The sequence below is a fragment of the Taudactylus pleione genome, unplaced genomic scaffold (assembly GCF_031769625.1).
Source record: "Taudactylus pleione unplaced genomic scaffold, aTauple2 ptg000259l, whole genome shotgun sequence".
NCBI lineage: Eukaryota > Metazoa > Chordata > Amphibia > Anura > Myobatrachidae > Taudactylus > Taudactylus pleione.
In genome coordinates, this window is record NW_028284661.1 from 6,749,678 (window position 1) to 6,821,766 (window position 72,089).

Sequence of the window (72,089 nt, forward strand, 5' to 3'; positions counted from 1 at the left end):
ACTTCCTCTTCATTGGAACTCCTTTTCCACAGAGACCACTAATTGTGTGACAATGTCAGCTTTTGCAGCCCAAACACAGTGTCATTTGGGGAGCACTAATGTAGCTCCGGTTAAGCTCCTCATGGTGATTAGAGTTGGAGTGTTTGCCATCCAAGGGATCTGGTCTCTCCTGCTGTCTCCTTAACATCCGAGCCCCAATCTCCCCACTTGATTGCCACTTTCAGCCCAACATTTACCATCATTCTGTGATTGACTCATTGAAGGGGAAATAAACCATTGGTTTAACTACACAAGAGGTACTGAATCTTTGTTATTATTTTGACATATTTTTACCTCAGTCCTACAGTAAGCACTGTTTCTTCACCATCTGGACACATAGGTGTTGGACTATTTTATTATACTGTTACTAAATGTAGTTTTCCCAATGGCAAACAATTTATATATTTAGGAAATGATTGATTTTGCCTTGCTTAGATGTTTACTGCAGGTTTCAGCAGCTCGTGGGTGCCTTTTAATTAACATACAGTACATTGTGCTATTTTATTGATTTGCTACACTGTGCAATTAAATATTTTCTGTTCAACTGCAGTGAGTCAAAATACTTTTTCACTCTGCATTCCAGCACTGTTTCAGTTAGTAACCAGGTGGGATTCTACACTTTATATGCATCAGCAACTGGAGGAACAGTAACAAGCCATCAAGATGTATATATCAAGCAATGACATTGGGAGAGGAGGGACATGATATCTTACTACTGGAAACTGGAGAATACTCTCAGTTTTATGCAAGCCACTAAAACCATTTGAAATTGTAATCTATGAAGTGAGTTCCAACACTGCCAGTCAGGTCATACCCTTAAATAAACTATTGCAAAAGCAGTAGAGAAACTGGAGTATGAGATGAAATAAAGCAATTTCACTAAGCATGTTGGACTTTCAGATACATTTCTTTATTTGCTTTGCCAGTAGCCAAGGGTTTGCAACATCTTGCACTTTGATTATTAAATTTTTGCAACCATGCTTGATCCTAGGTTTAAATCCTATGTAATGTCTTTTTTTATCTGACAGATCTTAAGAGATGCAAAGAGGTTTTTGCAAGCAAGTTGTCATTTCCAGGGACACATGACATGACAACATCTCCTGCTTTAGTTTGTCGTGCAAATACTGCTATCAGGAAAAAAATTTCCTTTTCCAAAAGACCCATTGGTGATGACAATGAGTCAATGTAGCACATCAGAGTAAAATATTATGACATCTAAATTAGGTTTAAAAAATTTGCCTATGAATATTGTCACCTGTACCATGAATCTGATACAGCAAACATCAATAGAATGGTGGATGATTATTTTAATGATAATGTAAAAATTAACCTCACACACACAGTCCCTTTGAATACAGTGAGAAAAAATGTCATTTGGAGCCCCTTGTGCAATAGAGCTATAGTGTACTTAAGCTGCCCACCCTCCAGTGTGCACTCAGAAAAATAAATTAGCACAGCCTGTAACCTTCTGAGCAATCGTTGTAGGAGGGTACTTCCAAAAAATGTGGAAAATCTGATGTTCATCAAAATTAAATTCACATTCTATTAAGAAGACCTTTGGTGCCAATTACAATTAACAGATATTTCTATAATAGTGGATTCCAGTGGAGATGATTTAATATTGTGTGATGATGAAATTAACAATAGTGATGAGAGAGATGATGAGGATGATGACATCTTCCAACTGTGAGGATGATTAACAACAATGTTAACCACCTTAAGCCCATTGGTAGCTTGGTTTAACCAAACCACCAATAAATTTTCTTTTTTGGGTAACCAAACAAACCAATCACTTTAGCCACCAATGTGGCAGCCCTTGTAGCTAAAGTTCTTGGTTTGTTAAACTGTTCATGTCCTTTTTAATATACAATATAACTTTGAGAGGGGCCTAATGACAATGTATCAATGATTTCACAAGAATTATACACATCTACAGTACTTCATCAAATAAGTGAAGTAATTACAAGATTGCAGACTATAAGAAATTAGTAGGTGCACAAACCTGTCACAAACTAAAAGTTTTGTGGTCTGATAATAAAGGAGGACATCTCAACAAAGATGTAAAAAATCTTCCTGAAGAAACATTGTATTGAGCATCAATTGACCATTGCATACACAAAAGAGTAAAATGGTTTGATTGAGTATGCAAATCATACTTTAGTAGAGAGAGCCCAATGTACTCTGAAAGATGCCCATCTAAGCAAGTGTTTTTGGGAAGAAGTAGTGTCAATGGCAGTCTATCTAAAAAATTGAGCTCCAACATTTGCCCTGATTGAAAAGACACCAGTAGAGATGTAGTTTGGAAGGAAACCAAGTATGAGACATGTCAGAGTTTTTGGGTGTACTGTCTATGTACACATACCCAAAGAGAGAAGACATAACCTGGATCCAAAGTCCATGAAGTTCACCATGTTTGGATACTGTCAAGAGAGTAAAGATTACATATTCCAAAATCCAAAGACCAAAACACTTGTCAAGTCAAGGGATGTCATACTCAAAGAGACACCACTTACAGAAGAGGTGTAATTTGGTTTGCAGAACAAGTATGTGTTACAGAATATGCCAGCAGCTGGAGACATACCTAAACCAGAGGCTACCAGCATTGACATCCAACCATAGAAAATAACATCTGTAAAGTCAAACAATGGAAATCCACCAAAAAGGAGTTATGAGGAGTTTGTAAATATTACACCAGTAACTCACCACAAAGAGACTTGAATATCATACACTATAAACATTGATTGTGACAATAGTTGAGAGCTCATAGAGATATGACTTCTTGTTGTGTTTGACTTAGTCAGTGTGAAGAACCCTGCTGATATGCTTACCAAGAGGGTTATGTCACAGTCATTAGTCCTGTTTCTAGAGAAATGTGTAATTGTTTGGAATATGTATATGTTCTTGCTTGTATAACCCTCACATTTTTTAAAGGTTGCTGCAGCAAATGTATAAGAAATGTTTGTGTAGCTTTGCATAAGCTTGCAATGAGGGGGTGTTGAAATATAGAGTGGCCTACTGCGCTGCCTCCATGAATGATAGTTAGATTAAATATTCTACATAATGAAGATGCCACCGTTTGGTCTTCTGCACATGTGTGGTGCCATATCATCAGTGTGTATGAGCACCACAGTAGTAAACAGACATGTTCCACTTAGATTGAGAGACCCTGCCAGAATATCCTGCATATTGGCCTTTATGTATCATGCATCCTGCTTATACTGGCTCTGCTACCTCCATACTTCACTGGCTTGTGCTCTGTATGTCCCACTCAAGGTCTGCACTATATATATATATATATATATATATATATATATATATACAATTGTCTACCTGTAAGTATAACTGTACAGGTAGCTATTACTACACTTCAAATACTCCTGACACTTGGTTAAACACCTTGACTGTTTGGTATATCTGCAATTCGACTAGTGTTGGTATTAACACTGCATATCACTGCCAAACATAACACACATATCAAGACCATATACATGGCACAGTTCTGTTGAGCTATCAAAGAGGTGCGCTGGACTCTCCTATCTAACAGTCTGGGGAGGGCACAAAATCACTCAGATGACACTCCATGCTGAATCCATTTTTGGAACCAAGCAGGTAGCACTGATCAGTGACTAGTTGTATTTTTTCACCATTTATTCATGTTTATATGTACCTCTGTGCTGCTGGTGGCTAACCCCTCCCAAATGCTGAGTCACCTAATTCTATTTGCCAATGCCATTGTAGGGATTGGCTATCACCTTCTCCCCTCTACTTCCCCACCTCAGCAATGAGAGTGACAGCTGAGGTGCTGAGCAGGCAAGGTGGTCAGACCATGGTTACAGTAATTGGGTGGTTTCAGTTGACACAGGCACCAGGATTAGAGGTTTGTGACTCTGTTGGGGTGTCATGTGGAATGAAGTGCAGGGCACCACAGGACAAGCGGCGCTGTTCAGGCCTGTTGATTTTCTGTTTATTATCATTCTCACTTGTAGCTTCCTCTTATTTCATCCCCAGCATCTCCTGGCCTCCTCTATCTCTTCCCTGGCCCTTCCTCATGAGGCCATTAATCTTTTTTTTGGGTGCTATATGTCCCTAATTGGGGGACGCCAATGCTCTTTCTGGCACAGAGCACCAAAAAGTGTAGTTATGGCTCTTATGAAGTGTAGTGGTAGAGCAAGTATAGTAGCCCCAGCTCAATTAGGTGGGCTAGCTTCAACCATGAAACTTAATATTTTGTATAGCTCGAGCACGGATGCCGAAGCAAAATACCCCATAGCTGGATATTTTAGGGTACAAGGATCACCTTTGCTAGATGACAAATAGTGCTATCTTCTCCTCCCCTCTTTCTCCTCCTCATTCACTTCAAAGACTAAAGTGAGCTGGTGGGGAAAAGTTTGTTCCTGAACAATTCCATCCTTCCTATAGGAGAGCAGATTTTTGGAGGCAATGTAGTAATATTATGTGTTTGCTGTTGATGGTATTAATCTTTCAGTATGTCAGAGCTAGTCTAATTAATAAAATTAGGCTGGTGGCTTTTAATGCAGTGAGTATTAAGTTCTGGCAGTATTACATTAATATATCGGCTCACTAGGGAACATTCAAATGCTTCTAACTTGATATTGGGAATGCAATTGCATTCATTTAATGTTTGAGCTTGTGGTGGGTGAGCATACATTAATTGTATGTGTATTAAATGTTAATGCAATTATTGTAATGTCAGCAGAGTCTGTTTATTAAATTTGAATGCTGTTAATTTAATTTCAGGCTTGTTGGGAGCATGTGTGTCTATTTACTAAATGAGCATGTTATTCATTTTTATTTTGGGGCTAGGATGAAAATGGCTTTTTCATTAATTGTAAAAAGGTTGAGGTAAGGAGGATTATTATTCAATGTAAATACTATACATTTATTGTCAGGTGTATGGGCAAAATAGGCATACAGTACATACTCAGTGTGAATGCTATTTATTTAATTTGGGAAAAAATATAATAACAACGATCAGCAGTTAAACTGCTGACCACACCTGGTGCTTGTTAGATTGATTGATTAGTAAAAACTCAGTGTTTGCAGCAAGTAATGAGGGTTTAGTTGAAACCCTGGAGACCACAGTCTCTAAAGGTATAAATGAAAAGGCAGGTGTACTGCGCTAAACACTGTAGGTAATGAATTTAATGTCTAGTAAATATGTTTTGCTGTCTGTTGATAAACAGGAGGCTTCAATAAAATACAAAATGTATTGCATAAGTCACACAATCACTAAACATACAACAGATAAACAACAATAAGATCTGGATAAATCACAGTTTACTTGTGAGAATATGTAACAATGTGTTGGTGGTACACAAGTTACTGTATCAAACAAGATCCCAATCTTTATAAGCTGTAAAGCTTATCACTATTTTGCAACAAATGGGCTCAAATGAATGTCTCATTCCACATATAAGTAGTGGCCACACCAAAGCTCCATTGGCTGATTACTGGCGCCCCAGTGTGATAAAATATCCGTACTCAAGGTTAAATACTGGCACAGTCAATAAAGTAATATATTGATATAACCTTTGTACAGTGTGCCTGTGTTAGAGATCGTCCTGGCTTTGAGTGGTGAGTTACACTACATGTGAGAGCAGTACAGTTAAAACACTGGGGGTGCATGTGACACCAAACAGCTTACTGATCCACATATTTCTCCCAGGAGCACTCTGGCTAGTTAAATACTCAAATGAATACACAATAGAGGGATATGAGATAATCTATCATATGTATTCTATATGACTATATCTACTTTGACATAAGGATCATCTGTGTATAATAGGAATGCCAACATCGCACCAATATTTAAGTGACTTTAATAATACAAGTATCTCCAAGGAACTACTGTGGGGATACTGAATATTATTTAAATGTGTAACAACAGATGTGACTAATGATATATGTCAGAGACATGATATATTACCTTCATAGTAACCCTATGAAAGATCATATGGGATAGTGTTAGATGGACAGAATTCTCTAAAATATGTGAAATATATTAAATGCCAGAGTATTATACACTGAGCAAACACTAACAGTAGATACTATTATTCTTGTATGGTGTTGTTTGAAAGTGTGGGAACACTAAATTCATATATCAAACAAAATATACACCACGAATAGTATTAACAATACTTAATACTGTATGAATGTAGGAGCGCTGCTTTTGATGTTCTTTTTAGAACAATATCTTAAATCATATATTATCTATTCTTTTGACACTATCTGTATTTTAACTTATTTTCGCTATTTCTTGTTTGTGTGTTACAATCTGAGGATATTAGTATTTTACTATTTATTTAATAAAAGTTATATTTTAATATATTAGTCTAGTGCACCATCCCATGACATTTCATTTTCTCTTCTTGTTGTTGTAGGAATGCAGGCGTGCCTGTCTGTTTGAACGCATTGCATGGGTGTGCATACACTAGCCACTACGATGGCATACACAGCTTGAGTACTTACTGTGGACCTCATTCAGAGCCGCTTGCAAAATGCGAGCGCTCGCTCTGAATGAGGGCGGCCACTTCTATGTTCAGAGCCGGCCTCCAGGCCACTCGCTAGGCTGTGGGTGACCACCCATAGCTTTAGCGAGCTACCAGGTTGATAGTCATGATGGTCAAGACCATTGCGACCATCGGGGCTTGCGACGAGACCCTTGTGGTAGGGTTTCGTCTACCTCAAGCCCCAGTGAGCTTTCAGCTCTATTAGAGCCACTCGTGATGTCAGTGGGGCCTCCCCCCAAATGGCAGGCATTCCATCAGGAACGCCTCTATTTGGCCAGCCACCCCCCCACCCCGCCTACAAAATGGTGCGAGCTGTGGATCACCATCGACAGCCGCCTCTTTTGTAGTGAGCCCCAGAGAAAGAGAATTTCTCTCTCACTCGAGGGCTTGTGCACGTGCAGTGCGGCCGCTGCGCATGCACCGGGCCTCAACATTGGCCCGCATGCAAGCGCATAGGTGCTTGCGAGCGGGTCTGAATGAGACCCTGTGTACAATGAGGTTAGCAATTTCTGAGTAAGGTCAGATATGCTGTAATTGTGCATAATTCTACTCAATGTTACCAATGTACTTTATACACAGGACTCCAAGGTATTACGGATGTGAGATAGTGGTAGTGGGCGGTAGTGGAAATCTCTATGCTGGTTGTGCGATGGCTTTGTGATTGAATATATTAGCAAATTTTTGCAACAGGCCTTCATGCGTAATTGCAGCTGTGATTGCAATAGCGTTCCATAGTGAATCAGGCCCAGAGTTAGAAAAAATCAGGCAAATTTGCTTTCTGAATATTCAAACTCACCCATATTCAGTTAATACAGGTATATTTAATGAAAATTACATGCTAAAACTTTCTCAGATTCTAAGCACCTAAAAGGTGAAAAATAAATTCCTTTTTAATAAAATAAAATTTGCATTAAATATTATATAAATGCAATCCAACAAATGAAAATGATTAACTAAAATAAAATAGTTCTACCTATATATTGTTCCTGGCAAACGCATTCTAGCATGTAGATTAACCCTTTGCTGTTGCACGTCATTCTATTCTTTATTTCATATGTTTTCCCAGTGATGTTAGATTTGAACGTAGTGGTCAGTTTGGTACTCCTTGTGTTTGTATTGGTACAGCCTGGACAATTGCCACAATAGAAAAAAGCCCTTTATAGGAATACTGTTGTCAATGGTGGTTTGTTTCAATGTTCTGGGGGGGATATGATTATGGACTATCTTCTGTCACAAATCCGGTGCCTTTCTGTAGACTACTACAGGTCTTGATGGGATACATCCTGCCAATGTTTCATCATCTAAGAGAATAGTCCATCTTTTTCTTAAAATGTGTTTTAATTATTTTGCTTGTTTAGAATACTGTTTAATAAATAGGAGTTCTTGTCTGTCTCTCTCTTTATCTGCTTCTTTTTCTTTCTTTTTGTATGATAAAAGTTTATCTCTATTCCTATCCTCTGCCTCTTGTTGTGCTTGTTCTACTAAAATGTTCTCATATTTTTTCTCTATAAATTGTGAACTGAGATCTCATCCTTGTACTCTGAAGTCTTCTATTTTTAAACAATTTGTCCTTAGTCTAAGGAACTGCCCTTTTGGAATTGATTGTAACCAGCTTGGATGATGCCAGCTGGTGGACAGGATATAGCTGTTTACATCTACTGTCTTTTTGAATGTGTTTGTATGAATTGTATTTTCTTCTATGAATATGTTTAAATCTAAAAATTTGACATGTTGTTTACTGTAATTTGCAGTGAATTTCAAATGATTAGTGTTATTGTTTATAGTTGCAATGAAATCCCTTAGGGTGCTCTCTTCCCCCCACCAAATGAGGAAAACATCATCAATATATATTTTCCAGAGTACGAGATTTGCTCCAAGCACAGGGTTGCACCAAATATGGTGGTCCTCCCACCAACCCATTAATAGGTTGGCTTAGCTTGGGGCAAATCTCGTACCCATAGCTGTACCTGTTGTTTGGATATAAAATTGGTTGTCAAACCATACATAGTTATGTTTAAGAATAAAATTGATACTATCAAGTATGAACTGACGCTGCATGTCCATAATTGAATTGTCTTTTTCTAAATGGTATTTGATACTATTGATCCCTTGTTCATGGTTAATTACAGAATATAGGGATGTGATGTCTGTGGTCACTAACCATAATTGGTCATCTCACTGAATATCTTGTAAAATATTTAAAATATGTGTTGTATCTCTTAAATAAGCAGTTTGTTTTGTGACATAAGGTTGTAATACAGTGTCCAGGAATTCTGATAGATTCGAGGTGAGGGATCCTTAGTCCGATATTATGGGTCTTCCTAGGGGTTTGAGTGATTTCTTGCATTTTTTGGGCAAGTAGTAAAAGAACGGAATAATTGGATGTGGATTCTCTATGAATTTGTATTTTTGATTTGTTAGTATACCTTCCCGGACTTCTTTCTGTAAGTGGGTAATGAGTTTTTCTTTAAATTGTGTTGTGTGGTCATGTTTTAATTCATTGTAAGTGGTTTGATCCTTTAGTAATCTGTTGGCTTCTGCTATGTAATAAGATTTATTTAAAACTACAATACCCCCACCCTTGTCAGTGGGCTTGATAACAATTGCATGGTTGTATTGTAATTCCTGTAGAGTAGGCCTTTCTATTTTTGTCAAATTATGGGTATGATTATTGTATTTAATGTGTTCAATATCTTTTTCCACCATATTGATGAATGTCTCTATATGTGGGCCTGTTATATGACTGGGATAGAATGTGGAAGGTGGTTTTAAGTTTGGCAATACAAGATGGTTTCTGGGAGTATCATACAGCATTTAAACTGGTGTTATTGTGGAGAAATATTTTTTAAATGTTAGTTTCCTCTTGAATTTTTGAAGATCCAAATATGTTTAAAATTTGTTCATGTTCTTAGTTGGAGCAAATTTTAGTCCTTTTACTAGTATAGTGATGTGATCATTTGATAAAGGGATATAACTAAGGTTAAATATACCTTGTCCTGATGGATTGGTGGTACTCAGTGTAGCACTTTTGCTTTTTCTTCTCCCCTGCACCCCCTTCTGGTATCTCTAGCTTTCTTTTTCAAATTTTCTTAGTTGTGTCGTGTGCCTCTATTAATCTCTCTGTTTGGGATCCTAGATGCTCCTCTAAAAAACTGGTTGGGAAACACATGATTGTATCATTTCTTCATGAATCACTGTACCAATGTTTGTAGGTAAGCAGAAGTCTATTAACTCCTTGGCACCACTGGTCCACCCTTTGTCTATTGATAACCTGGCTAATTGTTCATATTGTGCATCCTCCTCTATTTCATGTATTGAGAATGAAAATTCGGATTCTGAATTGTATGTAGAAAAATCAAGGGAATGTTCTGAATCCAAAATATCTGGTGTGATGCAAGGTTTCTTGTGATTGTGTAGTTTAGACATGTATTATTGGTAAGTTAATTAAATCTTTTATATATTGGTGTTGTGCATTTGTTGTGACAATTTGTTGTGGTGTGATGTCTAGTATCTTTAATACCTCTTGATGATTTGCCATTCCTTAGTGACCCAAATTTTGATTTCTTGATGTTAAATTTGTCTCTCAGGATTTTGTTTTTCTTAACCTCGATCAGTTTTTCTTCCCTTTTGAATGCTCTACCTGCTGTCAGGTTTGATAGTGTAATGAATTCCTCGTCATCTTTGTATGGCTCTAAGAGTTGATCTAGCGCTGTGATTTCAAAGTCCAGGTTGTGAAGTTCTTGTGAGTGAGTGTCTATAATCAATGATTTAAGTTTATGTGAACATTCAGTAAGTATGTCGTTCCATTTGCTCATGAAATCTTTATTATCATGGTTATGTGTGGGTAGTTTTTTGTTGCGTAGACCTTTAGGTATTAACTTGTTGCCTGCGTACCATTTCAAAGTATGTGTATCCCACCATATTCTTGTTTCCCTTAGTTATTAATTTTTCTAATTTTAAAAATGTATCACAGAATGTATCCCTATTGTGTTTGGATGGAATATCAATTGTAAGCTAGGCAAATGCAGTATTGGCCCTATCTTGTCTTTGTGTTCTAAGGTCTAGTAATCCCATCTAACAAAATCATGCTGCTGATACTATGTCAGTTTAAAGATTCAAACAGTAAAGAAAAAGTATCTGCGCACTGATTATAGATGGTTATGACAATCTGCAAGCTGCTGTGCATGATATCTGACTCTACCATCATAAACATACACAATTGATATACACTGCGCTCAACAGAAAGTCCTAAGTATGCATGAATGTAATGCTTTAAAGCAAATTATGTACCTTATATTACATACATAAGGTATAGTAGTCGTCTGTACAGTATTTCTATTAAATAGCCCCTATGGAAACACTAATGGTAACATGCACATAGAGTAAACAATAGTCATTTAATAAAATAATAATCATATGTTAGTCCTAGTCAATGATCATACTCAAAGAAAATTGTAAGGATTCAACAAATATACATATAAATAAAAATTTAGAAAAAATAAGAAAAATATGAAAAATAGAAAAATATATAAAAAATGGATAATGTATATACTAATAGAGTAGATAGCAATAGACTATTAGTACCATAGAACCTGAGGCTCTAGACTGCTGAAAATGTCCAGAATGTGACAGCAGCATTCCGCTAGTCACATATATGGCAAAGCTCTTAAGAGATATAAAGGGATGAAGTGGTTGACTGATAGGGATAAGGTAGTTGAAGTAGTGATGGTTGTCCATCTTCCTGGAATAGGAGTGCAGTGGGTAAGCTGACAGGAGGTGAGGCTCTCACAGGTAGATTGTCTATCACCAGAGGCAGGCAGCAGCGGCAAGCCTGAGTGACCAGATGAAATGTCCCTGCCTGCACAGCGCTGAAGACCTCAAACTTGCAGTGGGGATGTATGGTTGTGGCTTCTACCAGATGCCGCACTCCCCTCCGATACGAGCTGCACTTACCTCCTTGGATCCATCAGCTCACCGTTCCTTCTCCTCATCGGCTCACATTCTCCTGGAATCTGCTTCCAACCTGCACTTCCGGGTAGACATATGCAATGACGTTCACAGAGCACCAGTGAAGAAAGTAAAGAGAAGCACTTACAGATTTTGAATCAATCAAGAAGATATAGCCCTATCTGGCCACCTCTAGATAGGTCATTTTTACTTTGGGCTAATCTGGGTAACAAACACTTCTATGTTAGCCTCAGGACAATTCCTTTCTGTTCCCTTCACCATATGCAAATGCTAACTCATATATGCAGACTATCCAGGAATGTGTGGGAGATTTCCACTTTTTTGTGGAGTTCTCCTACAGTATATCCCATTCAATTCCCTATTGCAGATGGAGAGACAGGGGCATTATTGTGTGATTTAAAGTGAATGGCATAATTTTAGCACAACTCCCACTGCATCGTGCCTCAAATCACAATATTGCACATTTGGACCCTGCAGCTATAATGATACAAATTATGTTGATATTCTTCCTGTATTTGCCACTTTGACTAGAATCACCCAGAGGAAAGATCCTCATTGTAAGCAAGTATGTGGTAGCTGTTTACTGGAATTATTCAAACAATAGCTGTAACCAGTTGGCAAGCAGCATAGTGATGATGTCAGAGGAAAAAGACAGTTGCAAATTACTGTCACATATACTCCATAATGACAGGTGGCAGCAAAGAGATCATGATATCTCAAGACATTGCAACAATAAAACATGACACACATTATTGGAATTTAGTAAGGTAATTTTATATTTGTAATAAGGTAAAAACTGTGAAAGAAGAAAAATGATGGAAGAGAAGAGGGGACCCTTCTTGTAACTAGACATTACAGCTCCCTGGGTGAGAAAATGAGAGAGAGAAGATGAATTCACCTAAACATAAATTAATACATAGAATATTTACTCTAAACTGTGTAGTTTGCCCATTAGTATAGGATCCCCGAAATGGCCATTGGTAGAAAATCATCCAGTATGAGTGAATAATAATGTTGTTACCATCCAGAGGATTCTCAGTCAGTATGAAGTATTAACTAGATGAGAGAAATGAGGCCCATATAGTCCTTAAGCAAAGAGATTTGTAGAGTGATAAGTGGCCGACAGACCTTGTTTTCTATGAAATACACTGTAGTTATCTTCTGCTAGTGGAACTGGTCATAGATGGAGCATAGACTGGGGTCCAAGAATGGTTATTACCCATCATTCATGAACCCTCCTCTATGCGCCATTGATGACCAGATCCACTAGGAAAAGATAACTAATTTTCAAAAAACAAGCTCCATCAGCCACTTTTCATGTGTTTGGAGGCAAAACCAATTAGCCATGGAATTTTTAAATTCCCCACTGGCCAGTGGCATAACTAGGGCAGGGCCGCTATGGCACATACCCTGGGCTCCATAGGATGTAGCCATGGTACTGGATCATGCTAGGAGGCCAGTGTAGTGCTGACCGCAGTGAGTATGGTCAGCACTACACATTTACACAGGATCAGTGCTAGGCTTCCCTGCACCCAGCGCCATCCTGTGCTGCACAGCCAAGCCACTTCCCTCCCCCTGAGTGCTTACCCAATAGTGCCAGGTGGAGAGTGGGCTCAGGCTGGTGCATTTTTAGACACACATTGCCGCCAACTCGGCAGCAATGTGTGTGTTAATCAGCAGCCAATGAGAGTCAGACAGACTGTCACTGGCTTCTGCATCCACTGCAAGAGCCGGGTTGGAGCTCACTCATGAGTTCCACCTTCTGGCTCCTGCAGTGGGTAATGGGAGAGATGACATGATGTCTCTCCCATAATGCAGAGTGTGTCAGCCTGGGAGGACTGACATGCGGTGGTGGCAGGAGCAGTGGCCGGAGCTGGAGCTTTTATTCAGGTAAGTGCATTTTTTTTACTTGTATCTGTCTGGGGGGGCACTATTGGGGGCTACTACTGGGGGCATAATGGAGGGGACCTTTACTGGGGGGGCTACTGCTATGGGCACTGCATTGGGGGACCAATACAGGGGGCACTATATAATGGGGGTACTGTATAAAGGGAACTAATGGGGGGCTGCATAAGGGGGACCACTACTGGTGGTACTGTATAAGGGGCAATACTAGGGGCCTGCATAAGTGGGACCATAACTGGGGACATTGCATACTGGGGGTACTGTATAAGGGGCACTACTGGGGTTAAGGTGCATATGGAAAAGAATGTTCAGAGTGATGAGAAAGGGGTGAGTGTCATGTTGATATGCCCCATTTTTAAGTTACCATTTCTAAGTTACCACACCCATTGTGACAATGCCCATTCTTTGGCACATGCACATAGGAGGGGGACCTCCACTTTTACATTTGCCCTGGGCTCCAAATACCCTAGTTACGCCACTGCCACTGGTTCAAACTTCCCATGTCCAATGTGCCTGTTTTTTAATGTGCGCACTTCCATTTTGAGTGCTAATCAATAGAAAACAAAGGTCACATGTGATTTGTATACAAATGTGACACAAATATTATTTGTGTCATATAAAAACCTTGCCCCGCATGGAATCGGTATGGAATCCTGACTGCCGCATCGCCGGCAGTTCGATTCCCGGCAGCAGCAGCTCGGCACCGGAAGCCCGACAGCATTGGAAATCCCGATGATCCCTAAGGTAAGTATAAACTAACCTAACCCCCTAACCCTCCTTATGGGTGCCTAACCCTACCCTACCCCCAAAGTGCCTAACCCTAATCCACCCTCTAAGTGCCTATCCCCCCCTTCCCTGCTGGTTGAAACTGTCCCCCAGGGGGGTGCCTAACTCTAACCTCCCCCCGGGAGTGCCTAACCCCCCCTTCACCTAGCCTAACCCTAACCCTCCCAGGGGGGTGCCTAACCCTAAGTCCCCCCCAGCTGCCCTGAACCTAACCCTCCCACCCCGCGGCTGTCCGCTCGTGGCACCCAGCATCCCTTCAATTGTGATGCCGGGCGCCAGTCCCAGTGTCGGGTAAATGACAGGCATCTAGATATAGATGCCAGTCATTTATCCCTCACCGAGATAAAGCAGCCGGAAAGCCGGCTGTTGGTATTGAGGCAGCCGGTTTCCCGACTCCATACCCCCCACATTGTTGCAGCATCCATTTTGTGGAAAACTGGTGACTGATCAGAGCCTCCTTGTGGTGATATCAATTTTATTCTACACTTCTCAATAACCAACCCCACAAATCCACTGCACTGCACATAGTTATATTTACAAACACAGCCCCCTCATACCACAAAACAGACATTACACAGGCCCTCTCACTGCCTACACCCCCACACATCAATAACCCCCACACCTTTCATTGTTTGCAAAGCAGTCCCTCTCACTGTTTTTACCCTACACTACCTCCTTCCTCCACACACAATTCTATTCCCCCTTCTCATTGCATACACCATGCACATATATAGCTTAACCCCCCTCATCCTCTCTTTCATTTTGTAACATCCCTCCCCTGCACTAGTTTGCCACACCACCATGACCACCCCTCCCATCCCACCACACATATTTTAAACACCATTTTATCCTTTTGTTTTAGTAACTTGTTTGTTAACTAATTTTCTCTCACTAGGAATATATTATATACAGCTAGTTTGTAAGTTTTATCTAGTAGTTGTAAAGGTACTTTAAAAAGAAGTGGCAAAGTTTGCAATAAATGGTACCAAGATTGCAAACAAAAGAACAAGGCAAAAGTGGCAAAAGAAACTCAGTATTCCAGAGGAACTGTAGGTGATCCCTCCAAAATGATGAAGTGATTGAATTGTGAAAAGTTGATGCAGGATAAAATGAACCTGTCTATGGATGAGGGAGTTGATGGGCTGATCGACACAATGAATCCTATGATCATAGTTTTCCCAGGTAATAAACTTTGCAATTTGTGTTTTTTAATAATTTTTAAACTACTATTTTGTATTGCAGCACAGGAATACACCACCACTTACCTTTACTATATATTTTTTTTATTTGCATGGCAGCTAATCCTCCACATAAAAACTTACACAGTTGAGACACAAACAACCACAGCACCCTGGGTCCAATCTAGAAAGAAATCTGGTTAGTATTAGAAATATGCATAGGACCATTTTTGCTGGTTTTAATTTTGGCTCTAAATCATTGTCCGGTTTTGTTTTTTTCCCAAAAAAATTATAAAAAAAGCTAAAATCACATAATGTGAGCCTTTATTGTTCCTAGAGTATTACTAATCTCAAAAGCATTAATTTCCATTAATTTCCAGTCAATTTGAATTACCTCACATCTCACAATATTGTTTTCATCCAGTTTAGGCCAAAAGGTTGCACCGAGCTAGCTGGCTGACTAATCTAAGCAACAGCAGTGGGAAGCACAAACACAAGGCAGTTCAACTTCTAACATGGCACCTCAGGAAACAAATGTTTTCATGTATCAAGAGGCCTAAGGGAGAGGGAGTATGTATATAGATGAAGGCAGAGAAAGGAAGGGTTGATCCATAGTAAATCTTATTTAATCTTTTTATTCCAAAGTAAATTTATGCTGGAGGAGAGGAGAGCATGGGTGAACAACATGTCGCATGTTTTGACAACATTATCAACTTGGTGGTTCAGAATTTTGTTTTTAAATTAAAGGGGCAAGCAGGAGATGCTGTTTGTGGCCATAAACATTTCTAGGCATTTTTGGGATTCAGCAACTGTATGTCAAAGATTTCAGTGGCTGTGGCAGTTCAATCCTAACAGGGCATGTCAGGAAACAAATTTTTATGAATCAAGAGGCCTGAGGGAGATGGAGTATGTATGTATGTATTTGAAAGCAGGGAAAGGAAGGGTTGATTTGTCGTAAATTTAATTAAAGTTTTGGATTCCATAGCAAATTTAAATATTTTAATTATCACATCAGTCCTGTCCCACAGTTGAGCGTTTTGGTGGTTCCAATTTTTTTTAAATGAAAGGGGCATGCAGGAGATACTGTCTGTTGTAAAACATTCTGGAAATTTTTGGCATTCATCAACCACATGTAGAAGATTTCAGCGGCTGCGGAAGTTCAATTACCAACATGGCACATCTAGAAAAAGAGAATGGCTCTGCAGTGGCTGACATGATGGCAGTTTAATAAAATAAAACAATATGTTTGTCATCTACACAAGAAGGCAGTCAGCAATACCCCAATCAGTGCATAATCCAAAGAAAAGAGGTGCAAGATGGACTTGTCCTTGGGCCCTTTCTCCCGCCCTTATGTTAAAAATATTGAACAGTACGTGCACAGTTTAACAAAACCAATCACTTCAGTGACAGTGACTGCCACGTGTGGCTAAAGTGATTGGTTTGTTTGGGTCCCCACAAAACAAGCTATGAATGGACATAAGTCAGTTACAAATTTTGTTAATCCTCTCTACAGTTGGAACTGGAAGAGGTCATTTTCCTTATCCGATTTCTCATTCTCATCAATGTGTACATCAATCACACACAATATTAATTCATCCCTGCTGGAATCCACAATTACAGATACCTCTGAGTAAACACTGGAGTTTGGGCAGTTTAGGTAATGCAAAACCAGTCAATACAAGAGCCTCCAAATTGCCTTTTTGTCTTTCCAGTAGTTAAAGGAACTGTCAGGTTTGACATTGCAGAATCCCCTACTAAGGGGTTGTTATCTTAGGTTTGGAAGATTTTGGGGTGAGAGGCCAGGATATCAGAACTCCTCATCCACAGATCTTGGACATTGGTGAGACCTGGTCAATAGTGCAGAGTCTAACCTGCAGGGAGGTAATCTCCAGTGACCCCTCCAAGCGGGAAATGGATTCAGCTGAACCCTGCAGGCAGGTCGAACTGTTACACAAGGAGTTTCAATAGAACGTGGTACTTGAAGAGTACTCCAGGAATAGCATACTGATGCACTTTTGCACAGCAGGATGGAACTTGAGAGGTACTTTGGAATTAGCAAACAAGAGGTACACTGGAATTGTCATTTGGGAGGTACACTAGAAGTGGCACTTGAGAAATGAACTGAGAGTAGCATGCTGACACACCTTTGCTCCATGGTGTGGCACTCAAGGAATACACAGGTAGAGGCATGTGGACACACTTTTCTACCATGGGATGGCACTTGAGGGTTACACAGGGAGTGGCAAGCAGATGTACTTTTGCACTATGGGGTGGCACTCCAGGATTACACATGTATTTGCTTGCAGCGCACTTTTGCACCATGGGGTAGCACTTGGGGAATACACAGGTAGTGGTGTGCTGACACACTTTTGCACCAAGGAATGGCACATATAACGCACACAGGCAGAGATGTATTAGCAATGTCACTGGAAGTGAAGCACTCAGGAAAAGATGTTAGTCGTGCTGCTCCAGAAGACACTAGTAATTTGTACAGAGGCAGGTATGTTGGTCACACTGTTGCTCAAAGGAGACACTGGAACTAATACACAGGCAGAGATGTAATCAACTGTCATTCAAAGGAGACACTGGAACTAGGCACACAGGCAGGGATGTTGGTCACACTGTAGCTCAAGCAAACATTGGAAAATGAGAAAACCAAGGGAACCCGGAACAAAGACTCTACTAGCACACTAGTAGTGACAAATGTTGATGAGGCAACGTCCTGTTGCATGAGTCGGTCCTAAATACCCTGAGGCAGCTGGTAATTGGATCCTGAGATCAGCTGGGACACTAGCAGGACTGCCATTGGAGGAAACTAGTCAGGTGAGATGAACCAACATGGCTGTGCCCATGCCGGCTAACACAGGAGTCTGGTCACTTGCATGGAAGTCCAACTGGACCCCAGGGAGAATACTCAGCCACAACCCACCACTGCCACTGAAGTCTGAATGCCTCAGAGCCTAAAGACACCAGTACAGTGGTGAGTAAAGGCTGATCCCAGGCTTGATCCTGACATTACCACCACCTTTCAGGGTGGACTCTGAACACCTAAGACATGCACAAGAATACCTTCCAGAAAAATTTCCAGGAATGCAAGGAGGGTTCAAAAACTTAACTAGGAGTACACATTTTTTTTTTACTTGAAAACACAAGAAAATTAAAAAAAATTATTAAATCTTGCTTGAAAACATACAAAGAATTGGTTTCTACAAGACTTGAAAAATAATTTTTCAGATATCTTCCCAACTTTTATATCCGATTTTAGAGTCTGAAGGTGCTGGAATGTTACTTCCAGAGGTAATTGCTCAAGAAATAATTGCTTGCTGAACAAAATGTCAACCAATTCAAAGAAGCCATCCTAATTAATGACTTTAACTCCAAAACTCTTTGCTTTCGATCACCTGGATTTTCCACCGTAACAGCCCATAATAAGATAATTGATTTTACTGCCAATCTTCTCAAAAACTTTGCCTCCATAATTCTCTACTAATTAGGGATGAGCGGGTTCGGATTTCTGAAATCCAAACCCCCCCGAGCCCCCCGATCCGAGGTGGGAACTGAGTCAGGCTCGGGTTTTCCCACCTGACTCGGACCTGAAATCGAGGCAAAATGTCATCATCCTACTGTTGGATCTTGCAGGTTTTTGATTCTTTAAAAGGTCCCTGCGTCAGCGCCATTTTTCACTGCGGCTGTGGACAGTGAAGAGGGAGGGTGGGAGTTGTGCTGCTGTTGTCCATAGGGGCTATGAACACTCCAAAGTCCATAGGTCTCTGCGTCAGCACCATTTTTCACTCCGGCTGTGGACAGTGAAGAGGGAGGGCTGTGCTGTGCTGCTGTCATAGGGGCTGGCTGGGCTGTGTTGTGCTGCTGTTGTCCATACAGGCTGTGTCCACTCCAAAGTACACAGGGGCTGGCTGGGCTGTGTTGTGCAGTGTCCCATAAAGGCTGTAGTCCCAAAGGGGTGCTGTAGTGTTGTCCAGGGGGTGCTCTGTCCTTCAGGGGTGCTACCCCCAAGTGCAAAAAAAACAATAATTTTTTTTCTGTTTGTGTGCACTATAGCTGCACATACATCAACAAAGTAGCAGCGCCAAGCATGCTTCTGTGTCATAAGTCAAGGGCCGGCTGGCTTGTCTGTTGAAGAGTGGTGTAACCTCAAAGTGCTCCAAAAAATAAAAAATATTTTTTTTTCTGTGCTTGTGACTTGTGTGCACATTAGCCACATGTGCATCAACAAAGTAGTAGCGCCAAGCGTGCACCAGTGTCATAAATCAAGGGTCGGCTGGCTCATCTGTTGAAGGGTGGTGTAACCCCCAAAGTGCCGGAAAAAAAAATGTCTGTGTTTGTGACTTGTATGCAGTGTTCCATAAAGGCTGTAGTCCTAAAGGGGTGCTGTAGTGTTGTCAGGGGGTGCTCTGTCCATCAGGGTGTTCCCTTCAAGTGCAAAAAAAACATTTTTTTTCTGTTTGTGTGCGCTGTAGTCGCACGTGCATCAACAAAGTAGCAGTGCCAAGCATGCGCCTGTGTCATAAATCAAGGGCCGGCTGGCTCATCTGTTGAAGGGTGGTGTCTCCCCAAAGTGCTCCAAAAAATAATAAAAAAAAAATGTTCTGTATTTGTGAATTATGTGCCCATTAGCCGCACGTGCATCAACAAAGTAGCAGTGCCAAGCATGTGCCTGTGTCATAAATCAAGGGCCGGCTGGCTCGTCTGTTGAAGGGTGGTGTAACCAAAAAGTGCTCCAAAAAATAATAAAAAAAAAATGTTCTGTATTTGTGAATTATGTGCGCATTAGCCACACGTGCATCAAGCATGTGCCTGTGTCATAAATCAAGGGCTGGCTGGCTCATCTGTTGAAAGGTGGTGTAACCACAAAGTGCTCCAAAAAATAAAAAATATTTTCTTTTCTGTGTTTGTGACTTGTGTGCGCATTTGCCGCACGTGTATCAACAAAGTAGTAGTGCCAAGCATGCACCTGTGTCATAAATCAAGGGCCGGCTGGCTCGTCTGTTGAAGGGTGCTGTAAACCCCAAAGTGCTCCAAAAATGAAAAAATATTTTTTTTTCTGTGCTTGTGACTTGTGTACACATTAGCCACATGTGCATCAACAAAGTAGTAGCGCCAAGCGTGCACCAGTGTCATAAATCAAGGGTCGGCTGGCTCATCTGTTGAAGGGTGGTGTAACCCCCAAAGTGCCTGAATAAAAAATACTATTTATTTTTTTCTGTGTTTGAGACTTGTGTGCACAGTAGCCACACGTGCATCAACAAAGTAGCAGTGCCAAGCATATGCCTGTGTCATAAGTAAAGGGCCGGCTGGCTCATCTGTTGAAAGGTGCTGTTACCCCCAGAGTGCGCTCCATCCAAAAAATAATAAAAGAATATTTTTCTGTGTTTGTGTGTGCCTTAGCCACACATATATATCAATATCACATAAATGGAGAAAGGACAAAAATTTGTCAGAAAAAAATAAAATAGGGAAAGATCAAGAACCACTTCCTCCTAGTGCTGAAGCTGCTGCCACTAGTCATGACAGACGATAAAATGCCATCAATGTCGTTTGCCAAGGCCGATGCCCAATTTCATAGTAGAGGGCATATAAAATCCCAAATGACAAAGTTCAGGAAAATGAGCTTAAAAAATACATTTAAATCAGCTGAGGAGAAACGTAAACTTGCCAATATGCCATTTACGACATGGAGTGGCAAGGAATGGCTACGGTCTTTCCCTATATTCATGGCTAGTGGTTCAGCTTCACATGACGATGGAAGCCCTCCTCCCGCTAGAAAAATTAAACGAGCTAAGCTGGCAAAAGCACCGCAAAGAACTGTGCGTTGTAAGAAGATATCACAAATCCCCAAGGAGAGTCCAAGTGTGGTGGCAGTTGCAATGCCTGACCTTCCCAACACTGGATGGGAAGAGGTGGCTCTTTCCACAATTTGCATGCCGTCTGCAAGTGCTGGAAGGAGCACCCATAGTCCAGTTGCTGATATTCAAAATGAAGATGTCACTGTTGAAGTACAACAGGCAGTGGTGGGCTGGGCAAGGGTGCCATGTGCCCCCTGGGCCGCAGCGTCGTGCGGGCCAGTGCAGTCTGTGTCACTGTGACACAGACTGCACCGCGTGTGTAGCGCTGACCGGATGGAGTCCGGTCAGCGCTACACAGCACAAACACACAGCCACCGGAGCCGGCTGCTATGTGTTTGCTGTAATCAGCAGCCGCTGAGAGTCTGTCAGACTCTCATCGGCTGCCGCTGCTCCCAGTGCGGGAGCCATCTTCCGGCTCCTGCAGTGGGTAATGGGAGAGACGTCGTCATGACGACGTCTCTCCCATAATGCAAAGCGGCCAGAGGAGTCGGTAGAAGCGTCGGGACCAGGAGTGGGAGTTTCAGGTAAGTGTTTTTTTTATTTTTTATTAAGTCTCTCTCTACTGGGGGCACTACCAAGGGGGGGGATTACTATGGGGGCACTACCAGGGGGAGGATTACTATTGGGGCACTACCATGGGGGGATTTCTATGGTGGCACTACCAGGGGGGGATTACTACTGGGGGCACTAGCAGGGGGATGGATTACTACTGGGGGCACTACAAGGGGGGGACTACTACTACTGGGGGCACTACAAGGGGGGGCTACTACTGGGGGCACTACAAGAGGAGGGGACTACTACTAGGGGCACTACAAGGGGAGGGGACAACTACTAGGGGCACTACATAGGGGGAGGGGACTACCACTGGGGGCACTGCAAGGGACCACTTCTGGGGGCTCTATATAAAGGGCAATACTGGGGGTACTGCAAAGGGGGGAGACTACAACTGGGGCCACTATTTAAGGGACATTGCATAAGGGTTACCACTATTGGGGGCACTGCATGGGGGAGTGGACTGCTACTGGGGGCACTGCATAGGCGGTACTACTATTGTGGGCACTATATAAGGGGCTTACTACTGGGGGCACAAGGGGCACTGAACAGGGGGGACCACTACTGGGGGCACAAGGGGCACTGCATAGGGGGGGAATCACGACTGGGGGCACTACTGGAGGCCTGCATAAGGGTGTTATCTCCTGTGGCACTGCATATGGGCACTATGACAGGGGGCTGCCCCTAATCTTTATTTTTACCTTACAATAATCCCATATGGACCCGTCTCCTCCCTGAAACACTTGAGGGGGGGTGGCGCCATAGCACGCATGTTCTTTGGGCACCCTGGCTACATGCTACTCCTCTGCCAGGGCCGCCTGCATGCATTTGCCCCCCAGGCTAAAAGTTGCCAGCCAGCCCCTGACAACAGGATGAAGTTATTGGTGTAGTTGGTGCTAAGGAGGAAGTTGACGAGGATGATTCTGATGGTGATGTGGTTTGTTTAAATCAGGCACCAGGGGAGACAGTTGTTGTCCGTGGGAAGAAAAAGCCCATCACAGTAATGTGTGGGCAGAAGACAAAGCATTCCACCTCTTTGCTCTGGAAATATTTCAGTCCAAATCCAGACAACTACTGTCTTGCCGTATGTAGCTTATGTAAAGGTGGAATAAGTAGGGGTAGGGATGTTAACCATCCAGGAACATCCTCCCTTATACATCACCTGCAGCGCGTTCATAAAAAGATACTATCAAGTTCAGAAACTGTGGCTAAGACCATAAACAGTCCAGGGACACCTAAATCCCTTTGTCCTGTTGTATCCAAGTCCCTGCAAACCACACCGTCAACTCCCTCCTCATTTCTTCCTCAGTCAGGATCAGAAGTAGTCCTGCAGGCCTTATCACTGGCATGAATGATTCCTCTCCTCTCCGGGATTCCTCTGGAGGATCATGCATTGCTACACCTACTGATGCTGCTGTTGCTGCTGGGAGTCATTCATCATCCCAGAGAGGAAGAAGGAACACCACTACTTCTCTTACTAAACAATTGACCTTCCAACAGTCCTTAGGGAGGAGGATGAAGTAAACAGCAGTCATCCTGTTGCAAAGCAGATAACTGAGGCCTTGACTGCTATGTTGGTGTTAGACATGCATCCGGTATCCGCCATTAGTGCAGTGGGATTTAGACAATTGATGGAGGTAGTGTGACCCCGGTACCAAATCCCATCTAGATTACACTTCACTAGGCATGCGATACCGAGAATGTACAGAGACATCAGAAAAAGTGTCCTCAGTGTCCTAAAAAATGCGGTTGTACCCAATGTCCACTTAACCATGGACATGTGGACAAGTGGCACAGGGCAGACGAAGAACTGTGACAGCCCCCTGAGTAGATGTATCACCTTATGCAGCAACAACATCATCGTCACCATTAGCAGCAGCTCAGAAATACCAGCTCGTTCCAAGGCAGGCTACACTGTGTATCACTGGTTTCAGTTAGAGGCACACTGCCAACAATCTCTTATAGAAACTGAGGGAAATAATCGCCCAGTGGCTTACCCCACATAGACTCTCCTGGGGATTTGTGATATCTGACAATGCCACCAATATTGTGCAGGCATTACATCTGGGCAAATTCCAGCATGTCCCATGTTTTGCTTACACAATAAATTTGGTGGTGCAGAATTTTCTGAAACACAACAAGGACGTGCAGGAGATACTTTTGGTGGCCCGACAAATTTCTGTCCACTTTCGCCATTCAGCGACTGCATGCCGAAGACTGGAGCGCGAGCATACAGTCTTGAACCTGCCATCACCTGAAGTAAGAGTTTGTGATGTGGTGGAACTCAACCCTCTATATGCTTCAGAGGTTGGAGGAGCAGCAAAAGCCATTCAAGCCTATACAATCACCTATGACATATGCAAAGGAAGGGGTATGCACCTGACTAAAGTGCAGTGGAGAATGATTTCCATGTTGTGCAAGGTTCTCCAGCCCTTCAGACTTGCCAGCTTGAGTCAGGTCATTCCCCTCATCAGGCTTTTGCAGAAGCAGCTGGAGATGAAGGAGGAGCTAAGATGGAGCGATTCCGCTCAGCATGTGGGACTTTTGGACGAAGCCCTTCATTCGCTTTGCCAGGATTTGAGGGTGGTCAATCTGTTGAAATCAGACTACTACATTTTGGTCACCTTACTTGATACTAGGTTTAAAGCCTACATGGTGTCTCTCTTTCTGGCAGACACAAGTCTGCAGAGGTGCAAAGACCTGTCAGCTGAAGTGGAACATGACATGTCAACAGCTCCTTCTTCATTTTCTCCCGCAACTGTGGCTGCCAGGAAACAACTTAGTTATGCTAAGCAACCCATTGGGGGTGATGCAGGGCAGACAGGATCAAGTTTGGACATGTGGTCTAGACTGAAGGACCTGGCAACAATTTCTGACATGTCTACTGTCACTGCATATGATACTGTCACCATTGACAAAATGGTGGAGGATTACATCGGTGACAGCATCCAAGTAGGCATGTCAGACAGTCCGTACATGTACTGTCAGGAAAAAGAGGCAATTTGGAGGCCCCTGTACAAACTGTCTCTATTTTACCTAAGTTGTCCCCCCTCCAGTGTGAACTTCGAAAGAGTTTTTGGTGCAGTCGGGAACTTTGTCAGCGAAAGGCGTTGGAGGTTGCTTCCACAAAATGTGGAGAAGATGATGTTCATCAAAATGAATTATCAATTCACCCAGGAAGACCAGCCTCCAGAAAGTACAGAGGGACCTGTGGTGGCGGATTCCAGCAGGGATGAATTAATACACTGTGAGGATGAGGACAACACTGAAGAGGGTGAGGAATTGGTGGATGAGGAGGATGAGGATGAGCACAACATCTTGCCTCTGTAGAGCCAGTTTGTGCAGGGACAGATTAATTGCCAGCTTGTTTTGTGGGGGCCCAAATGAACCAATCATTTCAGCCACAGTCATGTGGCAGACCCTGGCGCTGAAATGATTGGTTTGTTAAAGTGTGCATGTCCTGTTTATACAACATAAGGGTGGATAGAAGGACCCAAGGACAATTCCATCTTGCACCTCTTTTTTTTCCTTTGCATTATGTACTCTTTGGGGCCTAGTGTTTTAAACTGCCATCCTGTCTGCCACTGCAGTGTCACTCATAGATGGGCCATGTATTTGTGCCGCCCACTTGTGTCGCTTAGCATAGTCATCCAGCTACCTCGTTGCTACCTTTTGGACAAAAACATTATTTTGAGGTGTGAGGTGTTCAGAATAGACTGGAAATGAGTGGAAATTAATGTTATTGAGGTTAATAATAGGATAGGAGTAGAAAAACCCACAAATTCTGTGATTTTAGCTGTTTTTATGCTTTTTTAAAAAAAAATACAGATCCAAAACACAAAACCCAGAACCCAAACCACGGAAGGGTGGTTTTGGCAAAACCAATCCAGATTCAAAATACAAAGAAAGATCCAGATCCAAAACACAAAACACGAAAAGTGGCCGATGCACAACCCTACTATTAATGACTTGGCTGCATCATTCTCAATGAACTCTAAGACTCCCGGGATAAGAAAGGTCAAGCCTTTCAAGCAATTATGTGTTCACAAAAAATTTTGCTTAGTGCTAAGAACCTTAGCTGAAGAACTGGTTTTATCTATAGAGGAAGGTGGAAGATCTGATTGTGAACAGGAAATCTCCTTGGTCTTTAATTTGGAGCCTTTTTCTTTCAGAAATGTAGATACCTCAGATATTTCAGTCAAACAAACTGGAATGGACAAGTCACTATCAGGAGTAGACATGGAAGTACATTGAAAATCCACAGATGACCGATATTGGTTGATGGTCCTTACTCGAACCAGTGTCACATAATTCATTATTCTCAATGATAATATGTTCATGAATGGATTCATCGATGGACAAGGAATACATTAACTCAAATAACTCATTCTCATCTATTACTTTGATACCAAGACTCTCTGCCATTTTTAGTTTGGATTTATCACCATCACAGCTCATGATAAGGTAATTCGTTTCTTTGCTAATAATTTCCACAACTTTACCCCCAACTGCCTCTACTAGAGACTGAAGTCCTTTTTTCCCCAGAAAACCAGAGATCTCTGAGATCACAAATGTTAAATTTCCTATGTGATTATTCACTCCCCGGGAAGTATGTTCGACTTCAAAATCTCCAGACCCAGTTTTTAGAGAGATAAGAGCTTGTAAAGATCCTTCAGAAGTAGGAAAAGAAGAATTACTAGCTGAGATGGATAGATCACTGGAGGTTGCCTCCTGAGGCGTAATACTCAAAAACCCCTTCTGGGGTACAACATCTGAAATCCCATTCAGGGGGATGAAACTTGAAACACAGACCCCTTCTTGGGGTGTGGTACTTTAAATGAAAACTCTCTCCTGGGGTGTGAGACTTGTACTCCCCTCTTGGGATGAGAGACTTGCAACTCCTACATGGGTAAGGAACTTGAACCCCCCTTTTGGAGGTATGGGACTAAAAACCCCTTCCTGGGGTAAGACACTTGTAAATCCCTCCTGAGAAATGACACTTGAAACCCCACCTAGGGGAATCATACTTGGAATCTTCTCCTGGCACATGAACTTGTAATCCCCTCCAGGGGCATAAAACTTAAGGCTGAGTCCCCTTCTTGGGGAGTGAAACTTGAAACACAAACCATTTCCCGGGGTTCAACACTTGAAAGCTCCTCTTGGAGAATAAAACTTGAATTCCCTTCTTGGGACGAAGAAGTAGAGATTATTTCCTTTGTTATAACATCAGAGAACCCCAGTTGGGGTACATCCCAATAACCTCTGTCTTGGGAATAAAGATTCCAGGAGTATATAGCTCAAATTGTAGACCTCATCCTGGGGCGAGAGACTTGTAATCTCCTTCTGGGGTGACAAACTTGAAACAAAGACCCACTCCTGGGCGTGGAATTTGAATTGAAAACCCCCTCTTGGGGAATGTAATTCAAAATGAAGGCCCCCTCCTGGGATGTGAAACTTGAAATGAAGACCCTCTCCTGGGGCATGAAACTCGAACTGGAAACCCCCTCTTGGGGAATGTAACTCAAAATGAAGGCCCCCTCCTAGGGCATGAAACTTGAAATGAAGGCCTCCTCCTGGGGCATGAACATTTAATTGGAAACCCCCTCTTGAGGAATGTGACTCGAAACAAAGGCCCCCTCCTGGGGCATGAAACTTGAAATGAAGGCCAACTCCTGAGGCATGAAACTTGTAACCCTTCCTTGGGGAATAACAGCAGAGGACCCCTCCTGGGGTATGAGACTTGTAACCCCCTCCTGTGGTGTGAGACTTGAAACTGAAGCCGCTCCTTGGGCATGGCACTCGAAACCCCTTCCTGGGGTAAAACACCCGAAAACCTGTCCTGGGGTATGAGACTTGTAACACCCTCTTGGGATGTGCAACTTGAAACTCTCTTTTGAGTAGATATACTCGAGACCCCCTCCCAGACTGAAAGACTTGTTACAGGACCCCCTTCAAAGAGTTGAACCTTCTTTAACATAGTTGATCTTAACCCCTTGCCTGAAACTGAGGAAAGTTTGGTTGCTGACTGGGAACAAATAGAACTAGGAACAAGAACTATGAAGCGCAGGCCTTTGGTATCAAATTTAGGCTGGCGAATGGAACAGTCTCTGATAAAATGGTTGGAGTTTCCACAATAGGGGCATGGGAAACTCCAATGTCTGATTTCACTCTGTGCGGAGGAGGAAACCAAAATAATTAAAGGAGACACCTAGAAGTTCAGGAATAAATTTAAATTTAAATTTTTTAAGAGGGATCCTGTACTTGCTCTAGTAATTGCTGAAAGGTAGCCAGATGTCCGGAGCTAAGAACACTAGAAAGCGGGAGGGGTTTGATGGTAGAGAATAGTTTAGATAGTGCCTGAAAATTCTGTGTAAGTTGTAGCTGTGCTACCTCCTGGTTTTTTAAATGAGAGGCAAGATCTTGAATAACCCCAGTATCAAGAGAACCACCGACTTCCATATTTCTTTGGCCTGACCAAACTGTCAGGTTTGATGTTGCAGAATCCCCTACTGAGGGTTTGTGATCTTGGGTTTGGAAGAAATTGGGGTGAGAGGCATAAATATCAGAACTCCTCATCGACAGATCTTGGATGTTGGTGAGACCTGGTCAATGGTGCAGAGTCAAACCTGCAGGGAGGTGTTCTCCAGCGGGATATGGTTTTAGCTGCACCCTGCAGGCAGGTCGTGGTCCTTTGACCAGGTATTCAAGATCCATGGGAATAGAGACTCAAGATATCAATGGCCTAGTGGAAGAGCCTAACAAAGGCACTGTTACACAAGGAGTTTCACTAGAAGATGGTACTTGAAGAGTACTCCAGGAATAGCATACTGACACATTTTTTTGGAAAACAGGATGGCACTTGAGAGGTACTTTGGAATTAGGACTCGAGAGGTACACTGGAAGTGGCACTTGACAAATGCACTGGGAGTAACAAGCTAACGCACCTTTGCTCCATGTAGTGGCCCTCAAGAAATACACAGGTAGTGGCATGCTGATGCACTTTTGTACCACGGGATGACACTTGAGGGATACACAGGGAGTGGCTTATGGACACACTTTTGCACCATGGGGTGGCACTCAAGGATTACACAGGTAGTGGCATGCAGTGCAATTTTGCACCACGGGGTGGCCCTCAAGGAATTCTCAGGTAATGGCATGCGGAGGCACTTTTGCACCATGGGGTGGCTCTCGAGGAATACACAGGGAGTGTTGTGCTGATGCACTTTTACACCAAGGAATGGCACATATAATGCACACAGCCAGAGATGTAATAGCACTGTCGCTGGAAGTGAAGCACTCAGGAAAAGATGTTAGTCACACTGCTGCTCTGGAAGACACTAGTAATTTGTACACAGGCAGGAATGTCAGTCACACTGTTGCTCAAAGTACACATTGGAAATAATACACAGGCAGAAATGTAATCGTACTGTTGCTCAAAGGAGACACTGGAAATAGGCACACAGGCTGGGATGTTGGTTGCACTGTACCTGGAGAAAACACTGGAAAACTAGAAAACAAAGGGAACCTGGAACAGAGACTCTACTAGCACACTAGGAGTGACAATTCAAATAGAAAGAAAATTGGTAAGTGGATGTGTGCGCTATTCAGCTGCTGGTATGTGGTATCAAAAAGGAAAGTGTCCCCACACCTTCACCATAGTATACATGCAAAACAGAATATTGAAACCTCCTTTCTAGCGCTGATAATACATTACAATCACAGGTTTTCTCTGAGGTTTTTCTCAGATGTCCCTCCACAAAATGAGGGAGAATGTCTCCAACAAATCCCCAGGTTAATACCCAAAAAGAGGGGGGGGAAATTTCACATGTAGTGAAGTACAATTTCTTACATTAAAACAAACATATGGTAAGTAAACATAAAAGTGACATCCATATAGATGAACAACAATATAACCAGAACAAATAAAACATCAATGTTAAAAAATTCCTAAAACCTGTGTGCTAAGGTGTGTGCAGTGAAAAAGTGCAATGAGATATTTTAAAACAGGGTTAAATTATAAGAACCATTTCACCTCAAAATCAAGGTTTAACCCTCCCGGTTTTAACATTGATGTTTTATTTGTTCTGGTTATATTGTTACTACTATATTTTATTTCTATTTATTGAAGATATGTAAGGTATGACGCCAAGGGCATGATCTATGTGTATATACAAACATTGATGAAACAACATTGATCCAGATATAATCAAATCAGACATTGAATGAAACAACATTCATGGAGGATATTCCTGTTTATTATCTCCATGACAACAAAACAGAAGTGATGTAATAAGGATCTGCCCTTGGGAAACCAAATACACTATGGATCTTATTCACATAAATGGACTGTTGAGGAAACTGGATATATTAGGACTTTAGTGACATTTCATTGGCTGGGCACAGCAAAGGATCATGGGACATGTAGTTCGGTCTCTGTCTAGGGCCCAGATGTGCCCGCGTCCATATGCTTAGAGAGAGTACTAAAGGGAAAGGAAAATGTGTGATGACATCCACCTTCTCTTTTTATCACCTTGAAAAAGACCCCAGCATGGGGTGGAAACGCATTGGTGCACAGAGGGACGGAGATACTGCTTAGTGGCTGGGGGCGCGATCCCTGGCAGTGGAGATTAAAGCCGACAACCAGTGGGGATTACTGATACCTCACTGCGCTGTACCAACTACGAGCTTTAAAGGACATCTACCTGGTAATTGTAGCTTATCCAGCCATATGGGGATACTCTGCTTTCCATTGTTGTTCATCTATACAGATGTCACTTTTATGTTTACTTACCATATGTTTGTTTTAATATAATAAATTGTACTTCACTATATGTGCAATTTTCCCCCCTTATTTTTGGGTATTTACCTGGGGATTTGTTGGAGACATTCTCCCTCATATTGTGGAGTGACATCTGGGAGAAACCTCAGAGAAAACCTGCGATTGTAATGTATTATCAGTGCTAGAAAGGAGGTTTCAATATTCTGTTTTGTATGAGTGACAATTGTTGATCAGGCAACTTCCTGTTGCAGGAGTCAGTCCTAACTACCCTCAGGCAGCTGGTCATTGGATCCTGAGATCAGCTGGGACACTAGCAGGACTGCCATTGGAGGAAACTGGTCAGGTAAGATGAACCAACATGGCTGCGCCAATGCCTTCTAACACAGGAGTCTGGACGCACACATGGAAGTCCAATCAGACCCAGGGAGAATCCTCAGCCATAACCCACCACTGCCACTGATGTCTGAATGCCTCAGAGCCTGAAGACACCAGTCCAGTAGTGAGTAAATGCCGAACCCATGCCGGATCCTGACAGGAATTCTGTGACATACTTATGTGTATGGTGTCATGAAAGTAATCTTCCACCATTCTTTTTATGGTGACCCTGTCAGATGAAGTCGTGGTAGTGGTGTATCTAATTTATGGCAAATCTTTTAGACCCAACCAGATGTTACAATGTTGTGTTGACTCCTCTACATCACCACTGGATCTTTTAGGAAAGTGTTTTTTCCTGGTAGCTGCCATAGAAACTGAGGGAGGAGATGTTGTTGTGTCGTGTACCACTTGAGCTTTTAACTTGCTCACCAGGAGCTCTTAGCATCTCTTAAGATTTGGGTCAGTTGGAAAGAAAGATAAGTGTACAACTTAAACCAAGGATCAAGCACAGTGGCCAAAATGTAGTGATCCAATTTGAAGATACTGTATTGGCAACCTTTGGATGCTGGCAAAGAGAGCAAAAGACTTGATCTACAAGACAGACATACTAAGCGGAATCACTTTGTTTAATCTCCTCCTTCAATTTCTCCAGCTGATTTTCCAGAAACCAAATTATTGTAGTGGAACCACCTGACTCAAGCTGGCAGTGTCTGAACTTACATCACAGGTGGCACCTTTTTTGGGTTTGAGCACCTTGCACAAGACAGAAAGCATTCTTCACTGCGTTGGACTATGGAACACACCCCCTCTCTCCCAATGTCATGGCTTGTTGTATAGCTGTGGATGGCATTTTGCTGTTCATCCATCCACTAAAGCATTTAAAGGGTGTAATTCTACCTGGTTACCACCTCTTGCTTCATTTGGTGGCAGAGCAAATTCAACTGTTCTTGCAGATGCAGAAATCTCCTGCATGCTGTGGCTGAATGGCAAAAATGTACTAAAATTTTTCGGGCCACAGAAATAATCTCCTACACACTTCTGTTATTTTTTTAAAAGAAAACCTTCATTGTGTTAGCAAAACAGGGGATGTAAAGGAATTTTTCTATGACATACTTTAATTTTTCCAAGATGTTGTCAGTGGTATGCCTCTTAACTGAAGCTGGTGATACACAGAGTAGTCTGCCTCTGAATGAGTTGGCATTGTTTGTTAGAACCTAATGCTGCTGTTACAGATGAATTGCCCACCCAGTGGGCTGTCACAGACATGTAATCTTTAGTTTGCCCACTACTGCTTGTTTACATATCTGTATTTAGATAGACAGTGAGTACAATGGCATTTTGAAGGCCAATAATTAGTTTTCTTTTAATGTACTGGTACAGCCGAGGAATGGCTTTAAGGGTAAAATTGAAACAAGATGGAATTTGATACTGGGGACATAGGACCTCAATTAACTGTGTGAAGCCCACTGCATTAATAGTGGATATTGGATGGAGAACTAATACTAGCATAGCTGTGATGGCATCAGTTGTCCGCTGTGTGACTGAGTGAGAGCTGTCATATTTGCTTCCCCTTGCAAATAATTCTTTCACAGTCATTTTTTTTAAATACTAGTCTTCTTGGCCCCCTTCTGGGATGAAGATCCATCCCCAGCAGCAGCAGGCCTAGCACAAAAGGATTATTCTAAGGAATCCTGGATTGGGGAGGTCACCTAACTTTAACAAATTGGATGCAGGATTACCTCCAATCTTTACTATAAATATTGAGGTGGAAGGTGTTGATGGTAGTGATTGCAGGTGCTGGGATCTAGTTGAACTTGAGAGATGGGAGATACCTGATGCTGGACTGCTTGTTGTTATTTTTTTGGCACCTGATTTTGTCAAAAATAGGAGTTTTCTAAAAATGCCAAAACAGGGAGAAACTTTCCCCGAAAGAGAAGTGCGTTAAGTAAATTGGATGAAAACTGGTGCAAAGACCAAGTGTGGCTGCAGAGATATTACTACTACAACAAAACAGCAATGTGAGTAATCATCCATGGGTATTGGCAGCAACTTAGTATACTGACCGCTAAGCCAGACAGACTGGAGGAGTGGAGCTCAGTGAGCAACAATCTAAGCTCCAGCTGCTGGTGCAGCATTAAGCAAGGAGGTCGCACTGATGCTGACAGCTGAGCGGGGCTACACACTAAAGGCCCAAAGAAGCAGGAGTCAAGCTGCATGTGTAGCATCAACCTGGAAAAGTAAGACAATAGTGAAGCTGTCGCCGGGTAATGTAATCACATCAACAGCAAACATATTAAGCAGCATGTATACCATCTTATCCTACCTTGGCTCCCAGATATATTTATTTCCTTATCTGTCTTGCACTTTGGGACTTATCTATACCTGATTAAGAGGCACTACATATACATATTCTTGGTCTTTACAACTATAAGACTGTGACTGTATTGGTTTTGGACACTATTCTTATCTGAAAAACAAAGAAACAACTTCACCCATGATACTCACACAGAAAAGCTGAGCTTGGAATTACATTTAAGAGGGATTGTAGCTTGTTTATATTGTGTCAGTTTATCCATTGAAAGTAATTACAGTGTAACAAGTGTGAAATACTGTATGATAGCAATAATGTTATTTTAACTTGAATAACCTTTTAGAAGTGAACAGATGCACCGGTTTTTATATTGTGAAAATTTAAAAAGTTTTAAACAATATTATTATTAGAAACCGTGAGTTGTACTTTCTATATTTTTTGGAACCCTGGATTTATAGGCACTATATGGATTTATATTCTGAATTCTATTTGGAAATTCCTAGATGGTTAAAATCCCTACCTATATTTAGCATTGTTTTTCAAATGCTACATATAGCTTGACAATTGTTGTCAGGATTTTGGTAAAAATAATTCCACACATATGAGGTGCATTTGTTGGTCCTATGCCCAGGCAAGGCAATGATCTTCCTCTTATCATGGCCAAGTGCTGCGACCATTAGTGCTTGACTTACACAAACAACATCCTCAACCTCATTAGTGGCAGTGTCAGCTACACAAATATCCCCCTCATCATCTTGCACTTCCTCAGTGGCATCCTCAATTTCTATGTCATCAGTTATATTTGTGCTGCTCATTCCCACATTTGCAGAGGGAGCAGAAATGGTGAAAGGTGGCTTCACTGTGAGAACAACAGTTTCAGGAAGGGCAGGCTCATACATTGCACTCATGGACACATCTAGGGGTATATTTACTAAAGTGCAGGTTTTTAGAAGTGGAGATGTTGCCCATAGCAACCAATCAGATTCAAGCTATAATCTCCTAATAGGTTCTAGATAAATGTTAAGTAGAATCTGATTCTTTGCTAAGGGCAACATCTCAGTTTCTAAAAACCCACACTTTAGTAAATATGCCCCTTAGACTCTCCTCAGGGATTTGTGACATTTCTGTTTCTCAACGTACAGTTTGCTCTACTGCCTTATTGGTTTTCATTTTTTTAACATCTCTTCTACACTCTGAGTGATAAGGTCTTGCATCACCATGGAAGGCAGAGGAAGATTCCTCACTGACACTTGCAGAACCATCACTCATAATTAAAGGCCTAGGCCTTAGTCTTTTCTTGCCACTGTGTGTGGTGAATGGCATTTTGGCAATTTTAAATTTATTTGCACCACACTTTCCCTTTATTAGATGTGTTTTTTTCTTTAGTATTGTATATTGTTTTTTTATTTTAGATGCCCTGACATAGACCTCTATGCCCTTGAGCATTGGCTTTAGTAGGTGACATTGAAGGACTAGCGTTGTCATCAGTACTAGTGGCAGCAGCATCAGCAACAGTATTTGGTTGCTCTTCTCTAAATGGAACTTTATCCATTTATCAATTCGCAGATCAATTCCTGGCTTATATATGCACCTGAACAAAGCGCACCAAACAGTACAAACAATACAATTATTTAATTTATTTTTTATGTGATAGCTTTATTTTTGCATGGGCTTGAGCCACGGGGCTTATATATGCATGTGATCAAAGCGCACCACACAGTACAATTATTTAAATTATTTTTTAGATGTCATAGCTCTATTCCTGTGTGGACTGGAGCTACAGGGTTTGCCTTATATATGCAAGTGAATAACATGCACCAAACAGTACAATTATATATATTTTTTATGTCATAGCTCTATTCCTGCGTGGACTGAAGCCACAAGACTTATATATGCACATGAACAAAGCACACCAAACAGTACAACCAATACAATTATTTAATGATAATTATTTTTGATGGCACAGTTCTATTCCTGCATTGACTAGAGCCACATGACTTGCCTTATATATGTATGTGAACAAAGTGCACTAAACAGTACAATTATTTTATTTATTTTTTTTATGTTACATCCCTATTCCTGCATGGACTGGAGCCACAGGGCTTGTATTATTTTTGAACATGAACAAAGCACATTAAAAACAGTACAAACAATAAAAAAAATATCTTATTTTAGTGCAGCTCTATTCCTGCGTGGACTGGAACCACAGGGCTTATATATGTATGTGGACAACGTGCACCTAACAGTAGAAACAAAATAATTATTTCATTTAAATTGTTTATGTCGCAGGCACAGCTCTATTCAAACTGTGTGGACCCAGAGGGCTTATATATGCATGTGAATGTTTTACTGATGGACACAGCCCAGCCAATACAGCAGAGTACAGCACAGCATACAGAAGCGTGTTTCACTAAACTACAGAGCCACTTGAGAATCAGGACACAGCACAGCCTATACAGCAGAGTTTAGCACAGCATGTGCTGGACAAGGAAATTCTGTATTGTCTGCAGTGCCTAATATAGATTCAAAACCCATGAGAATCTGTCCATGTGAGGATGACATTTTGGGGTATATTATACCGCTGAGATTGACTTGAATTCCCAATGTTCGTTCGGGTTCTGAGTCCAAGGAATCTGAACTGCTGATCTCTAGTTAGTATGGACTGTCAATAGGGGTAGTGATGTGTGTACAGTATCTCTTTTGTTGATGTGTTGCATGTGAGTGGGTCCTGTGTGTTGATGAGGGGATGGTGCATCTGATGGTGTGCTTGTGGTACACATGTGTCATGTGGTTATAGTGCTGGAGATTTCTTTTATGGGGTATGTGTGTTGCTCCTCTGATTGTGTCAGTGGCGGGCTGGGCCGGGGGGCAGGGTGCCATGTGCCCCCCGGGCCACAGCGTCATGCGGGCCGTGGGCCGGTGCAGTCTGTGTCACTGTGACACTGACTGCACCGCGTGTGTAGTGCTGACCGGACTCCGTCCGGTCAGTGCTACACAGCACAAACACACAGCCACCAGAGCCGGCAGCTTTGTGTTTGCTGTAATCAGCAGCCGCTGAGAGTCTGTCAGACTCTCAGCGGCTGCCGCTGCTCCCACTGTGGGAGCCATCTTCCGGCTCCCGCAGTGGGTAATGGGAGAGCCGTCGTCATGACGACATCTCTCCCATAATGCAAAGCGGCCAGAGGAGTCGGTGGAAGCGTCGGGACCAGGAGCGGGAGTTTCAGGTAAGTGGTTTTTTTTTATTTTTTTATTAAGTCTCTCTCTACTAGGGGGGGATTACTATGGGGGCACTACCAAGGGGGGGGATTACTATGAGGGCACTACCAAGGGGGGATTACTATGGGGGCACTACCAAGGGGGGTTACTGTGGGGGCACTACCAAGGGGGGGGTTACTGTGGGGGCACTACCAAGGGGGGATTACTATGGGGCACTACCAAGGGGGGGGGTTACTATGGGGGCACTACCAAGGGGGGGTTACTATGGGGGCATTACCAAGGGGGGTGGATTACTATGGGGGAACTACCAAGGGGGGGGATTACTATGGGGGCACTACCAAGGGGGGGTTTACTATGGGGGCACTACCAAGGGGGGGATAACTATGAGGGCACTACCAAGGGGGGGATTACAATGGGGGCACTACCAAGGGGGGGATTACTATGGGGCACTACCAGGGGGGGATTACTATGGGGCACTACCAGGGGGGATTACTATGGGGGCACTACCAGGGGGGGGATTTCTATGGTGGCACTACCAGGGGGGAATTACTACTGGGGACACTACCAGGGGGGTGGATTACTATGGGGGCACTACAAGGGGGGGACTACTACTACTGGGGGCACTACAAGGGGGGGACTACTACTACTGGGGGAACTACAAGGGGGGACTACTACTACTACTGGGGGCACTACAAGGGGAGGGGACTACTACTAGGGGCACTGCATAGGGGGGCGGGGACTACTACTAGGGGCACTACATAGGGGGAGGGGACGACCACTGTGGGCACTGTGAGGGACCACTGATGGGGGCTCTATATAAAGGGCAATACTGGGGGTACTGCATAGGAGGGAGACTACACCTGGGGCCACTATTTAAGGGACATTGCATAAGGGTTACTACTATTGGGGGCACTGCATGGGGGGGTGGACTGCTACTGGGGACACTGCATAGGGGGTACCACTATTGGGGGCACTATATAAGGGGCCTACTTCTGGGGGCACAAGGGGCACTGAACAGGGGGGACCACTACTGGGGGCACAAGGGGCACTGCATAGGGGGGATCACTACTGGGGGCACTACTGGAGGCCTGCATAAGGGTGTTATCTCCTGTGGCACACGGGGGCACTGCATATGGGCACTACGACAGGGGGCTGCCCCTAATCTTTATTTTTACCTTACATTAATCCCATATGGACCCGCCTCCTCCCTGAAACACTTGAGGGGGAGCGGCGCCGTAGCACACACGTTCTTCGGGCACCGTGGCTACACGCTACTCCTCTGCCAGGGCCGCCTGCATGCATTTGCCCCCCAGGCTAAAAGTTGCCAGCCAGCCCCTGGATTATGTGCATGTTATGCATATGTGTTGTGCCTATGTGGGTGAGGAAGTGGTTCCTCTGATGTCACTGTTCTTCTCTGCATTGTCTGGGTGGCTTAGGGTGTTGGTGCATACTGTTTGTGTAGTGCCTCATGATGGTGTGATGCCAGAAAGTGCATGGGATCCATGTTTTTGATTGAGAGCCCATGTTATAGGAATGTGTAAATTGTTTATTTTTGTTTTTTAGGCACAACAAAGAAGTGAAAGGTCCCCCTCGACTGCCAGCAAAATTACAAAGGAATATGGTAAATAAAAAAACATTCTTTATTTTCACATGACTTCTCTAAACTTTTTTTCTAATTTTCCTTTTTTTTTTCATTGTAAGAAGCATCAATTTTTCAATGTCTGTCATTACAGTTTGTGATTTACTGTTTATTATAGTTCATTAAATAGTGCTACAATTTGACATGGATAATATCCACATAAATACTGTACTGTAATGATTAATTTTGAAAAATTCAGGACAAATATGTATATTCTAGACAGTAGATAGGTGTTTTAGTATGAAAGTATAATAGTTCCCCATATGTAAGGATTTTATTGATATTTATTTTATTTTATAGATTCAACATGGCAGCAGTTGATTCGGCCTGCAACATTGATGTTACCAACTGAAAAAGCGGTAATAATTGTTTTGTTATAATAATTTGTATTTATGTTTTTTTATTTATATTCTATTATTTTTTAATCCATATTAAAAAAAAAGATCTACCATCAACTCTACAGACTGAATCAATACCAACGTAAGAAACTCCAGAGAAAAGCAGAATGGGTCAAGGTAAATTGATCAAAATTGTTAAATGTTTATATATATGAAATATTTATTATCATTTCCCTCCACCCCTTTTAAATGCAAACACACACCCATCTCCAATGCTTGCTATCACTACTACCCATCTCAAACCTCCTTGTTCTGTCACCCACCCATCTCACCCTCCTTTGCTCTTTCACCTACCCATCTCACCCCTTCCCTTTGGTTGGTCACCCACCCATCTCACCCTCCTTTGCTTTTTATGTCACACACCTTTCTCACCACCTTTGCTTTCTCTGTCACCCACCCATATCACCTCCTTTGCTCTGTCAACCAGAGGTGTCACTGGGTCCGGTGACACCCGGGTGCAATCCACATTCCCTGAAAAGGAATGTGACCTAACTTAAATAGAATAGATTCTAGCTCTATACATACATAAATATGATGGACAGTTTTTAAGAATATAAAGAAATATATAAATTTATTCCAGTATCAAATAGGGCATATTGTAAAAGTGCACAATAAAGAGATTTTAGCATGCATGCTTACACAAAACACATGCTACACAAGGATATAAATAAATGAATAAAATATAACTCCCAAATTACTTATACTGGGGACTTTGAGGAAACCCATGTGTGGGGAGGCAGGTGGGATGCGAACCTGATCTTCTATGGTCGTTATATAGATGATCTGTTTATTATTTGGGATGGGGATCTTTCATCTGCCACTTCTTTTGTCACCTCTTTGAACACTAATTCTTATAATCTTCAATTTACTTTTACCCATCACTCTAGAAAAATTGATTTTCTGGATGTGAGCCTCGAAGCTCAGGATGATAAAATTATTACTTTTAATTTTAACACCATTGCCTATCTACACTATAGGAGTTCCCATTTTGCCCAATGGAAATGCAATATACAAAAAGGCCAACTAATGCACCTTTGACACAAATGCACTATAGCTGATACTTTTGCCATACAAGCGAAAGATATGCTAAAGACCTTTTAATAGAGGTGATACCCAGATGATATACTGGAGGAGGCCTATACTGAGATTTCTAATATGGATTGATCAAGTCTTTTCTGTCCTAAAGTCACCACTAGTGATAATATAGATCAATAGAGAAAAAGGAACATGGCTTTTGTATGCAATAACAGCTCTAGGGAAATTAGAGACATCATTTCACAAAACTTTAGAATTCTGAGACAGGAGAATATACTATGGGACCTCTTACCATCTATACCAATAATTACCTTTAGAAAAAAACAGGTCATTAAAAGCAATCTTGGAACCCAGTCACCTCAAGGTTAATAGAGATAACAAAAATCTATTAAACTCTAGTTGGTTACCCTCAAAACCTACAGGGTTTTTCAAGTGTGGAAAACCAAAATGTACTACGTGTTCCCACAGGGCTAGGCGGACCACAGAAATTACTATACCTGGACAGGATGGAAAATATAATTTGAATTCATTTATTAACTGTGACTGTAGATACATGGTTTACTTACTGACCTATGAATGTGGGTTGTTTTATGTGGGTTGCACCATTAGAACCTTAAAAATTTGGTTTATGGAGCACCAAAGAAACATCATTAATATAAACAGTGTCCCATGTCATTTTAATGCTAAACACAATAGTGACCCAGCCTGTCTCCGTATTATTGGGCTAGAACTAATTTCCAATACTCCAAGGGGTGGCAACCGGTTTAATGTTCTGTGTATTAGGGAAGTGTTTTGGATGCTGCAGTATAATTCTCTACACCCAGATGGTTTGAATGAGTCCATGGAACTCAATTCAGTCATATGTTAAGACCTTTTGATATATTAATTCCCAAGGGGATTTTTTTTCTTAGGGAGCTGTTTGACCACATTTCAAACCTTTTTTTTCAGATTTAAGGTTATTATGATTTTTTTTGTTTGGTCCCTTCTCTTGGGGCTGTAATACCTAGAGTTATTTAATTAATCATGACTATTGGGAGTTATTAGTCATTAATTAACATCTCAGACTATCTATCTTTAAATATCAAGTGTATAAATGATCCCATAAACATGGTATTATAGTTAATGTTTATTCACCTTGTAGCATCTCTGTAGTCACCTAGAGATACAGTATGTATGTCTCACATATGAGATCTTGTTAGATTTTTATTTCTATTGTTATATCTGTTATGTGATCATAAGGATATATTCTGATCTTGCAATACCTCAGAGGTTTGTCACTTTGGAGAAAAAATCATAATGGAAAAGAATATCTTCTTTACAGAAACCAGATTGGATCATAATGCGGGTTTTCTATATTGGGAATTGTTACTGTATTCATAGTTATATCAATGTAACTATAGTGTTTAAAATGGATACAATTGTTTGAATGCGTAGTTTCGCTATATCTACAATTCCACTGGCTGAATGAGCCACGTGACCGGACTGGTCATGTGTTCGGGACAACTTCTGCACACGGCATATAACTGGTAGGGAAGGGATCACATGAGCGGACTGGTCATGTGATCGGGATACCGATGACAAAATAAATTTAACTCAAACTTAGTGTAGCTATATAAGCTGTGTTTTTTACTATTATCAATTAGAAAACATATGTATATAAAGACAGGAATAACTAGGATTGCCTTCATAAGAGTTTAAATAGTTTGATGGACAGTTTTTTTATTTTTCTTTTCAACTAGGCACTGATTAACCACATGTGTTTTTAATTTAAATAGTGGGTATTTAAGACTTACTGCTGACCCAAACACCTATACATTTACTCCTGAGGAAGCTGGGGGACCATAACCCAGCAAAATACTTTCAGAAGCTAACATCTTGAACTCCCAGAATTAACTGGATTATTTCTGGATTTATATACTAGCCCCTCTAGGCAGGATTGCAGCATGAATAAACTTATTGGTGGACAACATCTCACAACCTACCTATTGCATGGTGGATGTTATCAAGAAAACTTTGAGAACTAATTTCCATGGACTGGTAATCTATATGCTGCTCAATTTAATCGTTTGAACAAACAGAGGGGGTCCTAACTCCAGTATAATTAATTTTGGAGTTATATTTTATTCATTTATTTATATACTTGTGTAGTATGTGATTGTATCTATATGTGTTTTGTGTAAGCATGCATGCTAAAATCTCTTAATTGTGCACTTTTACAATATGCACTATTTGATAATGGAATACATTTATATGTTTCTTTATATTCTAAAAAAAACATCCATCATATTTATGTGTGTATAGTGCTGGTATCTATTCTATTTATCTTGTGACTACCATTTGGGACTGACTATCCCTTTCCAGCTGCTTGATTAACAGATTTTGTATTGCTTTGTGTGACTTAACTTGAGGGATGATGGCCTCTCAGGAAATCCTGATTGCATCACTCCTGGGTTTTGCCCAGCATTCCAAGATATGTTAGGCTGCCTTCGGAGACTAGTACCTGCTGCACTGTCGAATGCTCCTCTTTGGCAAGAGCCAAGTACTGCAGGATAATATCACACTGCAGCACCCAGCTCCTGTCACTGAGGAGAAGCTGGCATTTTGGTGTCACCCCCTCCAAGGGTGACACCTAGGTACGGCCTGCACACCACATCCCCATAGTGATCCCACTGCTCTCCATTTACATCATCCACCCATCTTATCACCCTTTGCATTCTCTGTCACTCACCAATCTCACACCCTTTGCTCTGTCACCCACCCATCTCACCCCCTTTGCTTTCTTTGTCACTCGACCATCTCACCCCCTTCTTTGCTTTCTTACCCACCCATCTCTTTCCCTTTGCTTTTTCTGTCACCCACCCCTCTCACCTCCCTTTTCCCTGTCACCCACTCATCCAACCCCTTTGCTCCATCTGTTACCATCTCACCCCACTTTGCTTTCTCTGTCACCCACCCATCTCAACCATCTTTATTCTGGTACCCACCCATTTCACACCCTGTTCTCTCTCTGTCACCCACAGTTCTCACACCCTTTTCTTTCTCTGTTACCCACCAATCTCCCCCTCCTTTGTTCAGTCATTCACCCATCTCATAACCCTTTTTTCTCTCAGGTAGCCAGCTTGCCCCTCATTTTCTCTGTCACACCAATCATCTTGACAGTGATGTGACCGAAGGTAAGCAATTAATTTTAATTTATATTTTTATTGCTTTATATTAATTGTTATATTAATTATTTTATTATTTTTATTTTCTATTGGATTAACTGGCCAACAGTCCACCACAAGTTCAAGGACCACCTTCGGTTTGTTAATGTGTTAGCCAGATATCAGAAAAATGATAGTAAATTTTCCAAAATATTTTTTTTCAAGGACCTAGAAACATTGTGGCAAACACATCTAACATTAGCCACACAGTGCTTTGTGGGCTATTGAGATAAACTAGTAACCATCTCTAATTGCCATGGAACAGTTAAGTCAGGCAACAGTAAATAGGTCTCTATACTTTTCTCACCAATAACAATGGCACTCTGCACATAATAGAATAAATGTGACTATTATTTTTTTAAGCTTTTTTTCATATTCCGATATTAAGGACCAACCAGCAGACCTGTCAATTTTAGTCAGTTACACAAATCCAATTGCTGCTGATTTGCCATTACAAGCTAAAAGACCACCATCACCCTTGTTTTGCCTGTCATCCTCTTTAGCCAATGCAAGAATTCACCTCACAACAGAGTTTTCTAAAGACATGGATCATGAAAACATTCAACTGGCATTAGAAAAAGGTTTTTAATAAGTTTGAGGCTAATCTTGACATTTTCCATGCAAGTCTAAAGAAGATCATGTCACAAATGCAAGTAAATTTGGCACAACAGAACATCCTCATTGAAAGCATGGCAAATTTCTTGTCAACAATCAATTGTCAAGCTTAAAGTGCATTGTAGATTGCTACAAGTATTCAGCAATTAGCAGCCAATTCATTGCTGATTGATAACAGTCTGGATCTGTTGGTAAATTTGCATATGGGAAGAATTCAGGTACCACCAACTGCAGTAACTTAACCTCCTCCAGAGCCACATCCTCCACCATAGCCATATATTCAGTCACAACCAACTACAGTCCTTGACCAAACAAGGACCCTACAACCGAGACAACATCACCAGTGGAGGGAACCAAGCGACATGGAAGATAAGGAAGATCATGAACCTCCAGACAAATAATGGCAGTGATGTTTTTCTTTTTTTATACCTCCTCAGCTGTCATCCATTTCAAACACCTGTCGAAGCTGGATAATTGGCTGCGACAAGATCAGTTTAAAATTGGATCGTAGTGACGCCATCTTGCGACTGGCCGCAAGGCGCCATCTTGGAAATGAGATCACAAGACGCCATTTTGTGAATGGCCACCCAAGCGCCATTTTAGATAAACTCACACTTTAGTACATGTGGCAATATTACTATTAGCATCATGCGATTGCATCATTCACCATTTCTCATACACACATTAATACGCACTATTGCGCTGTTAACTAGTCGCATATTAGCGAATGCATAAGATCCTGTATGAAAATGCTGAATAGCTTCATGCACACGCATCTGCCCCAAGTTAACTAGCATCTTTACATCAAACCCCACATACTCACACATTACATATTCACATACAAGGTTCCATAAGCTTTAAGGTATAAGATTCGAGTATGCACATTTATTATCATTGCTAGGAAAAAAAGATTATTTTGTAACTAAGGTTTTATACGTGATAAGTAAGCCATTTTTGGTATTATACTCATGCGTGCTCTCTCAACAGTATTCCGGTAATATCGATGGAGATATCGCAACATTCATTCTCCACTTATGGACCGCAGAGACTTCAAGCAACAAAATGTACATTATATGACCAACGGTTAGGATTTGCATGAGGCGGGAATCCAGAGACCACCAGTTGTTAGAGGCTGGACTGTGTCTATTTGAACCAAACTGTTAAATGCCTTGTAACATATGCCCTCTCCTTTAGGACCAATGGTATTAGCAACAAACTTCTCTATTGTGTTGTCTATTTCTGGGGGGGTATAAATATGTGTGCTCTGACCCTGGGTTTCTAGTCTTCGTGCTGAATTCTGATTGACAAGGGGTTTCTTGCTGATGGCTACATTTGGTCCAGAGTGCTGCATATGTATAACTGTACTTGGGTCAGTATAATTCCTTTGCACTAAATTGTACTTATAACTAGCATGTAACTGACTGTACTTTTTCTTGAATAATACTTTGTGCTTTGGAACCGCAGGTTCTAGGTCTGGAGTCTTTATATACTGTATAACTGCTTACGCAAAATAGCGTCATCCTTAAAGGTTAATAGGCAGGATATCAGAAGGTATAGGCATGGGTGTATAGAGGTTCAAAAGCAGTATCATTAGTTGGGGGTTCGTAGTGAAGTCACTTACCCACTCACATGGAACATACGGTTATCGATATCTCACCAAATGGTGGAGTGGCCACATGCAGGGTTTACCTGCAACCGCTCGGTGCTGAGAGATCTCTACCCATTTTCGTGGGAGCCAGGGATGCTGACTAGTATCCAGGGACAAGAGAGGAAAAAGTGTGCTTTCCTTTGTTGATAGAACCTAACATGTAAAGGGGTACCGCAGTATTGAACACGCGGCTGAGTCGCAGTTTTGCGCACAGTAAAGAAGCAGTCTTGTGTATGCAGCTAAAGGTTGTAATATGGTTGTGTGATAGTTGCATTATTGTGTATGCAACTGGAAGTATACGTACTTCCGGTTGTGCTGCCATGTGTTTAAAAAAAGCCATTGAGTTTACATTATCAATTGTTGCCAATAATTGGGTTAACGTGTAGTTTTCTGCACAGGAAAAGATTGTGTGATTGTGAGTATTTGTTTAGGGTGTAACATGGGACCTAACGGTTAAGGGTATTGTATGACCCTTAAGTACTAGGTGCAGGAGTTGGCCTAGTAGCTCGGTAAGTAGCTTACTGTTCTATACACATCAGCAGGTGTACATGTTGTCTTTGTTGTAGGGACCGGCTCTCAGTGTGATTGCAGTGTTCAATAATTAGATTGGGTTAATTCAGCATTGTAGTTGAGCCACACTAGGAAACTTGTGATTGTGAGCTGAGAGATAAAAGGTGAGCGGGGGCATCTAGAAATTTCTTCCGTAGGTGAGCAGGGGCATCTGGAAATTTTGTCCATAGGTTAGTGAAAGTATCTAGACTGTCTTTCACCAATTTAAATCTTTATTGAAAAACTTAGGGTTCTCCCAGGATGAGGGCCAAGCAAACGGTAGAGAAGTTAAATGATTTGCTGCTGTTGGAAGCGCCACTTGGGTCGGTGCGGCATATTATGCATATTAGGTACGGTGCCAATGCAACCAGGTATTGTGATTTATGGTTTAATATGATGAGGAATAGTGTTAAACCGTTTCCTAGAATTGGTAGTTTTGATAAAGATGTATTGAATAATGTCCAAGACCACATCAGTCTGATGCGCTCTCAAGGTAAAAAGGTAAAAAATTATGAATGTTTAAAGTTGTGGCAGCATGAAAGGGATGCGTGGCTTAAAAATGCGCAAGCGACGCAAACTAGCGTTGTGAGCGCATTGCCAGAGAATGCATCCATGATGCTAAATAGCAATAAGAGCAAGCTGCAAAATGGCGCACACGTGCGGCAAGGTAGCTTTGTAGAAGGTATTGCCAGCAGTTCATGCACACCACCTCCACCTTATGTGGATGGAGGTGCAAGTACAGTTATCAAAAGTACCCCTAAAAATGTAACAATCAATTTGTACCCTCTCTTAAGCCACCATAAAGAAAATATTCATGATGTGGATGATGAGCCTATTGTAATGTCTGCCATTTCCCATGCTGTACAGATGATAGATGCTGCACCACAACAATCACGAGTGGTGCCGTCATCTCCATCAGTAACAGTAAGGGAAGTGCTAACCCCCTCTGCACCCATTGAGGAAGTTGTTAATATCATACATAGCAGCAGCAGACTAAACCCCCAGCCAGGTAGCAAGGTCAAAGGTAGCAGCACTGCCTGTCTGCATCCCATTCGGACTATAACTATTCCGAATGGAAATGCAGATGCGAACGGTATAGTGCCCACAAGGGAAGTGGTAATACATTGTCCTTGGACAAGAGCAGAACTAAATTCCATCATTAAAGATTTTCCCAATCCCAAAAAGGAACTAGCCAAATGTCAAAGATTTTTGAGGAATTTGGGTAGTTCTCATGAGCCAACTAATAAAGATTGGCATGTGGTGTTAAGGGCCTGTCTACCACACATTACCGATGTGACAAAATTTATCATGGATTGTGTATTGAATGGTGACGTTCCCTTAACAGACCAAGTAAACCAAGATAATATTTCCCGCATCATAACTCAATTGGGTATATATTTTCCAGTAGTAGTTAACTGGAACAAAATTTTCACCATAAAGCAAAAGGAGAGTGAATCTGCAGAAGATTATTGTGACCGGTCTCTGCAGACTATTACCGAGTACACTGGGTTAGAAGATATTAAAGATAGCACTCACCACAGGGGAATGATTGTCACCATACTCATGGATGGCCTTAACGAAGACTTAAAGACCAGGGTTCAGACCTCACAGCCTGGCTGGAGGGGAGTCACAATAGATACCCTCATTGAATCTGCCATAGAACATGATAAAAACATCTCAAAGAAGAGAGAGACCCAGAGAATAAAAGTAAAGGCTGTCAGTATCCAAGCTCTGGAAGGAATGACTGTAACATCACAGCCAGTATACACACCTGCACATATACACACACTTGCACCTGACCAGTTACACGTCCTCACCAATCCCACACCACAGCAATCACATCCTTACCCCACATATCATACACAACCACAGGTCCCATGCTACCCACAAACTTCATACCTCCCACCATACTCTTATCCTCCATATTCCTACCCATACCCACCATCTTTCCCTCTTGCTTGACTCCCACAACAATCCTTTCATCCACCCTGTTCAAAAAGATGTTTTAACTGTCACCAAGTGGGACATATAAGTAAGTACTGCAAAGTGAAGAACACCACACATGAACACGGGTTTCCCATGGGTTCATATGCAACCCCACTATCTTCTCCCAGGCCTTATATGACTGTTTGCAATCTTTTCAACCTGCCAATGGATCTGTTCTAATGTAAAATGTGGACGATTTATTGTAATATTTAGGTCATGTTTAAATAATATTAAACTGTTGTGCTTTAACTCTCACACACAGGACACAAGGTTGCTAAGGATAAACGGCAGCCATGCCAGGCTAAGGTCAAATACTCGGAATACTATCCAACCCAGGGGCCCAGGCATTATTTAGAGCAGTAGCTATTAATAACAAGATTTAATTTCAGGAACCTGTATGCAGATACTATATCCCTAGAATTATTCAAAGTGATAGGGGGACTCATTTTACAGGTGATGTTTCCCAGAACATGTGTAAGGTGATGGGTAATAAAACCAAGATCATTCCAGACTGTCATTTCTTTTATCTGTCCCCCCTATGAGATACAAAGATGAATAAGACTAACAGAAATTGAAAGTGTTATTAACTAACATGTCTAATGCAAACTGTCATGATGTCAAACCTGGGGAATTTGTTATGATCCCAATTTTTTTTTCTCAGGTTGTTTGACTGATCAGTGGAAAAGTCTGTATCTGATGATTGTTGACAAAGTACCACATCCTCAAAGGGTGTCCTGGGAAGATATGTGGGTCCATTCCACTCACTATAGGGAGGTTAACCAACCGGTGGAGATACAAGGTGGAGACAAGGCCAATAATGTGCACCTGTCAATTGCGAGCTTGTGGTGGAAGGATTAAAAAGGTGATGGTGAGATACCTGAGCTAAAGAAATGTGTAGATCAGTGCTTCCAGCAATGGAGTGGTCTGCTGTGGTCATCCTAGTTCTTTCTTCCAGAGTTTCTGTTGTGATGATCTGTTTGGGGATACCCAGTTTCTGTGATGGAGGACCAATAGAGGAGATGGGAGCTGATGGCAGCAGTGATGGAGTGGAGTCAGGAGGAGTGCTATGCCAATCAGGGGTGTGTCTGACCAATCTTAGTACTGTTATTGTTAAGAGAGCTGTTATTCCGGATACTCGGGGATGGTGTGAAAGTTTGTCATCTGAAGATTCCTGTATTTGTGAGCTTTGTGGGTCCCTAGTTGATGAAAACTGTATCCAACTGTGCCAACCTAAATATAACCCGTACTGGGGTGGGTATCCTTTAGAGGATTATCATAGCATGGCAGGCAAAGTGTTAAATCAAACTGATTGCTGGGTGTGTTCACATGTGCCACAGGGACAGCATCATGTAGGGTTGGTGCCATTTCCGCTGAATATCACGGAAATTTTAGAATTACAGAAAGGGAAGACATTGGATGGAAAATTCCTCTCATCCAAACCACCTAATTTCAAACTCTATCAATTCCAAGTAGATAGATCACTTTTGTGTTTAAACATAACCAACCCTAATAAACCCGGGAGTTGAGAAGTGACAGGGAATAATCAGACAATGACCTTCTCACAAAGAGCTGATAATGAGTCCATAAACCATGATCTGTTACGCTCAATAAAATCTAGTGGGAGACATTTTAGGTACCAGAGTTCCACCAAAAAAATTATTGGTAAGGTGCCAGAAGGTTATTGTGCTAAAATAATACAGCCAGAGACTTGCATGTACCAGATGGAAGACCCAGAAATAGGATTGTTTGCAAGGGAAATGTGCTTAATGATAATGATGCATACCATTCCTTATGTTCTCCCTGATAATGTATATTTTAAATGTGGAAGAAAAGCGTATAAGTTGCTCTCCCCGAGTTCCGAAGGTTTGTGTTACCTGGGAAGAGTAGTCCCAGAAGTTATGACCCTCACAACATGTTGAAGTGCTTGGTATACATAAAAATACACCATCACCATATCTTCACACTCAATATGAACACAGAGGCAAACGAAATATGATACCTGGTGACGAGCATAAAGCCACTCAGTTAATTAGTGAGACAACTGGCTTTCAAGTTTCAGTTTCATTGGATCCCACATGGATCGCCTGGGGTACATTAAATTTTAGATATATTCAGGAACTTGCTAATGTTAATAGATAATATCACCGATATGTATGATGACACATTCAGGTATACAGGGAGAGAATTGCAAGCATACAAGAAAGAACTGGTGCAACACAGGCTAGTGTTAAATTATTTAACTGCTGTTACTGGAGGGTATTGCGTAATGTTGGCCACCCAATTTGGAGTAAAATATTGCACCTATGTCACCAATGATACCAACGACCCTAAGTAAGTGATAGACCGGAAGATGGGTGAAATTCTGCAGCTAAAATGGGAATTTCATAAAAACAATAATGTTTCAGTGGCTGAAGTAGGGGAGAAGATAGAAGGATGGGTTTCATGGCTGAACCCAGTGAAATGGTTCTCAGGTCTAGGGAAATGGGTCCAGGAAATGATCGCCAGCATCGGCAAATTCTAAGTTCTTATACTGATTGTCATCATAACAATTGGCATATGTGTCCAGTGTGTTCCTATTGTGTTGAAATGTGGAAAATGTAAAGATATAGTAAAACGAAAGAACAAAATCATGATGATGGTCAGTATGAATACCGAGGTAAATACAGAACTGCATTACAACCCTGAACTAGGAAATACAATCATTTAATGTATTATATTTAGACCTGCATAGAATGTTTTAATGAAATGTTATTTTTTAAACACCTCAGATAATGTAAAGTCTCAAATTCCCCTTCAAGACTGCCTTTATAAAACTGGTGTATCCCAACACCTTTCACATGATCTTCCAAGATCCGCGGTGTGCGTATAATAGTAGTTTTATGTCCCCACTCAGAGACACATTATTGATGGATTAAGAACCACCTTGTGCCATCCCATAATAACACTAAACAGTATATAAATGTTAGCCTAAATTATATTTTAAAATCAGATTGTGATAGCATGTTGTTTGCTATCAAAGGGTGGACTGTCAAAGCTGGATAATTGGCTGAGACAAGATCAGTTTAAAATTGGATCGCATATGGGAAGAAATCAGGTACAACCAACTGCAGTAACTTAATGTCCTCCAGAGCCACATCCTCCACCATAGCCATATATTCAGTCACAACCAACTACAGTACTTGTCCAAACAAGGACCCTATAACCGAGACAACATCACCAGTGGTGGGAACCAAGCGACATGGAAGATAAGGAAGACCATAAACCTCCAGACAAATAATGGCAGTGATGTTTTTCTTTTTTTATACACCCTCAGCTGTCATCCATTTCAAACACCTGTCGAAGCTGGATAATTGGCTGCGACAAGATCAGTTTAAAATTGGATCGTAATGACGCCATCTTGCGACTAGCCGCAAGACGCCATCTTGGAAATGAGATCACAAGACGCCATTTTGTGAATGGCCACCCAAGCGCCATTTTAGATAAACTCACACTTTAGTACATGTGGCAATATTACTATTAGCATCATGCGATTGCATCTTTCACCATTTCTCATACACACATTAATACGCACAATTGCGCTGTTAATTAGTTGCATATTAGTAAATGCATAAGATCCTGTATGAAAACGCTGAATATTACCTTCATGCACACGCATCTGCCCCAAGTTAACTAGCATCTTTACATCAAACCCCACGTTTTCACACATTACATATTCACATACAAGGTTCCATAAGCTTTAAGGTATAAGATTCGAGTATGCACATTTATTATAATTGCTAGGAAATAAAGATTATTTTGTAACTAAGGTTTTATATGTGATAAGTAAGCCATTTTTGGTATTGTACTGATACGTACTCTCTCAACAGTATTCTGGTAATATCGATGGAGAGATACCAACATGCATTCTCAACTTATGGACCACAGAGACTTCAAGCAACAAAATGTACATTATATGACCAATGGTTAGGATTTGCATGAGGCGGGAAACCAGAGACCACCAGTTGTTAGAGGCTGGACTGTGTCTATTTGAACCAACCTGTTAAATGCCTTGTAACATATGCCCTCTCCTTTAGGACCAATGATATTAGCAACAAACTTCTCTATTGTGTTGTCTGTTTCTGGGGGGTATAAATATGTGTGCTCTGACCCTGGGTTTCTAGTCTTCATGCTGAATTCTGATTGATGAGGGGTTTCTTGCTGATGCCTACATCTGGTCCAGAGTGCTGCTTATGTATAACTGTACTTGGGTCTGTATAATTCCTTTGCACCAAATTGTACTTATAACTAGCATGTAACTGACTGCACTTTTTCTTGAATAATACTTTGTGCTTTCTAGGTCTGGAGTCTTTATTTACTGTATAACTGCATACGCAAAATAGCATCATCCGTAAAGGTTTATAGGCAGGATATCAGCAGGTATAGGCAGGGGTGTATAGAGGTTCAAAGGCAGTATCGTTACACCCTTTCTCTGTCACCCATCTCACCCACCTTTCTCATACCCATCTCACCCCTATTTGCCCTATCAACCATCTAACCCTCCCTTTCACTATCAGCCATTACATGTCCACCTAGGTCCACTCTTCAACCCTTCTCACCCCCTTGTCCTATTTGTTGATAATGTCATCCATCTTTAATCTAATTTCACTGTTTTTATGATATGTACATTTTTGTTTTATCTAAACATGCTGTCACAATCCGGTGAAAGTGATCCTCTGTGGAGGACGGTGAGCCGGGGGGTTCAGGTGACTATCGGAGTGACTGTGGCTAGGTCTTCTATTTGCAGCCGAACCCAGGTTTGGCTAGACCTGCCCAGAGGTGCGGAGTCTAACTCACTTGGTGGTTTTCTCCAGTGACCCCTCCAATTGGGATTTGGTTTTCCGCTGTACCAAGGGAGCAGGTCGTGGCCCTCTGGCCAGGTACCTGGGAATGGCAGAAGACCAGAAACTATATTACGTTAAGTTATTGCTAGAACACTGGAACACAATTAGAAATCCTGATCACCGGCTTGCATGAGATTACTGAGACTGTACTGAGAATCACTAAGAAATCCTGGAGCTGACTAGCTCAGCAGCTCAGGGAGATGTGTACACAGGCAGGTACTGGAGTTTGCTAAATATGCAGGAAAGCACAAACATATACTGGGGATTGCACATACAAGAATAGAGTGGACTCAAGGAATATATTGGGAATGCTAGAAATATGGTACTGGGCAAAGGCAAAATACTGGGAATAATTATATATGCAGGTGCAGATTGCACAGACAAGACATATAGAGAAGATAGGCATACACTGGGAGAGTGCTAACTGCAAGTGCAGATTTGCACTGACAAGACACAGAGCAGATTGACACAGACATGTGCTGGGGGGTCCAGCTGTGAGCTAATTAATACCAGCAGGTAATCTGACACTTCAGTGATACAGGGTAATAGCCACAGGAAAGCTGCAATAGAATTAGCAGCACATATACAAAGACACACAGGGAAGGGACATGAAACACTGAAGTACTGTGAGAAAGCTAGTCTCAGAGTAAGGTTTAGCATGGAAGCTAATACAGGAAACTGGGAAACTGTGAGCAGGCTGAAGCAACACGCTGAAGGATTTAGCAGAGAGCAACAGTGGGAGTAACACAGGCACTTGGAATAACAAAGTTGAACAGAGTCTTCCTGGACTTCTGGAGGCGGATTTATACCCAGGGGTAGCAGATTACTGGAGCACAGCATCAGCTGACTGAAATCATGCTACCATAGGTTAGGAGTACTGTCACATGAGAGGAACTGTCATGGCGGCACCCATGATGGAAACTCCGATCCCCAGCACACTCAGCCAACCATGGAAGCTCGCATAAAGCACCTAAGGCAGAATACTCAGCCCCACATCCATCACTGCACCAGACGTCTGACCGCAAGGAAGTCAGGGAAGCCGGCAAGGAGGTGAGAGAGGCCGATCCTAGGCTGAACCCTGACACATGCATTCCTTTTCAGCCACCTATATTCCTTCAGGATGCTATTTTTGATAAATACAGATAGGTGTATGTTTTTATTTATGCGGTATAATGGAAATTTTTCTAGATGATGATAAAATCAATGAGCCACTTGTATGCTATTCTGACATAATTTAAAAAATATATATATTAGCATTCTCTTAGGAATACATGTAATCTACTAAATAATGTAATTGTTAATATATATTAGTTTGTTCATTTATGAAATGGTTTAATAGTGTATTTAATTAAAAAGATTGTGATGCATTTATTATCTATTCATTTTTCAGACATAAAGCACAAAAATAAATTATACTGAAAAGCATGAAAATGAATGTCATCGGAAACAAAAATGAAAAAAATTATTTAAATCAGGTAAATTTATAAAAAAAAAAAATGTTTATTACTTTCATAGGCTATGATGATTGAACAATTGTAAAATCTTCATTCTCGGGAGCATTCTGTACACTGTAAAGGCTTCCATTTAACCTACTGACACCATAGTGACTACTGATTAAGACTCCTCCAGAAATAAGGAACTGATTCAGGCCTGCTCACTAGAATGCGTTCGCTAGTAGCTGGATGATTTTCACATAGTGCGCATGTGTATACATCGCAGTGTGCATGCGTGAACCAGTGCAAGAGATCGGGAAGCGTACATCACTGTTCATAGACAGCCTAGTAGAGTGAGTGACAGGAGAAGCCATTTGTATGTGGTAATAGGGGCTGGCCATTAAAAATGGGGGAGTGCAGGTGCAAATGTAGGCGTGCTTGAGCGTCTCATTGCCGTTTCAGAGGTGTGCATAATTAAGAGGCAGCGTCATAGTACATGTCACCTTGCTGAATTTTACGCTGAATTGCTTGCAGTGCTGTATGGCACTGCATTGCCCAAGCATTGCAATCGCATTTGATGGTACCTGATGTACCGATGATTGCATACACTTCCTGGAGAAGATGTGCGCAAGTGGGCTTCTTACAACAGGCTTGTGTGCATCTGCTTACACAGAGCAATTGCAAGCCAAGACATAGTGGGCATGCTTATGCCTTGCCATGCAATTGCCTGCCTTGCTTTCACTTAGCCAAATTTACATATGCTTCCAGCAAGCATACCCATCTAGCGAGCGACTCTGAATTGAGCCCTAAGGCCTTTTCTTTTGTGCAAAGTAAAGAGAGATACCAGAGTTACGTGGCTCAGGCTCTCAGAAGTAGAATGCCTGTAGCACAAGGAGTATAGTCTCTGTCTCTACCTGTGGGAGTGCTAATCACCTTATTAAAGATTGTTTCCTTTGCAACTCTAAAAATGTTGACAAGCTTCAGCATCTCAGAGTACAAGACAATAAACCATCCAGTGTAAAATTTAATGTCCCAATAGCCCTTACTCCTGGTTGCAGTCTCAAGAGGGTTACCTAAAAAGAGACTCAAATTCATAATTGGGGTACAGTGACAAGCAGACCCTATTCAAAGTTTTGGAACCAACAAAGAATGTTCACATATCTCATTACCAAAGAGGTATCTAACTCTGCTGACCTAGGAGGAGCATCTGAATTGCCAGCCTCAGGAGAAGTATCCAATGTCCTGACCTCAGGAATGGTATCCAATGTCTTGGTCTAAGGAGAGGCATCTGATTTTTTGACCTCAGGAGAGGTTTCTGATTTCTTGACCTCAGGAGAGGTATCCAATGTCTTGACCTCATAAGAGATTTGATATCTTGACCCCAGGAGGGGTATCCAATGTCTTGACCTCAGGAGTGGTATCCAATGTTCAGACTCCAGGTGGGGAGTCTAATGTTCAGACAACAGGAGGGGAGCCTGATGTTCATACCCCAAGAGGGGAGTCTGATGTACCGACCCCAGGAGGGAAGTCCAATGTCCCAGCTCCAGAAGTAGCATCTAAGCCTTCTCCTACACAAGAAATGTCAGATCTTTTAACTCCAGGAGGGGTGTTTGAGTTGCCAACCCCAGGAGAGGTCTCCAGTGTGTCAGCCCCAAGGTAGGCATTAAGAACCAAGGTCCCAGGAAGGATTCATAGTACCTCAGATATAAACAAGGACTCATGTGAGTCACTTTCTGTGAATGTCACCATGTTTACATCCAGCTTGGTCCAGGTCTAAGAAGGACCATCTGAACACTTGGATTCCACCTCTACAGTTCCAGACAGATTCTGCCTTCTCCGATTTCAGCTGACCCAAGTGTCTCCAAACCAAATTTGATTTAATCTGTCTGTCCAAATGAGGGACTTCCATCTATTAAGGCTAAAGATAAATTCCAGTCTTTTACCCCAGCAAGAAGTTCTCAATCTGTTGTTCCTGACCAGGACTCTGACTCAATTATCTTCTCTGGGAAATTATAAAAAATTCTTTGATCTGATGTATCAATGTCAAACTGCATCTCCTTTACTTACCACCCCAGCTGAAGCAGTGTAGTACCTGATTACAGCCTTCAGAGGGGAGGCATTAGAATGGGCTGACCCACTTATTAAGTTCAGTGATCCAATACTTAAAGATTTGGAGGCTTCAGTAATGCTCTAGTAAATATATTTTGAGATCCAGAGGCAATTAGTTTGGGTTATTCTGAGTATCCTACTTTGTCTCAGTCCTTCATTCCTTTGCCGTCTAAGGAAAGCCAAGTTTTGATGAACCAATGCACTAGGGACATTCAATCTCACTAGAGCAGAAGTACTTCAAAATCAGTACAAAAATCACAATACAAACTCTTGAGAATTGGTAATATCTCTCTGTCTTCTCCATACAGTGGTTCTTCTGAGAATTCTGATCATCTGAATTCATTGTCCACTTACCCTGAAAAGTGTTCTATCAATACTTAAGGTGTGTATCCACTTACAGACATAGTAACAACAGCACAATTAAGACATTATAATCATGCAGTCATTTCCAATTCTGTGCTGTGCCTACACTGAACGATCAGTAGTTCAGTGTAGGCACATCAATCATCCCCTAACATGCTCAACCTGACATTATCGTCAGGATGACCAGCATGTTCGGGTGATGATTGATGTCGGAAACGACCAGCGGGTGCACGCATCACTGGTCGTTACCGACATTAATTTGCCTGATTCATGCACAATTTGCAAACAATTAAATTAGAACGACATAGTTATCATTCAATGACCTGCTAAAATCACTAAGTGGATATGCACTTTTAGTGTTTCAGTCCTTCAAGCCCTATTATATGTCTTTTTTTCTGCTTCACATTATTTCAAAGATCCTTTGGAATATTTTACTCCTAAAGAGAAATATGTTATCTTACTATTGGATGTAGACTCCAATTTGGATTATATTTGGATTATGACACTGAAGTGGATGAAATTCCTTTACTTGAAGGTCCAATCATTTCTGACAATGTTTTCTCACTTCCTTTGATTGGATCAAGATGATCTCGTAAAAAAAAGAAGCACAGTTGAAGCTCTTGGATTTCCTTTTTCCCAGTTATTTTGTACTAAGATTTTTCTTTCAGTTAATCTTAGATTTATTTGGGTGGCCGGAGTCCAACTCTGAAGAGGAGTGTTTATGATCCTGTCTGTAACAATCAGTGTTTGTTATTGGATTTACCTTGTTGCCTTGCCTGCAGGTTAGGTTTCCTGTTTGTTTTGGGAAATGTTGCTGTTGGAGCATGTCAGCTGCTTGCATTCCCTCCAGTTAGAATGCTCCTTGCCTCAGCTGACATTAGCAGCCAGACAGAGACTTGCAAATCCTATGTATATCTTGTCTGCATTTTGTCCTGTGCCAGAGCATAAGTTATTCTGACTCCTAGCAAGTCACAGCCTGACTTCCTAGCCCATGCTTATTTCAAGCTATTGCTATCCCTGGCTCCTGAGTGTGTTCCATAGATCCTGGTGATTGAATTCTGCTTTGCTGAATTCCTCATCTGCATTGCCTGCAGTCTAAATTGCTTCACTCGACTTCTGCCACAGAGACTGCAGCCATTTATAGCTGCCTTCAGTAAACCTGTAAGCTCACTAGTTTTCAGTCTGCAACAATTATAACTTTGTCAAGTGCCTGTGTTCTGACTGCTAGCTTTACTACAACACTAGTTCTGCCTAAGACTCCACCTGTGTCTAAAGCCTGAACCTGATTACAGTGTTTAACACCTCCTCACTAGTGCTGCTGCAGTGTTTTTCCTAATTTGCTGCAGTGGTCCTGAATTTTGCTATGTGATTAACCCCTGTATCTTCTGTGAGTTAACCTGGTTCAGTGTATACTATACCTTCACATCCACCCATTGCACCAAGCAGCACAGTTTTTTTCCACTAACATTTAGTGACCATTTGATCCTGTTCAAGCACAGCCTGATCCAGTCAGTAGTTTTGCACCTTACCCTGTTCAATCCTACACTCCTCAGAGCTACACTCAGTAACTAGTGAACAACAGTGAAGGATCATTCAAGTCTGACTCTAGTCTGGTCCAAGTCCAGTTCAGTACCTACAGTTCAGCTCCAATCCAGTCTGGTCCAGTTCCAGTCTAGTTCAGTATCATCAAGTTAGCCAGTTATTGTCCAGGGGTCTCTGATCCTATGTCCGCAGGCTATTATTACACTCTTTGATAAAGCTTCATGGAATAGAAGCAAAACGCATTAGTGGAATACTACACAATGCCAAAACTTGTTCTTCATACTACCAGACATTGAAACTTTTCTTCTGGGAATAAGGAGCAATTGGATTTTCATTAACTCATACATCTGCTGGACTTGGTCTGCCATGGAGGAATGTAAGTAGAGAGGCATTTAAACACCAGCTTCAGAATTTATCCTTCTCCACATAATACCTGCATACCCATCCCTGCCCTGTTTTTGGGGTTCACTCCACCACGGCACCTGCTATCTTAAATATGGAGCAGAGAAACTGCAGTTTTCAAAGACCTGGAGGACATTAGCGTGGCAGGCTACCTGGATAGACCGGGACTTTAAGCCATGTTACATGGAGCTAAGTAAGTGCTTGTGTAAGACTTGAATTTCACTACATCAGCAGCACTTACCTTTTTATATGGAGACCTAATCAAGGCTTCTGTCTTCCAAGTGTTAATTGTGGACACAAGAGTATCCATTTATACTTATATCTGTGGATTACAATCCGGTGAGATCTTTGTCATTCAACAAGACAGTTTTATGTAGTCTTTATTACAGATATTTATGTGGACACATCATTTAATATATGTTGAGGTTTCACATATGTATATTAGATTAGTATGTGTAGACTTCTGCAGAAGAATTGTAACTTTTTACCATATGTTGTTTTGTAACTAGGTCTTTTTTCTAGTACTATTTATATAAAGAATGATGATTCTTATATTATTTTTGGTGTTTCAAATCTGTTTGTTGATTTTCTGCCATATTTACTCATTTAACAACTGCAATATTTAGATTATTAGTGCTATGCCACCTTGTTCCATTTTACATCACTAGTTCTGCCTAAGATTCCACCTGTGTCTCCAACCTGCACCTGATTACAGTGTTTACCACCTCCTCACTAGTGCTGCTGCAGTGTTTTCCCTAAGTTTCTGCAGTGGTCCTGCATTTTGCTATGTGATTAACCCCTGTATTTTCTGTGAGGTAACCTGGTTCAGTGTATACTATACCTTCACGTCCACCCATTGCACCCAGCAGCACAGTTTCTTTCTACTAACATTCAGTGACTGTTTGATCCTGTTCAAGCACAGCCTTATCCAGTCAGTAGTTTTGCACCTTATCCTGTTCAGTCCTGCACTCCTCAGAGCTACACTCAGTAACTAGTGTACAACAGTGCAGGATCATTCAAGTCTGACTCTAGTCTGGTCCAAGTCTAGTTCAAGTCCAGTTCAGTACCTACAGTTCAGCTCCAATCCAGTGTGGTCCAGTTCCAGTCTAATTCTTTAACATCAAGTTACCCAGTTATTGCCCAGGGGTTTCTGATCCTGTGTCCACAGACTATTCTTATGGATCTGGAAGTTCGGACCCCGACAGTCATGCTTTTTTCTTCTTTGTTTTCTTCTGTGTAGATCACTGTTAAAGTAAAACCAAAATGTATATATTTTTGTGAAAGTAAAAAAAATACTTTTTGGATTATGTATTTTTTAATATATTTATGATACCATTATTCAAATACACCCCCCACCAACAAAACAGTGCACTTTTAAACATAAATTACCTTCAGGGATAATCCAGACTGCTTCCCATTTCCTCCCCTTTGCTGTCATGGTCATACTGAGTATACACATACAACTAAAAAAGGGTCCTAATAAACACTCATATTTTACCTGCTGGATGATTGTCCTTTCAGATCTCTGACTAGTGTCTAAGGTATTCCCCTGTGGTATACTTTCCCTGTACCCCAAGTTTAATTTTTACTAAAGTTTTTACCTGAAGGACTTCATCAGCTGGCATCCTCTGTCCACTTTAAAACCAACAGCTGAAGAAAGGCCTCTTGTGGCAAAGTAATGCAATAGTAAACCTGTAAATTTAAAAAAGCCCATTAATTATTACAGAATATTAATTTTAGGTGGTTTTCCCTCCACTAAAATATTACCTGCAGGATAGTCTTCCTTTATGCAAGGAATAATACCATTCTTCAAATACACAACCCAGCACAACAGCTACCTCAAAAAAACAGTATAACTTTAAGCAGAAATTACCTTCAGGGATAATCCAGATTACTTCTTCCTTCCTCTCCTCTGTTGGTGCTCTCATACTGAGGTGAAGTACTCAAGGCATTATACTGTACAGTAAAAGGGTATAATGATTGTTGAAATACACACACACACACAACAAAAAAAGCATCCTAATAAAACTCATGTTTTACCTGCTGGTTGATTGTCATTCTAGATCTTGGGCTAGATTCTCAGGTTTGCCCCTCCCTGTACCCCACATTGTTACCTGCTGAAATCTAGCATCCTTTGACAACTTCATGGGCCATCATCTTAAGAAAGGCTTTTTGTAGCTAGGAAAAGTGCTGGTCACCCTGCAAGTCCTTGGCCTGTCTTAAATGAAATTTACTGCAAACTTTTTAATTCCATAATGTTATTAAAAGTAACAATATTTAAAAATGAATAAACTTTAATATTTAACTTAAACATAACAATTTTAACTTAAACACTTTAATATTTAACTTAAACATAACAGAAGATCACCAAACATATTATTGTCATTGGTGGTAGATTGTTCTCTTGTAAATACAAATTTAGAAGACTTAGGCCCTGATTCAGAGCCGGAGGCTCTGAATCAGGGCCCTCCTCATTTAAAATGGAGCGTCCTCCTGGATGCTCGTATAGCTGTGGGTCAACACCCACAGCATATACGAGCGTGCAAAAAGATGGTCGTGATGGTCTTGACCATCGCGACCATCGGACTTGCGAGGGAAACCCTGTGGTCGGGTTTCCCAGCCGCAAGGCCTGGAGTGATTTTGGCTCTATCAGAGCCAAAATCACTCCCACTGACATCACTAGTGATGTCAGTGGGGCCGGCTTCAGATGGTAGGCGTTCCCATGGGAATGCCTCCGTCTGGCAGGCAGGCCCCCGGCACGCCCACCAAAGGGGGCGTGCTGTCAATCAACATCGACAGCACGCCCCCTTTGGTGCGAGACCCTGAGCGATGGAAAGCCCGTCGCTCGCCGGGTCTCGCGCATGCGCATGACGGAGCTCCCTCCATCGTGCGCATGCGCAGTGGGGAACATTGACCCACTTGCGAGCGTACTGCCGCTCGTGAGTGGGTCTGAATGACCCCCTTAGTTATAATTTCATAATTGTAAAGTTCCTATAGCATAAGTAATACTCACAGGTAAAATATTCATAGATGACCTGATGTCTTATATTGCTACCACTGTCAAATTGTTTGTAACACAAATGTTATGCACAATACTGGATGCATTTACAATGTCACTTTCATTTGAAGGCAAATAAAAGAACACTCCTCCAGATTGGTCTAAACACCAAAAACGGCTCTTAAGAACACCAAAGGTATGTTTGATTACTCCTCTTATTGCAATCTGTGCTGTTTGAAATGTTTTTCTGGCAGTAGTTATTGTATTTGACAATAGGGTTTGCAGCTGCTGTCGACATCCTTAACTGGAATCACCAGGCAAAATAAATTAGTATTTTTAGGTACTATTCAGATTAGTCAATTCCATTTTAAATAAATGAACATGAAATAAAAAATTAACTCACCAGCAAGCAATCCCGGTTGTCTATGTCATTCCTCCATGAATGAATACAAGGAGGACTGTTGCAGTATGAATGAGTTGTGTGTCATCCAGAGTAGTCAACAAAACATATCTGATTAGCATATGTGCATTGCACACCATCTGAACATTGATGGAATAAAAATATTTTTGATTGCAAAAGCATTCCTCTGTTTTACATGGTGGTGTCCACCATGCTACATGGGTACAATTTATTGCACCCATGACATTTGGCATACCAGCAATTTGATAAAATTCATGTTTAATCTACTTCCATTCACTCTAAGAAGACCATTTGATGAAATTATGAGTTTGCTTACAAAATGCCTTCAATACCTACAATAAAATCCTTGAAATTGAGGCCTGTGAAATTCCAGCAACAACAGAAAGTGTGGACTAGAAAGTGCCGGTGGCAAAAAATGTAAGGCAACCAACAATTTGGGTAATCCAAGACCGCATTATTGGTGGTAGCCCTAAATTCAATGTCAGGCATAGAAATATACAATTCAGCAATGGCATGAGATGAGAGGATATAAAGGTTTATCACCTCATTGTCTTCTATGATTATGGCATGGATGATGGATTTGGGCTGGCTCTGAATTTGGTGATGGAAACATTACAGTACTTACATAGCAAATTTTTGGAGTGTAAAATATTGGAAAAAATAAAGCGTGGAACAAATAAAGTAAGTCCCATGGCTAATTAGATATGCCCATTGGTTTACAATTCCTCCTAATCTTTCTAATTTATATAATGGAAATGTTGTTTAGTAGTTAATAAGAAAAAGGAGAAAATACTCTCAACCTGCTTCCTTTATTTTTTATGATAGGTCAATTCATTTTTATTATATAACATTATTTGCTGAAGAGTTATATGATTTTTTTTAAATGAACTATATATTACATGTTTTGTTGCAGAATTTCTGCTTTGTATAAATTCTTGATTTTGATTTATTGATTTGTTTATCCTAATACTATAGCTGCAGGACTAATTAATGTTGCATGCTGATTGGACACTATGCCATTAAATATATAGACTGGAAATTATACCCCTACCAGCTGATTAAATTGCAAATCAAGAAATGCTTCAAGGCACATCTGAAAGCTGTGCATATGTATTGTTCTAGAAGAATTTATCACACACAATATGGTGGCTGTAAAACAGATAATCTATAGAAGGACAGATCACAGAAAATGATTGTCCCCATGTGAGCAGCATCCTATGCCCCAGGGCTAATTGATAAGACACTGTTTGTGTTCATAAATTATATTCAAAGGAACAGTGAAAACTCAGTACATTAGATTCCACATGGAGCACTGCAAACACTTAATTTTAGAGCTTATATTTGGGACTGTCAATATTTGTACAAAGATATGTATTAACTCTAACTTGTATACTGAGCCTTCTATTGTTAAATTTTTCGGAATTAATATATTGAACAATCAGTGACCTTTGCATTATACCCACATTCTCTGATTGATATTGAAACATTATAATGCATTTAAGTTCCTAATGCAATTTCTTTTTTCTTTGATGTACCAGAGTTTTTATATATACATTATATATATATATATATATATATATATATATATATATTATATGGGCACGGTCTGAATAAAAAAAATGGTTTCTCATTAGAGAATTCCAGAGGGGGGGGCAGGATATTTAAGGGGCTAGACCTCAAAAGTTATTTGAGGTACCAAACTGAAATTTGGCATGGGATGATAGAACTGTTGTTCAGTGCTGCATGCTAAATTTCAAGGCAAAAAATAAAAAATGAGGATTTGGAAGTAATCTAAATTTCCAACTGTCAGTTTTTTCTGACACTTTCAGTTAGGAACACTTTTCTGCTGTTCCCTATGGGGGATCTTTGGGAAGGCATAACTCATGGTAGGGGGCAAATTTAGACTTTGGTTTTGTTTAATTAGGTAGCTATTGTTCCAGGGTAGGGCCTTTTTTGGTCAGCTAATTGAGACAGTTTTTAAACTATTACCTCACAATTGCACCATTATAGAAATAGGAAGCTTCAATTTGTTGCACAGCCTCAGTAGGAGCCTCCAGCAGGTGTACTCACTGTGGCTTCACTTAAGTGCACCAAGATGGATGATTTTGCGGACGCCAGCGGTGGAGCAACCCGACAGTGGCAGTGGATTGAAGTATGGACATGGCTGCAGTCGAGTGGGCATCAACGTCGGTTGTGGAGCGGGCAGCGGTGGTGGAACGGGTGGTGGCATCTTGCTTGCTACAATGGTAGTAGTGATGGTGTGGGCTGAGGGACCCGGCGGCAGCAGTGGGACCCAGCATCTGTGCGGTTGCTGGCGGCGGCCTTGAATCTGAGAAGATTCAGTCCCTGCCAGCCATTCTGCCAAGTTCGGCAGTGGAGCCCATTTCAAAAATGGTGCCTCTGCACCATTTTTGAAATTCAAAGATGGCCACTGCGAGCCAATCACATCTTGTGACATCCTCCCCCACCCCTCAGCTGTCTAATAAAAGCAAGCATGAGGCAGCAGCATGGCAGTACAAACGGAGGAGAGGGAGATGTCAAGATCTCCTGAAAAATGAAGATGCCGGAGGTCCTAATGGGTAGCGGCTATGCAAAAGAGCTGACACAGGCTGCCACCCACTAGGTGCAGATGCCGAAGCCCTGGTAGGTTGGCACCCACCAGGCAAACATGGCAGTAGTCCTGGTGGGTGGTGGCCATGCAAAAGAGCTGACACAGGCTACCACCCACTAGGTGAAGACACCTTGGTTGGCACCCACCAAGTGAAGATGCCAAAGCCCCGGTGGCTTGGCACCCACCAGGCAAAGATGCCCGAAGTCCTAGTGGGTGGTGGCCATGCAAAAGAGCTGATACAGGCTGCCACCCACTAGGGGAAGACTGCAAAGCCCTGGTGGGTTTCCACCCACCAGGCAAAGACGCCAAAGCCCTGGCTGGTTGGTGCCAGCCAGGCGAAGATGCTGGAAGTCATAGTGGGCAGTGGCCATGCAAAAGAGCTGACACAGGCTGCTGCCCACTAGGTGAAGATGCTGAAACCCTGGTTTATTGCTTCAGCTGGGGGGCCTGGTGAGAGGGCTCCACTGGCTTTGGGATTAGCCCCCCAGTTGGAGCAGGTTCTGGACAATACAGGCAGACCCTGTTTTCCCCCCTGTATTTCCAGAACTAGGACAGGCTCAGAGCACAGTGTGGGTTGCGCAGAATATGGGGGACCCTTATATCGTTTGTTCCCTGTATTTTGGCAACCAGGACTGGTTCTGATTAGCCTGATGCTGCTTGTGTTAAATACAGGGCACCCCTATGTCAATTTTTCCCTGTATTTTCACAACTAGGACTGGCTGTGAAGAGCCCAGGGCTGGTTGAGCTTTAGGGGGAGGGGTTCACTTTACACAAAACCTGGCACCCACTGCCCTGGGGTGCCAGGGATATCCACGGGCTATCAACTCAGGCCTGGGGTGCCCTTTATTAAGGGGACCCCAGCTCCCCAGGGATCCCCAGCCAGGGCTGACTACAGTCAGGGTTGATACTTTGGCCTGGGGACTCAGTGGATGGGTTCCCCTGGCTGAAGTGATTGTTTGGGGGTGTTGACAGTTTTGCAGACTTGCAATATATTATGAATTTGAGTAAAGTGAAATTGGCATCATTATATTGGGCTGTGATGGCATTGTGATTGCAAATATGTTCATATTTTTGCAGTGGGTTTGCATGCGTAATAGCAGCTGTGATCGCATAATGAATCAGGCCCTCAGTTCCATCTGCTAGCTAATGCACTTAGAGAACTAGCATCTTTGCTGTACCCCTCTGCCCACAATCAGCTATGTGATTTGCATTCATAGTGCAGCAGAGACAGCAGAACAGCACTGTTTGTGTTTGATGCTAAATCAGCGAGCAGTGAGGGACTCTACTTTCATTCTTATCTAAAGTGCATATTGTGAATGGAAATGATCATTTTATTGAAATTTTAAGTAAAATTCAGTTCAGACAGGCAATTTAATATACAGTACCAGAAGATCCACCAATGGGGGCCTAAGCATACTTGACATAAGAAACTATTAGAAATATGACTTTATGTTTCTTTTAGTTACAAAACAATTCCCCCCAAAGTCTATTTGTTGAGTGAATTTTACTAAATAAATATTTAATTCCTTATTAAATTTCCTTCTTGGTCTTCTAATTATAATGATAATTCTAAAATTATTTTCATGGTTGGGGAGTGCAGGGGACAAAGAACATAGGTGCACACTCTGAGTACTAGGAGCAATGATAGTCAAAATAATCCTGATAAACTCTACAGTTAACATGGAGCATAAGTGAGGTTCTTAGTACAAGTTCAGCCAAAATTGTTTGCCCATCCACCATGTCAAGGTGGGCCCCTAACATCCCTAATTCTAACACATTATGTCAATTTATCCAGGACTTACCTCTCATAGTGCCCATTCTATTATGTAGACAGCAATGTAGGAACCTGTGCAGATGATTAAAAGTACCTAAGGGCAAATGGGTTGGGTGCAAATACCAAGCAAAATGAGTCTCAGCATTCAAGTCTACAAAATACACAAATATAGTGGAAAGGGGGAGGGAACTCGAACTGCACACCCTAAATTTAAACATAATAAGAGGTGCTACCATGATGAGACTTGTAGTACAATGCAGGGGACAAAGAACATAGGTGCACACTCTGAGTACTAAGAACAATCATAGTCAAAATAATCCTGATAAACTCTACAATTAAAATGAAGTATAAGTGAGGTTTTTAGTAAAGGTTTGGCCAAAATTTTTGCCCATCCACCACGTCAAGGTGAACCCCAAAAGATTGGTCCCTAACATTCCTAACACTCCCCAACATGGCTGGGGAGTGTAATATGTTGCTTTGGAGGGCATAACTTAGTTTGGAGGGCTTTATGTGGCTAGAGAGTGGGCATGATGTATAGTAGCTGGCAAGGGTATGATGTAGCTGGCAAGGTCATGATGTTTTATGGGAGAGCATGTAGTTGGGGGAGCATGCTGTGACAAGGAGGGCATGATGTGACTGGAGAGGGCAGGAAGGGCTGATGTGGCTGGTTTGGCTTTATGTTGGTAGAAGGCAGGGTTGATATGACTTTATCTCTTTATTGAGTTACATCACAAGTATGCTTTGTATACTATGTTGTCACAAGAGTGCTCTTTGTAGTGTGTTTTGGTAAAGAGATGCTGAATACTACAGGATTCCTAGATGTTGTATTTCATTATACTTCTATGACATAACAATTTAGCTATACATAACCACACCATTATTTTTGTCAAGGCACAAATTGTTTTGCTGGCACATTAGTAATGGGCCTCTTTGTTGTATCTTTACCCCAGGCCAAAAGTTGCCATCCCTCCATTTGGTGGGGCTAACCTTCTGTGTATTTGCAGCCATAGCATTGTAATTCTGGTGCCACTTCCAGCTGAGGAGAGGGAGCAGCGGTCATAGACACCTGGCTTTATTCCCACTCCTGCAATTGCTGACCATCTGATGGACTCTTGGAGAACCACTATTTGCAGACCTGGTCAGCTCTTTTCAACAGATATGGTAGTCACACTGTGCCAAACTGCTTGTCCCACAATAGTGTTCTGCCTCCCACTGTCACCTTCTGCCTCTTACTGTCATCCACTGCCTCTCTCTGTTACTCACTGCCTTCTCCTGTCACTCACCACTTTCCCCTGTCACCCTCTGACTCTACCTGTTACCATCACTTCTCCATATCACCGACTGCCTCTCCATGCCTCTCCCTACCACCCGCTGCCTCTACCTGTCATTCACTGCCACCCTCACCTGTCCATACCATCTCTGCCTTTCACTGTGAACCTCTGCCTCTCCCTGTCACCCTCAGTCTCCCCTTGATACTCACTGTGTGACTCTGCTTTTCCCTGCCACCCACTGCTTCTCTCCACCAACATCTGCATCTCCCTGTCACCCACTGCCTCTCCCTGCCACTATCTGCCAACCACTGTGTTCCTAGGCAACCACTGCCCCTCCATGTGGTGGGAAGGAGGGGGGTGAAGCATATTTTTGCAACTGGACCCACAATTTACAAGTTCCACCACTGATACTACAAGGACTTGTGTTAGCACTGGATTCATTATTAATTACCTGATCAAATTAGTGAAATGCCAATACTGGGATCAATTTCACTGATGAAATGTATTATCAAATATAAAATATTTATTACATTCTCACTTAAATTATTCTTTATCAATGTGCAATAACAGTATTTACCTTTCTTGTAAAAGGAAATGCTATTTTGCAATTATGGTAAAATCTACTAATACTGTAATAGATGTACAGTCAGGTGCATAAATATTGGGACATTGACAGAATTCACCACCACAATGGCTTTGAAATGAAACAAACAAGATGTGCTTTAACTGTAGACTTTCAGATTTCATCTGAGGGTAATTACATCCAAATCAGGTTAATGGTGTAGGAATTACAACGGTTTCTATATGTGCCTCCCACTTTTTAAGGGGCCAAAAGTAATGGGACTATCAACTCAAAAGCTATTTCATGGACAGGTGTGGGCTATTCCCTCATTATTTCATTTTCAATTAAGCAGGTAAAAGGTCCGGAGTTGATTCTAGGTGTGACATTTGCATTTGGAATCAGTTGCTGTCGACTCTCAATATGAGATCCAAAGAGCTGTCACTATCAGTGAAGCAAGCCATCATTAGGCTGAAAAATCAAAACAAACCCATCAGAGAGATAGCAAAAACATTAGTTGTGGCAAAATGAACAGTTTGGAACATTCTTAAAAAGAAATAACGCATCGGAGAGCTCAGCAACACCAAAAGACCATGGAAAACCACTGTGGTGGAAGACAGAAGAATTATTTCCCTGGTGAAGAAAAACCCCTTCACAACAGTTGGCCAAATCAAGAACACTCTCCAGGAGGTAGGTGTATATGTGTCAAAGTCAACAATCAAGAGAAGACTTCACAAGAGTGAATATAGAGGGTTCACCACAAGATGTAAACCATTGGTGAGCCACAAAAACAGGAACAGCAAATTAGAGTTTGACAAACAACATCTAAAAAGCCATTACAGTTCTGTAACAACATCCTATGGACAGATGAGACAAAGATCAACTTGTACCAGAGTGATGGGAAGAGAAGAGTATGGAGAAGGAAAGGAACTGCTCATGATCCAAAACATACCACCTCATCAGTGAAGCATGGTGGTGGTAGTGTCATGGCGTGGGCATGTATGGCTGCCAATGGAACAGGTTCCCTTGTATTTATTGATGATGTGACTGCTGACAAAAGCAGCAGAATGGATTCTGAAGTGTTTCGGGCAATATTATATGCTCGCATTCAGTCAAATGCTTCAGAACTCATTGGACGGCGCTTCACAGTGCAGATGGACAATGACCTGAAGCATACTGCAAAAGCAACCAACAAGCTTTTTAAGGCTAAAAAGTGGAATGTTATGCAATGGCCAAGTCAATCCCCTGACCTGAATCCAATTGAGCATGTATTTCACTTGATGAAGACAAAACTGAAGGGAATATGCCCCAAGAACAAGCAGGAACTGAAGACATTTGCAGTAGAGGCCTGGCTGAGCATCACCAGGGATGAAACCCAGCATCTGGTGATGTCTATGCTTTCCAGACTTCAGGCTGTAATTGCCTGCAAAGGATTTGCAACACAGTATTAAAGTGAAAGTTAGATTTAGGATTGTTTAGTTTGGCCCATTACTTTTGGCCCCTTAAAAAGTGGGAGGCACATATAGAAACTGTTGTAATTCCTAAACCGTTCACCTGATTTGGATACAATTACCCTCAAATTAAATTCTGAAAGTCTGCAGTTAAAGCACATCTTGTTTGTTTCATTTCAAAGCAATTGTGGTGGTGAATAGAGGCCAAAATATGAAAATTCTGTCAATGTCCCAATATTTATGCACATGACTGTAAATGGGTCATTTCTAACAAGAAACTATATATTGATTTTTTAAGGTCAAATTCATTCATTAAAAAATAAATTTTAACAATGGGAGCAAAAACTTGTATTGTGAGTGAAATGTGCCATGAAAAGTATGATTATGTTATTGACCAGATGCAATAGACATATTGCATCTGTTAGAAAATGATGTGCATAATAACAAAAATACTTTCTACAACATGTTTCTAAAGATACTTCGCCTATATCTAATAAAGAGAAGTGTATATTAGAAGTACAATGGTAACAGAACAAAAACAATTACATTAATTTATAATGTGCCTTTACTGATTGATCATATATCATAACTGAGTGGGATGCATATTATCTGTTACCTCAGTTTTGAAATTTCATTGTAAAGGAATCAATAAGTACAAAGCATGTCTATTAGTCCATTCAGTGCCTCTATTCTGAGTAATGTCTGCTAAAGCATAAACAAACTGTGTTTTTTTATGCTAACTGGAGCCACAGATGTTTGTAAGTATTGATCTCCAGCAGTAATGATCTGTAAGCATCTCAGTACATAAGGGAAATTTTGCAAAAGCTAAAGACTACAATTTTCATTGCTTGCAGTCAACAAAACTTTCATGTCTCCAAGTAGCCTCACTTATCAAAAAAACTCATCAATTATTTAGGAGTTTAATTAAAAAAGTTTTAGCAATTGTTTGCCACCATTGCGAAACATCTGCCAGAATTAGATAATGACTCAGACTCCAGCTACAGTATACTATTATAACTACATACAATATGTAGAGCACTCAAAAAGTATCAGCGTGAAGAAACACAGGTCATCTAGTAGATTTTCCCAGAACAGGAGGCACTTCCTGTGTAACTAGGAGTACTCAGCTAAAAACTTAATTTAAATAATTTGAGATAAAAAAAGTATTCTTTCAAATATTGCAATTAATTTAAGTTTACGTTTCATTTGACTAATAAAATAGTAAGGGGATTTAGGATAGGCTTTGTTTCCTGTATCTCTTTTATATGTGTAAACTTTTGATTACCTTGCTTCTGGTACATCTAAAATACAACATTAAAGTGCAAAATGTCTCACTGATTCAGCATCCAGCAACAGTCCTGATTTCACAAGCTGAGCGCTATTTATTTGAAAAGTATAATAAATATTTAAAATAGCGAAAATTCCCTGCATCATAAAGTTTATTGCATGGGAATGTGCACATAATAGACAAGCTGGCTTGTGAAAGAACATTCTATTACTGCTGGCTTTTATAATTTAGCATTGGTTATCTATAGTGTGGGAGACTTATTTTCTTGGGGAGATTGTTGTTTTTTTTTTTTTATTTGGACTACAGGGAATCAAGGAAAAAAAATGTTAATGTTAAATAGAAACTTAAATTCATATTATAGGTACTCCACATAGAATATGTTCTATTAGTAGACTTAATTTTTGATAGCTTATTTAGAGGCGAAGATTTTAAGTTATTATAGGACAATTTGTGTCCACCTATACAGTGCAACTTAAATTTAATTTAAAAATAATGTAATAACATTTTTTTTTCTTTGTGGGCATAAAGAGATGCTTGGCGAGTCTTTTTTATGTGATTTTAAACATACCATATTAAATTTATATATTAACATTATTTTCCAAGAGTACCCCCACAAATGAGACCTTCTTTAACTCTCTTTAAAGTTATTGTTTGTATATATGACTAAATCCGTAGTGCACAACCAACACAATACAATTGCTACTTATGCCTTAAGATAAAATTTATTTACTGATATTGTTGGACATTTTACAGTATATTGTAAATAATTAAATTTAAATTAATCTAAAGCTGTACCACTTTTGTTTCTTGTTAATTTTTACAGCGCCGGATCCCCGCACCAATATGGGACTCCAGAGAGGTAAGTAATTCTATGGGTGCAGGGTGTGTGGTGCGGGGCCCTGCAGACCCTGTATCCATTATAGATACGCCCCTGATACTATGCTTATTCTATTGCTATAACATTTATTGTGAGATAGAAACACTCTAGCACTGACCCTTCCCCCACTTGTATTCATTGTCTGATTTGGTAGGGTCTGGGTACCCGACAGGGTTCCAAAGCTTTCTATACACACTTCCCCCAAGTAGTGCAGCGCAAGTCTTACAACATATTGTCTTATTGGTACAAAACAGTATATGTATGGATATTCAAATCAATGATGCTTCTCAGATATGCCTCTGATTTTTACTTATTGTTATACCTTTGCATATATTAGAGCAGTGGTTCTCAAACTCAGTCCTCAGGACCCCACACAGTTCATATTTTCCAGGTCACCCAGCAGGTGCAGAGGTGTATTCATGTCTCACTGATACATTTTAATAGATCCACAGATGGATCTACTTACTTCACTTGCAGGAATCGGTATGTAAAGCCTGCTGTTGGGATGCCTCCTGTAAAAATACAGACAGTGGC